General features: G+C 41.7%; 1 protein-coding gene across 1 annotated transcript; it reads right to left on the bottom strand.

Annotated features, from left to right (window-relative positions):
- Window positions 1–31,830: 31,830 nt before the first annotated feature.
- On the bottom strand, window positions 31,831–49,572 carry FEM1C (fem-1 homolog C). The gene is made up of 3 exons (XM_066569476.1): window positions 49,467–49,572; window positions 48,197–48,923; window positions 31,831–38,001 (listed from the first exon to the last, which is right to left on the bottom strand). Exons 2-3 carry the CDS (start codon window positions 48,738–48,740, stop codon window positions 36,692–36,694), a joined length of 1,854 nt encoding a protein of 617 aa, XP_066425573.1. The 5' UTR covers window positions 48,741–48,923; window positions 49,467–49,572; the 3' UTR covers window positions 31,831–36,691.
- Between the last annotated feature and the right edge of the window lie 12,596 nt (window positions 49,573–62,168).

Here is a 62,168-nt window from a genome sequence, read left to right on the forward strand (position 1 = left end):
ACATAAAGACATTTGCTGACTGTAAATAATTACTCCATGAACATCTTTATGGTGCACCTCTTTCTGTCTACCCACACATTTCTATACTAGCTCACCTTTTATTCAATTAAATATCATCATTTTAGAGGTTGATATAAGCTGGCTGCAGTGCCAGCCACTTATGTCAAAAGGATTTCCTCCCAGGGCATGTAAGAGAAGTCAAAGTGGGATATGGACACGAACTTAAGTTTTTGTGTCTTAATGCTTGTCTTATTCAAGAGAACAGTTGCCAGTGTACTGAAAGAGGCCCTTAGGAGAAAAACAGAAAATGTTATGGGCAAACCCCCCCATAATATGCTACTGGCAAAACCACAACCTGTTTTCCTCTTAAACACATCCCAGGAAATGCACAGCTCTGTTTGTGCTGACATGTAGGTAGGATGATTTTGGTAGCACAGCTCTAAAATAGAAGTCAGCACATACAGCCATTGTGGGGATTTCTTATTATTTGGAATGTCCCACAAAAAGTTCATCTTTAAAGTTGTGTAGGAGTGAGAAGAAACAGATCCTCTGAGCATTTTAAGTCCTTTGCAACAAGTATGAAGCAAGCTGGGAGCAAGCGCACAGGGTATAGGTAGGAGTAGAAAACTAAAAAACAAATAAGCCAAAATGGAACCAGTCAGGTCACTTCCCCAAAGGTGTTGTATCTGGGCTGAAACCACAGGCCTCTGCAGAGCACACACTTGTAGGACAGAGGACTGCAGGCAGAGAGGAGTCACTGGAAGCAAGCACACAAGTCCTTGAAGAAAAATCATTGCCTCAGCTCTGTGTGAGACAGGCTCAGGAACCTGTAAAACCACTTCAGCTGCTGCTACACTGACTGCAGCAGAGCCTGCCTTGAGTTGAGCTGAGCATCACCAGGGTGCAGTGTGCTGCTTGGTGCTGCAAAGTGTCAGAGTGGAGACAGGCAGCATCCCCTGAACAAGCTGGCAAATCCAAATTACAGACCGATGTTAAACCTGCAGCCATTCCCACTAACATATTTTTAAGTTATTGTGCTGTCTTTCTACAAGACACAAGGCTTGCTGTATCACTCGGGAACATGCCTGCTCATGATGCTGTGGTGGGGTGGGAGGTGGGGAGACGCACCCCCAGTACCAGCCCTTCTTACAGGGACATTCCAGTGGAGAGGTGGAGAGCCCCTCCTGCACCCTTTCATTTGGTGGGTTTATCTGTGAGCTTTTTGTTTCTCATCCGGTAGCTTTACTCTAGATTAGAGATAATTTTTGTGAATGATTATGGTACTGTGAAACCTAAAGCTCAATTTGCAGGAAATGTAGTGATGATGTTACCAATTATTAATATATATATATTCTGATTTATTCCCTCTACAAAAATTACAGCACTTGGGTCATAATAAGACAGAGAAACATCTTTATTACCAGATATCAAATGAATGTATGCACTTAAAGGAAAAATAAAGGTCTCCTCCAGATTACAGAGACAACACACCTCATTTCCCTGTAACCAGCTACTTTGCCCCTTATGGGAGTGCAATCTTTGCTATTGACTCCTCAGCCAGTTTTCTTTTTCTGGTACTTTCTTGTTTCCTCTTTCTCTTTTCCTCCCTCCTTTGCTTTCAAGCTCTTTCTCCACTGCTCAGGAATGTGCAGAATTAACAGCTCCATCCCTTGTCTCTAGTCACTGCTGCTTTTCCCAACTCCTGCCCAGTTTCTGTGTACACCTTATGCTGAATTCTTGACTGAGGAGGTGCTAAGCTTGAGGGCAGCAGGGGGGAAGCAACTGAATTTGCAGCCATAGCCTTGGGAGACCAAACTTCTGTGATGAATATTCTCAACACATATTGCTGCTGGTGATCAGAGGCGAGAAAAGCACCTATTGTTTTCCTTTAATGCTCCAGGCTCTTGCAGTGATATTTTTGCTCACTATGTTTTTTCTGCCTCAAATGATGCAATTCACAGGAAGTCTCCTTGTATAAGAGATTGTTGAAAAAACAACTGTTTATACAAATCAGCTGCAGGCCTAAAGATGTTACACACTGAAAGAAGTCAGCTGCATCTTCTTGTCATATCCTGTTGGTTAAATTATGTTAAGATGCTGAGACAGTGAGTCCATTGAAATCTTCATTGTTTTCTGTTTTAGCATCACTGAAACATACTTGATGGACGGAAGACTTGTCCTGTGGTTTTATAAGAGTAGCATTATTATTTACAGAACAACACTCAGGGCAAACAGCAAACATGGTCTATGTGAAGATCTGATGGTACTACTTTTACATACTGGGGCAAATAAATAAAATACTAATGGAAAATTATTTTTGTGTAGTCTGTGTAGGGCAATTTAAAAAAAATCCCAGAAGTTATCAAAGAAAGTACTTTTGTGACTCTCCACAAACAACTTCTCTTCTTGAAATCTCAAAATGTGATCCACTGGAGATGGAAAAATAAAGTTTTATAGACACAAGCAACACTTACCAGCCCTGGATGGCATAACATTTGGCAAACTGCTTAGTCAATTATCAACAAACATATAAAGAAATTTGAACAACTTGAAAATTCGGGAAATAATGCCAGACCTGCTTTAACAGAATTGTCACAACAGAGACTTCTTAAATAGAGAAATTTCATTTTCAAATGCAGTGTTTCTACATTTTTATTCAGACACAAGTTTTGATTTTTTTCTCCCTCCCCTCACCCCCCAATTTGGCTGACCTAGATTTCACCTAAGTTCCTAATGTCTTTTTGGAGAAAAGAGGTTACAGCAGCTGCCCAAACTGTGGGAGCTGACTTGTTAGAAATCAAGCCAGACAGGCAGGCAGGAACTTGCCATCTAGGTCAAAAGCAATCTGTGTTAGCAAGTGTACTTCTCCAAACACACAGGATTATGCTAGTTTTGCTCTTTTGCAAAAGGCACAGGAGGTCTGCCAAAGTGTAGTACTAAAACTGTTTGCCAAAAATGACATTTCGAGTCAAAATTTAAAGTCTTACATTTTTGGTTCTAGAAAGACAAAAAAAGTCTCACTTACGGAAAAACACAGATGTATTTCAATTCAGTTTCAGCCTGTCCTTCCACCATAATGCACAACTCAGCAACAGGAGAGTCATCATCCTGGGTCAAGAGGACACTGCCTTTACCCTTGAATACTCAACACCTAATGATAGACCTAAATGCAAGTTTTGAAAGGTTTCTACAAGAGGAAAAAGAAGTGGAGTATAATGAGAAAAAAAAATGCATAGACTAAAATGATTTCATATTCTATAAACACATTTATTTGAAAGTACAGGGGACAGAACTATCAGAATATTGCATATTATGGTGTTGAAGTACAAGGAAAATGTCCTATTAAAGGCTAGTGGAAAAGAGCAGAGACCCATGCTGCCTTTATTGTTTTGCTCCACAGGAGTGTTAACCAAGGAACACCTGCAGCACTTTCCACAGCATCCCTTTCCACATGTGCCTGGCAGAGGCCTCTGGCCCCCCAGGGAGATGCTGTGCTCTGGGCACCATAAGAAGCACCAACAGCCAGATCCAGGTGGCTCCATGGGCTGACATGGCCATCACACACCAAAGAGCTGTTCACACATGACCTCAGGTATTGCAGCCCCATTTACTGCAGCCTCCCGAAGGGCATCCTCTCTGCTTACAAAAGTAAAAAGAAGTTTTTATATTTATATTTGACTTTCCAGCTGGATTAGCACCATCTGCTTCTGTGTCATATGTCACCCCGTGACAGCACCACCAAGGAGGCCATCAAGCCTTTTGCATGGGAGATTGATCCCATCACACTGGGGACTTGGCGGGAAGTTCCAACCAAGCCAGGGCTGTTAGCAGAGAGCACAGCTATTATCCCCTGTGAGTCCTCCTGGAATTTCTCCTCTGTGATGCACAGGCAGAGGTCCCATTGCTGACTGCCTTGTGAGGAAACAACTGCCTAGTGCATGCCTCTGTTCTGCAAAGGGGTTGGGGAAGAAATATGGTTTTGTCAATGTTAGCACCCAGCATATCCTTGGGTGCCCTTGCCATAGATCATCACCTTCATGGCAGGACTGATTATAAACCTGCTTGCAAGATGGGATTCATCCCTACTAAAGCACAGATACTAAAGCTGTGGATGATCTCAGCTGGGGATTCACAGAAATAAGGGCAGCCTTAATCTCCCTGAGGAACACAGACGGAGTCACAGAGTTGGAAATAGCAGCATGCATGCAGTAAACAAGTGCAGCATCAGCTGCCCTCTACCCTCATGCCAGCACTACCTGCCCAGTGCAAGGGGCATCTCAGGACCCTCACACCCATCCCCACAGGAGCTCCGGGCACTCAGTTTCCCCACCAAGCACCAGCTGTGTCTATGCTGTGTCACTGCTGCATTTCCATGCAGAACTTCTCCTCTGCTATCACAGGTGGTGAGAAGCGTTGTAACATCTTGTGGTCTACACTGGCAGCTTAGCAATCTGGGAAAGCTGGAATCATCTGCATCACTCAGCCATTATCCCAGGAAGAACACACTGTCCTGCACTGACCAAAATTAGGCTGAGCTCTTAATGGCCAAACCACTGTCACTGGTGCTTCCACTGCTTGCTGAAATAACTATTACAGCCTGTTCTTGCTGTTTCAGCAGAGTACCCGAGTATCTTATGAGACACTGCCTTTTTGCAATTTATAAATTTGTTTCTAATGCTTTAAATTGACTAAGGAGAGCTAAAGGAAAGGGATTATCAGCAGCTCAGGCAGAGTTCCACTGCTGGCTGGGCTTTTTCACAGGCTGTGTCAGGCCAAACTTCCCCAGCCTGTCAGTTTGCTCATGGGATAGGCACAGGCACTGCCAGGCATGGAAAAGCAAGCTTTGACCAGACACAAACCCAGTGCAAGCTGATCGGGTGATTTGTGTGATCTGGCTGTAGTGTCCACTTCAGGGTGCTACATGCATCAGCAGAATGGAAGCTGCTGTGTAGGCACCAGTGGGACAAACAAGTCCATCTATGCACTTCAAAATCATGAATTGAATAGCACCTAGAAAGAATTAGCACTTAAAGCTTCAACCTGAACGACAGAATGGTTTGGGTAGGAAGGATCATAAAGATCATCTAGTTGCAACTCACCTGTCATAGTCAGGGACACCTCCCACCAGACCAGGTTGCTCCAAGCCCTGTCCCACCTGGTCTGGAACATTTCCAGGGATGGGGCATCCACAGCTTCTCTGGGCATCCTGTTCCCCTCACCACTCTCAGAGTAAATAAGTTCCTAATCACTAATCTAAATCTACCCTCTTTCAGTTTAAAGCCAGCTCCCCTTGTCCTATCACTGCATGCCCTTGTAAAACACATCTCTCCAGCTTCATAAGAAAAGGCCTCCTTTATGTACTGGAAAGTGCTGTAAGCTGTAAAGGCTGTCTCCTCTCCTCTCCTCTCCTCTCCTCTCCTCTCCTCTCCTCTCCTCTCCTCTCCTCTCCTCTCCTCTCCTCTCCTCTCCTCTCCTCTCCTCTCCTCTCCTCTCCTCTCCTCTCCTCTCCTCTCCTCTCCTCTCCTCTCCTCTCCTCTCCTCTCCTCTCCTCTCCTCTCCTCTCCTCTCCTCTCCTCTCCTCTCCTCTCCTCTCCTCTCCTCTCCTCTCCTCTCCTCTCCTCTCCTCTCCCTCTCCCTCTCCCTCTCCCTCTCCCTCTCTTTCTCCCTCTCCCTCTCCTTCTCCCTCTCCCTCTCCCTCTCCCTCTCCCTCTCCTCTCTCATCCTTGCTGTGCTGGGGACCCCAGGACTGGACACAGCATTCCAGGTGGGGTCTCACCAGAGAGGAGCAGAGGGGCAAAATTACCTCCCTCAACCTACTGCTCATGCTGCTTTTGATGCAGCCCAGGATATGGCTGGCCTTTTGGGCTGCCAGCGCACATTTCTGAGACATGCTCAGCTTTCTATGCACCAGTACCCACAAATCCTTCTCTGCTCCAAATCCCTTCATACACCAGGCTGTACTGTCACAGGGGGCTGCTCCTCAAGCCTATGAAGGTCCCTTTGGATAAACACTTTCTTGATAACATGGGTGTGAACAAAGGGCTGGTTCTGCATTTTTTTCTGCTCCAGTGAGGTTTTAGACCCCATCAGCTTAAGTGAGAGAAGAGATGCTCCTCAGAGCCAGCTCTGCAATCTTGGCACTCCATGCTGTCCTTGACCACATTGTCCCCTCCTCAGTGTCACAGTCACTCTCTGGCACCCAGCCATCAGCAGCAGCTCTGCACAGAGCATGGCAGGCTCCCGGGGGGAACAGAGACAGCTTTGTCTCCTCACCCATCAGCAGTGGGTTCCTCTGGATGCCAACCCTGCAGGACTGGCTGCGGTGACCTCCACATGGGGATGAGCTGGGTTGCCCAGCCAGGCACTGCGGGAGAGGTGACAAGTGGCTGGGAGAAGTGATGCCAGCAGCTCGCTGGAGGGGACTGTGAGATCCTACCCCATTATAGGAAGGGCAGACAGGAACAATAACACAGCAGGGGCAACCTCTGCTCCTTCTTGCTCTGAGCTGACCAGGAGTGGTGGAGAGGTGCCCAGAGCCCAAGCCAGCTGCTTTCTGCTGAGGCCACCAGCCACAGGTGACAGCATGTGACAGGAAATGAAGGTGCTCTACTGGGGCTTAAATTGACCAGTCATTAAACTACCCCTCATTAGGAACTAAGTGATTTCACATATGTCCCGGCTATACTTTGGAAGAGATAAAGCAGTGATTATTGTTTGTTGTAGTAGAATTCAAGTAGTGGTGTGGAGGTGGAAGTTGTGGTGGCCTGGCACTGCCACTGCCCCCACATCCAGCATAGGAGACAGAGCCGTTTAACATTCATGCTCTTCACTGGTGCTCCTTAACATCTGTTCATCAATACTGGGATAGTCACAGTGCAAGTTATACTTATTCAATTCTGTACCCTATTACTGAAATTCTTCTCAGTTTTGATTATTTAGGTTTTTGACACTGGCTTGGACAATCAAAAGGAATAGGAAAAAAACATGTTTGATTCTAGCTTCACAATACCAGTCTCTTTCCTCCATACACCTATTATTCAATTTCTTTTTCCTCTCTAATGCATGCATAGTTTTATCATTTGGGATTAATTTATGAACAAAATGTTACATTTCAATCGTGGCCTGAGGGTTTTTTTATTGAAGTCCATTACCATTGCTTGCCAGGAAGAACCTGTTTCCATGCTATTTTGTGAAATAATAGAGTGAAACATGCTCCTTTCTAAACTTTTTACTTTTTTTTGTCTCCTTGCTTACAACCCCTTTGTAAAAAATAAAGTCTCCTTCTTGTGGTAAGTCACTGTCTGTGGCAGCTTCCAGCAGCACAACCAACCTTTCTGAGCTGCAGTTCCCAGCACAACTGATGTTACACACAAAGGTAAATTCACCTTTTGCATGTTCAGTGACTTTCCTGATGCTGAAAGTTATTTTCTTCCACAGTGAAGTGCTGCCACATACGTGTGCATGCACATCTGTCTAGATATGTTCTGTGCTATACCCACATGCCCTCAATATGACTGCACTACAGCTCAGATTTCCCATACATCTGAGATGAGAGCTTCATTCAGACCACGATCAGAAAAGAGAGACTGCATGCACCCAGGACGCTGTACCCCATGGGTGACACAGACCAAAGCTACTTTATGGATTCAACACCTTGCTGTCCCCTGGGCAGCAAAACAGAGGGGGCAGTCAATCTCCTCTCCCAGCAAAAACTTCTGAAATGTATACAATATAAATTGGCTTCAGGTGATGAAGAACCAGAGGAAAAATCAACTATAAAGCAACAACAGGTATAAAAATGTCCCTAGCTAGTCCCTAGTGGGAGAACAGGGAGGAAACAAGACACTTCCAGACTTGCATCCCTTGCTTTAGAAGTTGGAGTTTAAAAGGGAAAAGAGGATTTTTAAATGGCTTTCTTGGGCACAGGATGTTGTAGCAACATCACTGACCATGGCTGGAGGAAGTTTAGATCCTTACAGAAGGCCCAGACTCTCCTGGGTGGGAGGAAACAACTGCCACCAGTAGCAGGGCGCTGAAGGTGACAATACTGTCACAGCAACACACCACTGCTCCAGTTGTAGCCTAGGGGCAATATCCCTTGGGAGCACTCTTGCTAGTGCCTGTGGCACCACAACAAATACACAAAAGTATGGCACTTCGAAGGAACGACACCCTCAAGCTGGCTTTTTATCTCTGGTTAGTTTAAAGAGATTCTCTTTTGAGTTTCAACAGTCTCTGATAGAGGAACAGTGGATAGGGGAGAGTTAAGTTAATCAAAACATAGCAAGTTCCAGCAGTACTGCTGGAATAGCTCTTGCATGTGTGTGTATTAACTGTACTTGACCCCCTCCCTGCAAGTATAATCATGCTAGTTATGAAATGATACATGAGGCTCAATAACAGATGCAATTCTATGCTCAGGAGTATTTTGCATACTACACAGATTATTAACATCTCACGGACAGGCAGGTGAGGAATGACATTTTTCCTTTTCTTTTTATCCAAAGTGTAATTGACGTTTAGGTAGGAAAATTTCTCCCTTTTCATTAGGAACAGCACTTGGGAGATGGCTCTGATGAAGCTGTTGACCTTCCACTTCGAGAAAGTTTCAATTTGGATAAGAACTAACCTGCTTTAAGCACTACCAACATTAAATTTCACTCTGAACTTAAACACAGATGTACTGTTTGCAAAGGAATAGTACAGTTTTGCCACTTGAAGTGCATGAAGTAACTCTAGGGCAGAAAATGCTAGTCACAAAGGTAAGCAATTAGTTCAGTGGAGCTGAGAAGGGTAGCACAGACAGCACTGTGGGAGGCTCATACGAAGGCGAGGGTGATTTGTAGAATTTCTCATGGAGGTAGCTTCACTAGGGGCCTTGTTAGAGTGGATCTTACACCAAGCACATCTCTCTGAAAACTGCTGAAATAAAATTATGGCAATTTCAATGAGAGAGATGGGGAAAATGCAAGCTTTTAATATTCAGGAGAGTCAACATGACATTACTTACTTGTTTATTTATTTAGAGGCAACTGTATTTGTGATGTCAAGAGCACTCAAGAGGCTCATTCTGGGATCGGGCAATGTGTTTACTTGATAACTGTGAGATATTTTTAAGCACAGCAGAAGAAACTGTGCAGTGACCTTGCCTCACAAAGGCACCACATTTGCAGAAGGTTAGAGAATTATTTTTGCCCTTGGTAATGTACATGCATATTTTAGCCATTAGTTCCTATATTATAAATCATCTTTTCCTGTAAAAGGGCTTTGAAGAAATAAAAAGCAGAAATATATTCTTTTGGTCAAGCTTGGTTTACAGCACACTGCCTGAGACCCCAAGAGACCCCAAGCCTCCTTTCTCCCTCTGCTACAAGATTCCCGTGTTGTATTGTCAGTGGACTGTTTCTTTGCCTAGTAATAACATGAAAGTGCATCTCTTGGGAGTGTTTTGTGACTTAAATTATTTGCCCTAGGCCCTAGGATGACAGGTTCCATAAAAGATCAGTTATAAATACAGTCAAGATTCCAATTTAATTAAAGTCCTCCAATTATTTAGGGAAGAAAAAATATAAAGCAGAAATTTCCAGATGTTCTTTGCAGTCTTTTTGAAATTTCTCTGTCAATGAATTATCAAGATTTTGTGCTACTGAGAGGTTTTTTCAGCTCTCAATCTCCTCTTACATCCCCTGTTGGAAAGAAATCCATTATAGCTGTATTTAACAGCTGTGTGAATTATTTTCTACAGACCTGTGGCTTTATAAAAAAGATATTGACACAAACCAAAAAAGCCACCAAACTTACTGATGTTTACTCTGGAATATATATCACCATTCACTTGTTATTCAGCATATGGAAAGATGCATTTAAACCACCTCTTTTAAAATACAATCTAGTCATGGATAAGAGTGTGCGTCGTAGGGACAGAACGGAGAAACACAGAATCACAGAATGGTTTGGGTTGGAAGGCACCTTAGAGCTCACTTAGTTGCAGTCCTCCTGCCATGGGCAGGGACAACTTCCACTAGACCAGGCTGCTCAGATCTCCCTCCATCCTGGCCTTGGACACTTCCAGTGATGGAGCATCTATAGCACCTCTGGGCGACCTGCTCCAGTGCTCCACCACACTCGCAGTAAAGAATTCTAGTATCCAATCTAAATATTTCCTCTTTCAGTTTAAAGCCATCATCTCTTGTCCTATCACTATATGCACTGATAAAAAGGTCTTCTCCAGCTCTCTTGTAGGTCCACTTTAAGTACTGATGGAATCATGTCTCCCTGGAGCCTTCTCCTTTTCAGGCTGAACAATTCCCAACTCTCTCAGCTTGTTTTCCTAGGGGAGGTGCTCCATCCTCCATGATCCTCCTCCCAACTTGCTCCAACAAATCCATTTATTTCTTGTGATGGAGACCTCAGAACTGGATGCAGAACTGTTGTGCCCTTCACCAGAGCAGAGAGGCTCAAAAGCCTCACTCAACATGCTGGCCACACTGCTTTTCATTTAAGAAGATATTACACCCAAGTTGTAAAGATTAAAATAAATGCCTTGAATAGTTCCATGCTCAGTATTATATATATATGGTCCTAAATATGTTTTTCTGTATGAGTTCCTCTAGAATTATAACTCAGAAGACTGTGATAAGGTGTAGCACTGGTCTCAGTTCAGGGCAATGCTGTGTCCACACATCCTGTGATGGACTTTTTACACATTGCACTGCCTGGCACTACTAGTGTGGGGACAAGGAGTGGCTTTTGGCTCATGGCAAATCCATGCCACAGTGACTCATCTGGCATTTACTGGCTTCACATCTGACTTGATGAAAAATGACAAAAAAAGGGTTGAGTTCAGCAGTTTTACGCCCAGACCAACAAACAGGCCACACAGCCTGGATTGCCAAGAACAGCTGCTGTGCTCTGCCTGCCTGCTGCTCTTGGGAGATGATTATGTCTGAGATTAGGAGGGAATGACCAAAATTCCCCACAGTGACTTCCCTTCAAAGACAGCCCCATCAAATGCTGGGTTACATAAAAAGAATGGTTAGTTCTTTCCTCAGGAAAGAATGTTTTTTCAAGAGTAGCAAAGGCACATAGTGCAGAGACAGCCATGCTTCCCTTTGAGGGGTCTTTCTAGTTAGCTTAGATGTTATAGATAGGAACCAAGAGGCTGGGAATAGACTAGGGAGCACGTAAATCTTTGATTACAAATAATTTTCTGCCTGCTAATGGTAGTTTAATTAATTTTGATGAGGCTATTGGTTTTTGTTTGCGATGTTCTAAATATTTACCGCAGGCCTCTGAAGTGCTCTGAAGTGCATAAAATGCTGGTCCAAGGATGTGTGCAATGTGAGAACCAGGCTCTATCCACACCAGAAGCTGTTGATTTCAAGTTTAGAAACAGACAGTAGTAGAGTTTCTTTCCTCTTGAAATCAACTGGTGTCAATGTGTTGATCACATTGTTACATGCTACATAAAACCCTTCCATATTCACATACATCGCCCTGTTATTTTTCAGTTTTCATACATTCATATTTTTACAGCAACTAACCTTCTAGCAGGACTCTACATCATTCAGGTTTCACATGTGGAGACAGTCCCATCACTTCTGGTCTGCAGGGCCCTATCACCTACTAATCCACTTCACAAAATCAATCAAGGTCTTCAACTGCAAAGCTCCTAGGGGATTAAGACATGATATAATACTTGGGCCACAGCTCATCTCTTCAAAGTAGCCCTTGCCAGCCACAATTCACACTAAACATCCACATCTAAGTTTCTGTTCTCAGAGGCTGGAGAAGAAACATCTGAGAACAGAACCCAGATTTTGCATTTCCTTTCAAGGAGATGTGCTTATGTCCCAGTGTGACTGCCATCATGTCAAAATGCATCAAATGCCAAATGATACAAAGAAAAACCCATGCAGGCATTACTAAGGGGAGCACATTAAACCCCCTCTATTTCCTCACAGATACCTCCTTCATGATTACCAGTGGTACATGAATTGGCAGAGACAAACACTTTGAAGTGGGGGGCAGGGGAGAACTTTTTAATTGTTACCAGTAGAGGATGATTTTCTCCTGTACTTTTACAGTCAGATTTTTAAAGGCAGGCATAGTTCCTGCATGTATCAGCTTGAAATTTCACACACATGGTTCAGATACGTCAATTTCCAAACCTTTACCCATTAACTTGCTTGCTCTGAAACAGTACAGCTGAAGGTGACCCCACACAGGTCACCATAATTTTCTTTTTTTACTGCCTAGTAGCTCTTACACTGAATTTTATCAGTACCTACTAAGTCAATACACATAGTCTAAGTAGGTCATTCTGAATTTAGTTACTGACCTCCTTCTGTACAAGCCCAACCTTGTTAAGTGTCAGTGGCTGCAATGAGTGCACTCACCAAGGGAGAACTGCTGTAGCATCTAAACCTTCCACCCAAGATCACTGTCAGCCTAAGGAGGGTGAGATCAATCTCACTGACCTCTCAGCAAGCTACAGCCACTGTCACAAAGGCCTTAAGGCAGCCACAAACAGCATGTAAAAGAAAGGTGGTCTGCATTGCACAAAATGAGAAGGAGAGAATGCATCCTTCCCAAGCCTGTGGCTGAGGACAAACAGTACACCAGGTCTGCTCTAGCACTGTATTGGTTCACCATTTATCTGTCAGTCTCATTTTCTAACAAAGATTTTGATTTCCCAGCAAATCTCCAGCTGGCAAATTGGTACTTGAAATTTTGTTGCTTCTACTGTGCAGAATTATTGCATGTCTCCATCCGGGCTTTTGCAGGCCGTTTGACAGATTAGTTGGTTTGACTTCCTGCTCTGCTGGTGACATGCTACAAATTCATCCCAGCCAAACTGGTGATTACACCACTGTTTGTACAGACTTCAGCTGGGACTGAAAATTATATGGCAGGAAGTCTTGAAATACCTGCATAGATGACGATCAGGAAAATGACAGCCCTGGTGGGGCTGAATGATTTGGAGAGGAAAACCAGACTAGATCTTCGTGGAACAGAAAAGTCTGCAGATGTCTGCTTTCTGAGCTGCCTTGAAAAGCCTGTGGTCTCCAAATTTTTTTTGGTTGCTCACCCCTCTTAGTAAAAGGTAAAAAAAATCTTTGAGCTAAATAGTACATAAATTATAAAACCTAAATAAAAATAGAAATTAAAAAAGAATGAAGTAAACACTGCTTTAAAACTATAATTTCATCTTGTTTATTAATGGTACAAAAGATATTTTTTTCATGCACCCTAGTGTGCTGTTTCACACACCACCTAGGGTTCATGCCCCTCCTCTTTGGAGACCACTGCTGCGCCCTACCCGACCAAGATGGGGTGGGGGTTCCACCCAGCAAAAGGTGGCAAGTTAAACAGGAGAGGGACAAAAATAGCACCGTGCAATGAACATTGTGCTCATGTACTGCATGTCTCTGGCTATTCTAGGGTTGAGACAAGCAGAGTTTCTGAAACAAGATCTTCATTAACTGCTCTTCTCAGGCTCATTATCCACAGATGTTATCAGCACTTTTCAGTGCCAACCCAGAGCTGCAAACTGCGTTGCAAGAGGTACAGCAGGAACAAAATGCACAAGCCCAGGAAGGGATTTTGCTGGTCCTGGTTTTACAAAAAGGAACATAGGGTGAAAAAGGCCATTCTTAGGCACTTAAGCAAGCAGTATGTAGAGTGACACAGGTTACACCTTCCAGATCCCCGCTGACAGGCAGAAGGATACCCAGGTGGCAGAGTCTGGATCCTGGGTGCAAAAGGCAGAGCTGCAGAATGGCAGCCTGCACTCAGCAGTAACAAGACAAGATGAAGCAAAACAGGAACAGCTCACTAGCAAGAGATCAGTCTAGTCACACATTTCAGTCAGACATCAACCAGCATTGATTGCTTACAGCAGGAGCACAATATAAAAATATAAAGCAGTCCTTCCCCTACCATGCAATCTGGAAAACCAACAGATTTCCCCCATTTGGTTGAGGAGTTCAGGTGCATGCAGGCATGTGTTTCTTTGAAATGCCAGTTTAACAATCTAATCCCTTTCTAGACCTACTGGTACTTTTAGTCACTTCTGTCCTGTGGCAAAGTTGCAGCAAAAAGTGCAAACTGCAGGCAAAATAGCCCAGCTAGGCAGCAGCCAGCACTGGTACTGGTACAGTGAGACCTTACTGGTCTCTTCCTAGCGATGGTGCAGCTTCAGCCACAGCTTCACATCCCCTTTCCTTGACAGTGCAGGAGCTCCAGTTTGATCTTCCAGCAAGTGCATTCTGCTCTTCAACACAGCAGAAGCATACACTTTCCTGGAGGGTTTCCAACACTTGGCTCTTTTGAAATGGGTACTTTTTTCACACTGAGCCAATGTACGTAAACAAACATTTCAATAATGTAGCCCTCAGTCTCAATTCAATTTGTTTATTCTGAGGCCCCTAAACACATTAATTGCTTAATTTAGTTGAGGTAATTCTTTTGGGTTACTGTAAATTGGTGTTAAATAGTAAAGCAAAGAATAATCCAACTAACAGTTTCTTTGAGGGTTCTTGGTTAGATTGTTTAGATTGTTGGTTTGTTTTTTTTCAGCAAGATGTTAAATTAATTTCTAAAAGCTGACTAAGCAGTGCCATACTTGGTAGTACTGTGTGCTGAGCTGCTGTTATTTCACAATTCAGTGGCTGTATTCTAAAGCTTCATTGGTAGAAATGTAACAACAAGTCTTAGCAATATTTCCTCTATTTTTATATATCAGTTAGCTTCTGTGCCTGGCCTAAAATCAAGAGTCTGCTACCAAAGCCACCTTCCTTTGGGTTAAAACCACTTGTTTCCACCTTCAAAGAGAATGGGAAATTTCAACCTGAAAAACCAAAACTTTGGTTTCTATAAGATTACACCTTGCTGAAAGATCCTTTCTTGCTTAAAGTTCAAGAAATGAGTTAGGAAAGGTTTTTACAATGCAGTATTTTATCCACTCAAACAAGAAATTAGGTAATTCCCTAGTATACTTCTTCAGGAAAAGTAATTGAGCTCCTCAGAAATGAATTTGCAAGGGGAAAAACCTCTACATTGCAAAGTAATAGTGGTACAGAGAAAACAGGACTGACCCCCAGATATGCAATATGCACAGTTCCTTCTGGTTTACTTTCAGATTTTTTTTCTGTAGCAACCTTGAACACACAGTACACAAGAGCAGTAACTAGATTTTCTTTCTGTCAAGACACCACGCTCAAGGCAACTGGAACCCAAAAGTCAGAACTATATTAGTATTACTTTCTGTCGAGAGCTCAGCCCCTGCTTTGGGGGGTTGTCATGGATTCCCACATTCTAACAGCTGCTCCTGTTCTGCCCTGCCAGGTGCTGCCATCCCACTCCTTGCCCTCCCTGGCACACATGTTATACAGAGCAGATGCTTCTTCACTTGAGACTCCAGAGCTGATTTGAGATGCCAAACAAACCAGGAGCAGCCTTCTGGGGGATCTCAGAGGCTGCAACTGGTCCCTCAAAGCTACACCTGGGGTGCAGTGAAGCCTCACTCACATCCCCCCAGGTCCCAGAGGCCATGTGAGGTCTGGCTGCTGCTGCCCCTTGCAGAGCAGAGCACGCAAGGGAAAGTGAGGAACAGGGCAATGCCACTAACCTTCCCACATCAGCACCCACCTTGCACAAGGAGGAGGAGGCACAGACTTGAAAACTCTGGGGATCTGCAGCAGTTGAGTATTTTGTTGTATTTTGCCTGGGTGTAGCAATCCACGCAGTTCAGCACCTGCTGCAAATAGGTAATAGCAGTTCTACATAAAATATTAAAGCCACACAGCAATAGGTGTGCTCCTAAGCCCTTGTAATATTTCACTCACTAACCTTTGCTTCCTTTGCTGCACTTAGAAGAACACCAAATGTGCTTTAATGGTGGGATTTTTCCTTTAGAGGGAAGCTTATACATGTTGAAGGCAATAAAATGTTTTCTCATTTTGTTGTAAGCATTATTCCTTGCAAGACAATCTAATGAACACTTCTATTAAAGAAATGCAAACAGATTTGCAAGGAACTGTGAAGAAAAGATCATGTCAAATTTAAAAGATACTGTTTTGATTCCTTCAGCAAATGAACCTTGACTCACATTTATTTTAAAAGTCAGCAATTTTATTTCTGTTTATGAAGAATGATGACACCAAGGATTATTGACCCTTAGCACTATTAATCAAAGAATAGCATCAAGAGTAAGAAAAGGGAACATTAGAATTTTTTTAACCACTAATATCTTTGAGTTTTCTCAAGGCATCAACTCAGTTTATCATTCTCAAGGATTTCTTTTTTTCCTTTGCCCAGCCTGCAATGTCTGAGACTCCTTCCACAGCTGATGAACAACCTGAGATCCCACTGCCACCTCCTGAGTGCTTCACTTTTCTAACCTGGGGATGCAGAAACCGAAACATTAAAAATAACTGGATGAATTTGAAACTAATAGACTTGAGTAACTTCTTAGAAGCTGATGGATCATGGTGCTAGCAAGATAGCCTCTCAGGTATTCCAGTAAAGATAAATATACTTTCAGAAGGTGGGTGGTCCCCTCCCGGAGCCTCGGACTCCATGTCATATAAATCAGCTCTCAGACTGCAGCCCTCTGAGAAGTGTCCAGGGGGGCAGCTGGGACCACCTTTGCCTCTAGAGGTGAGAGACCATGAATTGCACAAGTGCTGCCAGTATCCATTTGCGCATTGCTTAGCCAAATCCTCCCAGCTGAGCCGCTGCTGCTACTATGGAGCATCCCTCTTCATCCCGCTTTATTATCGGATGGTGAAGGAGGCCTGACATCTCCTCAGCCACTTCAGCAGGCACCAGAGGGGACACACATGTGGTGATCCTGCTGCCACTTGGCATGTCCCACTACAGGTCAGTTGCCAGAGGAGCACACCAGCAGTTTTTTCCATCAACATCTCTCCAAAATAAACAATCTCCCTCAAAATAGCCCCAGCTGAGCAGTCTGGCCCACCAGACCTGTCTGCTGAGCAGGTGGCAGGCAGGAGGCATCAAGAACTGACATCAAGTCACTTCAGTCACTGCTGCTGCAGTGACTGCAGCAGTCTGTAGTGCTAGAAAACCTGGGATAAAAGTTTCCTTTACATGTCATGTTATAAGCAGTGTGTTCCTGTCCCAGAGCAAAAGGGGAGGCTCTGCTTCTTCCCTACCCATGGCGAGTCCTCATTTCCAAACCCTATTAAAGGAAATTCAGAAAGGGGAGAGAGACAGGGAAAAGAGAAGGGGACAAAGAGAAAACCTCTTGTGTTCTGTATTTGTTGCAGATAGTTGCATTTCTCTTCTCCTGAGGATGAGTATCAATTCAGTCATGACCAGACAAATGATCAGCAGCACAATCCATGGGATTAGAGTCAAGTGGGCTGTTGGCAATATTAAGATATTTGATATTAACAAAGGTATAGAGCCATAAACCAGAGAGCTCATATAAATATAATCATGGTAGAAGGGAGAGGCAGATGACATAATCAAGGAGCTGCACTGTCATAAGAAGTTCTTTGATCTAATAATCTTTGATCCCTTGTATCATCACAAAAATGTTAGTCCTTCTCACCAAGTTGTCACTGTGATGCTAGAAGACAATGTGAGGAGTAAGAAATACATTTTAGGAACTGATCTTAAAACAATATTGAAATTCAGTGAATGCAAGATAAACAGCTGTCTAACAAATTCATCCTTCTGGAGTCTTCTTATAAAACTGCAGAGTCATTTCCAGTTAATAACTGATTTTAACCTCCTTTTAAAATGCAACATTACTTTGGAAATGAAACTGGTATTGCTTCCTCACAAGCCTTTGGACAGGATTAGCATCACAGTCATTTCACATCAGTTTAAATACTTCACAGGGGGCTCATGTCCTGCCATTGTCCACAGGGACCAGAGAGCATCAAGTAAATCTTTCCCCTTTAAATGTCTCAATGCTTGTGCAAATTCCATTTTAGTACATGCAGACAGCATGCAGACAGCAACACTGAAATGGTGACATAGAGGAAGTAAAATAGTAAATTCAGCATGAGTGATTACATACAGGCCACTCCTCCTGTTACAAAAGATAACCATGAGGCCATGACTGGGCATACCATCAGTCCCAACACACAGGTTTCCCACTCATGCCAGTTCATTTTCCTGTGTAAGTGCTATTTACTGGCTGTGTAATGCTTTGTCGCCTGGTTTCCTAGGGTAATTTTCAGTGTTGTGGTTTACTCCCTCCCTCCATCTCTCATGTAGCTTTGAACAAGATCAGACCCTGAGGCAGCTCACTCTCATGAACAAAGGAGAGCTAGAAATTTGTATTACACACACCTCACACTTCTCACTACTTTGCTTTTTAGAAGCATCGACTGGTTTTGTATCAACAAAAGTAAGGGAATGCCCCAGTCTGCATTACAGCATGCCAGGGCACTCTGTAGCTGCTGGTTTCCCACGAAGGTGCTCCTCTATGGACAGCAAAGAGTTCCTGTGTCTCCTCCTGTGGTCTGGCACTAAGCTGCGCTATAGATTAGCTAGCGACAAGTTTCACTGATCATAAAGGTGTTGGTAAGATATAGGCAAGCTGTAACTATATCCTCTGTCCAAATTTACAGACAGACCTCTCTAATGTCTAGGGCAGTGGCTTTGGAGATTTTTATTTTAGGGGGCATGCCACACAAGAAGTTGGAAAAAGATGTCCATTTTCAATGACAAATAACCCACTTGTTTGCTTCACTAAACTAAATTTCATGTGACTGCCATGGTTAGGTATGACAGGTGAGGATGACCAGTCTTCTGGGGAACAACTGGGTGGGGCCATGTAGTTTGTCTGGGTTTCAGTCACAGAAGTATGCACTACTGTATTTCACATACACCCAGCCTCTAAAAGATTTTGTCCCTTTTTCCCTCTCCAACACTCTTTCAGCCTATTTAGTTGCCACCAATTTTTTTGTGACAAAAATTTGTTCTTTGACAGTGTTCAGATAAGAGTAATCTTTATGCTCAAAGCATCACATTTGATTATGGAATTTGTAACTATTAATCCACTTTTATACTACCTAGAAGAACTGGCAATACTGTATAATATTTAAACACCAACCACGACTTTACTCTAAGCAGCATACCTGCTTTTTAATTTGTACTTGAAATCACTGGCATAGCTGGGTGTCTGCCCCCAGTATTTTGCTGTGGACAAGGCCCTGCAGCTACTGTCAGTGCTAATTCATGGTATGGTGATTCAACGCCAAAGATGCCAGCTGTACTGAGAAGCACTGCTGAGACTGTGTTTTCTTGGTACAGTGCAGGTTGCTTAGTGATCTGCCACCAAAACAAACACATTCACTCGTATATTTAAAGAGCAGCCTTTCCTGAAGGGTCCAGCATTTTGTGGGGACACCTGTTTCTAGCATGCTTGAGATTTCTGTCCTGAAATGACAGGCTTGATGTTGTACTCCAGCTGGTTAACACTTTTTTTGTAAGAAAGTCCTGCAACATATGTGTAATCCTCTCTGACTCATCTCACACCAGCACTGGTTAAATCACACTTCAGCATACAAGTCGTCAGACTGACTGCAGAAGCAGGAGTCAATAAAAAAGCACTGCCTTTCCCAGACATGCGGCAGCTGATACATTTGTTTCTTATTCATCCATCCCTGCTGAAAGCTGAATGTACATTGCACACTTCCTATCAAAATACACCACCCAGCTGCATGTGACCCAGGACATGGGGCAGTACCTGAGCGAGGGTGCTTCGCACCAGCAAGCTGCCCTGCACTGTCAGATCACCCCAGACACCCACAGCAGCGGATGAGCATGGGTGTCCCGCTCATACAGAGGAAGGGCTCTGTCCTGGAAAGGTCATGCTTCACATTCTGAGGCTGCAGGTTACATGGGGCACTCAAGGGTTATGTGTGAAGATGGCGATCTGTGGCAGACAGTGGGCTAGACAAAGGGTCCAAGTATATTGGCTTATTTCTCCTTACACTTAACTCCAAAATTAGCTGAAGTGTTAGTAAATACTAAATGAGTAATAGATTTATGTAATAAGGCTTCAAGTATATGTAATAACAGAGTGAGTGACACCAAAAAGATGGGAACTTAAGAGTCACTGATATCCATGCTCACATCTGGTCCTTGCCTCAGCTTGTCACTCACAAAACGTAAAAAGCCCCGAGCCTAACAAAACGAAAATTAATAGAGAACCTATCATTTGCATTAGCATGCCTATCATATCTGATTGTGGTCTTCTTTTAATTTAGAGCTTGAGAAACATTCCTAATGCTGTCTTAAACCAGCTGTGAAGCACTATCTTTTAAGCTTTTAATTTCATATCTCAAATGTGAGGAAGATGATTTTTTGAGAATACAGAAAATTTTTAACAGAAAACATATTTCTTTATACATTTAAAGCAAATCTTTAAATTTACTTCTATTATATCTGTGAAGAGAGACAGAGAGTTTCCACCACCAGGTATCAAGCAGGTATCAAGCACCTGGAAAGTGTGAAATGCCTGCTGTCACTGCCTTTGAGAATTCAGGTAAAAGTCACTTGCTTTGCATCACCAAAATCCTGGACCAGAGTCATCCAAGTGACCAGGGCAGGGGTCGGTCTCCTTAAACACACAGCTATGCATTTGCTTTTCCTACAATTGTTGGGCCCTTTTGGTACAAATGTTTCAGCTCCTGCAACAGCAAACAGCTTCCTTCAATGCACAGCCCTGACTCACACCCAGAATCACATCCTGTCCAAAGAACAAGGAAGGGTTTTGGGAAGAAAATTACTTGATCATATAATTACCAGCAGCTTGATCAGCCATGTGCATGTGGGAATAGAGAATGAGACTGCTGCCAGTCCTTACTGTATTTTTAATTATTTGACTTTGTCAGTGTATTTTTCTGTTAACTTTGCTCTTCTGCATAATTATATACACCCTTGTCTATCCACATGGAAAAATTAGACAGAAGTTTAGAAACAGGGACTAGAAGATGCTGGGAGAAGTGTAGAATCAGAGAGGTGAGGACAAGGGTACCTGGAATACAGCTAGTGGCTGAAGAATAATAATCAACAGGGAGGCATAAAAAAGAAATGAGACCACTATGGACAATTGGAAAATGTGGAGGAAGGAAACCTGCAGTTTGGTGATCTATTAAATTAATATTAGGAGAACAAAAGGCACAAATCCAAAAAGATGATGTGGCCTGGACAACATGATCTAGGGGGTGGCATCCCTGCCCATGGCAGGGAGTTTGGAACTAGATGATCTTTAAGGTCCCTTCCAGTCCAACCCATTCTGTTCTATGATTCTATTCTCTCAAACGATGCATACAATTTAGAGATTATATGTTCATGGAGCTTACTTTCCAGAGGCTGCATTGAGCCAGCCAAAACAAAAAGAAGAAATACCCCATACACTGGTCTGACTTGTAAACAGAATTCTTTTTCTCCAAATAAGCAGCAGAGAAGCTAAATGATTCTATGAGAAACACCATTAAGATTTTCAAGACACGACTGGATAAAGTACTGAGGCAACTTGACTTGGATTCATAATTGGCCATGCTTTCAGAGGGAGGTTGGATAAGAGACATCCTGAGCTGGATGGTCCTGTGACAGAGTAACAGCACCAGCAGCTAAAAAAAATACAGTGTCTTATGCATGCTTAGCATTTGGCTGACAGTCACAGATGAAGCACATCTCAAATCTCCTTGACAGCAGTGAAGCTACTCACAGGAAAAAGTTGAGCAGGAACTCATGCTTAGATATCTGTCTGGTTTGATGGGCTGTGATTCTCTAAAATACACTGTTCCAAAACCACTCTGATTTGTGAGCTTCCAACAGTTTAACAATAATGAAAGTTGGCTGAAAAGCATGAGACTATCAAACCAGGTATTTGCCAAAGCACATTGCAAATACATTTTTGAAAGATTTTGAAACATAAAATATATGTTTGAAAACACAACTACTGTTAGCCTTAATCAGAAATCCTGTGCACCCCTTGAAAATTTTTTGTAATATTAAATGGCTTAACTTGTCTGGCAAAATTTCAGTTTGCACAGCTGCGTACACAGTGAACTCCTGTATCTGTATAAACAGTTTAATCCTATTTCAACATATTGTAGCTTGATAAGATCAGAACCTAGTAGACTTAAAACCTTTCCAGGAATAAGAAAGGAGCAAAGTATTCACATGGCCTCACCCCTGTGCACTTTACAAGAACGCCCTTTGGGGCTGAGAAGAGGAAGACTCCTGTAGAAATATTTCCCCCTCCTCCCATGTCCATGGTGATGCTATTACTGTCGCCATTATACACCTCATATAGAAGGTGCAATATAATCAGAAAAAAAAGCCAATTCAGCTGCTTTCCACCCATTTTGACTTGGGAAATTTTTAACTTTCCAGGGGACCTGTGCCAAACAGCTGCCCCAAAGGTCCCTCTCTAATTTATGAAGCCTAAATCCCATTGATGGAAGACAGAGAGATTCCCTTCAGCTAAGACACTGCATCTCTTCCCTCCTCTGCCCTTCAGCAGTTAGGCTATGTCATTATAGTTTTCAATGTTGTCCGTATTCCATTTGGCAGAACCTATTGAATTTGATTCCAGAGCACCTTGTAACATTAAGGCACATTTACATTAATTCCTGAAGGACAAGGAGAGTCCCAGCAGCCGGCCATTGTAGTGCTTTGCTTGCCTGAGTGTTTTGATGGCAGAAGCTTCCTGTGCTGGCAAGCCCTTGACAAAACTTAGACTTTTTCCCAGAGAACTCTCTCAGCCTCAAAGGGCAGCAATATGGCTATTTTAGCTGGATAAACACATTGCCACTAGCAAACCAGTGACTTCTGTACCAGAAGGGAAGAAGGAGGCAGCCCAGGTATCCTTCCACAGGAGGTGTTACCCTTCCAAGGGAGATGTTACCCTCACAGCTCATCTTTAATTCTGCAAGGTGAAGGAAGTCTGAAGAAATACTGTAGAGGGATTGCATGTGAGCCAAGTGCAGACTGCTGTGGCAGCTGCATAGGGCATGCACACAGCACCAGGGCGGAGGCAGCAGGAGTCAGGAAAAACTAGGAATGTGATGGCAACCTCTTAAGCGTCACTAAGTCTTGGGAGTCAGTGTAACACTGTTAATAATCTTGACATTTCTTTGTCTATCCTAAGAGCTTTAGCTGGTATTTGCATAGCTAATAATGCTTTGTATCATTGTGAGTTTTCACCATTCATCATCCTGGAGAGAAGGCAGGAAAACAACTTGCTTCCAAATGCCAAAGCTTCAGGCTCTCTGCAAACGAGAACTCTACCATTGGTTCACTCCTTAATGTTAGCATCACAGCCACAAACAATAACGTTCTTCATTCGATTTTAAAACACACAGATCTGGAGTTAGAGAGGGAGCAAAAGGTAGAGCTGTTACTTCTGCAAACTGCTGCCTCTGTTCTTTCCTGCTGTTGATAATTCATGCTTGCAATTTGCACTGTTTCAGAGGTGCCTCTTCCCAGTACATGTTCTGCAGCACAAAACAGCAGGCACATATTTTGGCAATAGCAATTACATACTGAGATAAATGCCAACTGAATGATGCTCTCTCTATTGCAGCATCTCTAGGGGCATGATGAATTTCTGTGCTTCAACCTCTCTCAGACACTGCAGGCAAGACAAAAATATTTCTAATCTTCGCTTCTGTGTAGAACCAGACAAGTTCCTAATTAAGCAGTTTTGCAAGTGAGATACTTAAGCAAACAGCCTAAGTTTCCCCTTTACAGATAGTATGACCATTTTGAAGTAAAACATAGTTGTTTTATTGCAGGTCTCTTTTACATGCAGTAACCCCATTTGGAGGAAAAAACAACTGATGAAAGATTGTAAGAAAAAAAAAATCCTACAGAACTTGAGTCTGTAGGTATTCTTCTTAAAAACATCTTAGGGAAAACACCACTCTTCCTTCTTCCATTCAATAAGCTGTCGCAATAGAGATGCTCTGTGAATACCTGCCAGATTTAATCCAAGAGACACCTGCTCAGGTATCAGTGCAAAAGTTTATGTGGAGGCTAGCAATTGATTGTAAAATGCTCACAGCACAAAAGGAAATCAAGGCAGTTTTGGATTTCTTTTCCCTTCTACACTAGGTTGTCACACATTTTTCTAACCATGCCAAACCAGAAAAAAAAAAGCGTCTCCTTATCCATATAAGCAGTTGCATCATATGCCATTAAGTACACAAAATATAGTAACATCTACAAAAATTAATGCTCTGCTCAGTGCTTCCAACAAGCGCATGTTCATCTCAAAGTGATGAACATCAAGCCACACAAGCCATAAACCAATGCTTGTTAACACTTCTGGTTTTCTTAATGCCTCAGTTTTGCTATTCATTACCTCTGCACTGGCCTCAAGACCAAGTCCCACTCCTTTGTCTTTGCCCCTTTGGTCAAATGAAGGCACATGTTAAAAGCACAATTAATGGTTAAAGAAGGTCCACAGGTCTCTGTCTGTAATTATGTGCATGCCTAAGAACTCAGTGTTCTTAGGAGTTCATAACATGCACATGCATATTTATGCCATGACCTATACACAGACACGCTGACACAATGCAGGCATGCTTGCTGGGCCTTGCCTGGTTAACAAGGATGGAATGTCTGACCCTCTTTCACACTGTTGTTCACCTCACAGGTGCTCAATCTCAGGTGCTAAGTCTGGCAGTTTCAAGACACCTTTCAGCAGTGTGCATGGTTCAAGTATTCTGCAGAAACAGAGACTAAAAACTGTGCGGAATTGTTTGACTTGTAAGTCTTTCTGATACTCTTGATTAAAAAATCTCACTTCTGTATGAAAGCAAATGATTTCACTGATTTGAAAGAAAGCAAGTTCTTCTTGGAAGAAGCATCATCAGCCATCTTCCAGAGAACATATAATAATATCTATACAACATTATTTAATCTTTTTCTTTTAGAGGTCTTTATCCAACTTTTAAAGATAAAGTTTTAGCTGTGAATAGACAGATGTCCTAGATGAAAGAAAATTTATTATACTTCCACCCACCTCCTGAAATTTCTCTTTTAAACAAGAATTTATTTAGGACTGAGGGACTTAGGTTTGAATGCTTTTAACAATGCTTAGAACATTTATGTCTCTCTAGCTCAAAGAGTATTTCCACCATTTAAAAAGTGTGTTTTCAGCTGAGCAGATTGCTGAACAGTTTACTATGTAGACAACTTTGCCTATAAGGTAAAGTGCTCATTGCTGAGAAATCCTTTACAGAAGACGCTGCAGTCACTTTGCATCATTCACAGTGGAAACTTAAAGAATTTTTAGAACCATGTCAGAGAATGGTTCTATGACTACACACAAAATCTGAACTGCTTAGAAAAGACATGAAGCTACATTTCCACTTATGCTTCTTTTTCTGGGATCAAACCTTACTATAATTACTGAACTGATATTTCAGATTTCAAGACTGACAGTTTACAGTATGTGAGCACAGACCCTGTTCTCTCTGTAGTGCTCTGTGTCTAGTGCCTTGCACTATTAGTATAGTAACAATACTTCATTTTCTCACTGAGTGTTCCAGCACCTTCTCATCCCCCAAATAAAATTTACTATTGCCTGCTAAATCAGACTGGCTTTGCAATAGTTGCATATCCCTCTTTCACTTTTCTTCTTGGCAGTTCTCTGCCAGTATCAGATCAATGTCACATGGCCAAAGACTGAAGCAGGATGTGAGGATTTATTAGGAAAGAGTGGTACTGCCCCAGCTTTTCTTCATACTGCTTTTAGAGCAGTATGTTCAGACACCTTGACTGGCAAAGTTATCCAGCTTCAGATCACAGCACAATTGAAAGAAGGGGGCTGTCTGGATCAACTCCTTCACTTCTCCCTATTCTGGAGAACAGAGGGACAGCTGCTGTGTTCAGTGAACTTGTCAGTGAAAGGGACTTCTAGCAGCAGCCATTGCTATCCCTATTGCACCACTGCTGGCTGCCAGAGAAGAGAAGGATGTGCATTCTTCAGCCTCATCCCTCACATTTGCTGCAACAGGAACGAGCTCAGACCTTTGACCATCATGCAAGATGGAGAGCAAAGACTGCTATGAGGAACTGGTAATGCAGGGGTTGACAGACATCCCTCTGCAGTACCATTAAGTTACAGCCTGGTAAAGTCCAACTGGCCACTACATCTTCCTCCTTCTGTAAGACCCTTCCTGGCCTTTCTTCCTCTTCTGCTGCAAAACACAATCCCCTGTCAGTGCAAGATTAAGTTTTCTTTTGCCTACTTTGCCAAGAAGCCTTCGGCCAGATCTGTGCATTTAACATTATTTCCTCTAAGTACAGGAAGGTCTCATTATCAGTATCCTTGTTGCAAACAGGGCCAGAAGTGAATTCGCTTGCTTCTCCAGTTCCAGTTGGTTTTTCATTTACTAGAAGTATGTGTAGCTTCCTTTTATTTTCTCCTTTTTGAATTTAAGAAAAAAGTTCCATATTCAATTCAAAAACATGAAAAAACATGTTAAAACATGTTTCTACAGTAGGAATTTACAAATTTTCATTATCACCAATTAATTTTTTTTTAGTCTACTAGAATTTATCCTCTCAGGTAAATGCCTTGTAATGGCAAGACAGAACCAGACAGAGCACCCTGTAAGAGGCAATTTTAATGCACTTTCCCCTTTTGCAGAGTCAATAAGCATCTTCAGAAGAAATACATGAAATGTCACATTCCTAATACTACCACATATTTCTATGGCAGAGAAGGGCAAAAGAGTCAATGCAGGAACCGGGTGGACAAAATAGTGGGATCTGAAATGACACTTTTTAAAGGCAGATTTTCAAGAGCAAAAAGTCAGCAAGTTAGGAAATAAAACAGGGGTTAAACAGGTGCAAAGCTTTTCAAGTACCTTCTGCATGTGAGGAAATCCAGTTATTACTGATTCCAGGATGAGATCTACTTATGGAATCTTCAGCAGTTTACACCAGCAGTACCTGCAGAGTATATCTCTAACATCATGTGAAACAAAATCCACTGTGCAGTGTGATTAACAGAGCCCACATTTCACATTAATGAGGAGGTGTGCTGGTTTCAGCTCGGGTACGGTTTTCTTCAGTGGCTAGTACAGGTGTGTTTTGAATTCATGCTGAACACAGGGTTGATAAAATACAGAGTTGTGTTTATTATTGCTGAGCAGGGCTTACATAGAGCCAAGGCCTTTTCTGCTGTTTGTACTGCCACTCTGGTGAGGGAGTTGGTGGTGCATGAGAGGTTGGGAAGTGACATACGTGGGACAGGTGACCTGAACTGACCAAAGGGATATTCCAAATGACTAGTACATAAAGCTGGGCAGAAGGAAGAAGAGGGTGGACATTAGGTGTAATGGTGTTTGTCCTCCAAGTCACCCTGCATGTGATGAGGCCCTGCTCTCCTGGGGATGGCTAAACACCTGCCTGCCCACGGGAAGAAGTGAATTAATTCCCTGTTTTGTTTTGCTTGCACGTGTGCCTTTTGCTTTCCCTATTAACCTGTCTTTATTTCAACCCATGTGCTTTCTGGCTTTTACCCTTCAATCCTCTCCCTGATCCCACTGGTGGGGAGTGAACAGCTGCCTGGGTTCTGGCTGCTGGCTGGGGTAAAACCATGACAGGAGGCTAAGCACCCTTGCCAGAAATATGAAGAAAGGACAAGCTAGCTGAATCCTGCATTTATTCCAGCCTTTCCTATTCCCAACTGACACAGCTTAGAAACAGCACAAGCTGCCTAAGGCACAGCAGCGCCAAAACCTACCCAAGCATTTCCCATTTCAGTGCAGGCTTGACTCAGCTACACTGGCAGCAGGGGAACAATGGGAGATAAGAAGCTCAATGGAGCAACTGGGAACAACAAGATATGATGATTGTAAGAACCAATGGGCACATTTAGAAAGGGTCACAAAGGATAGAGGGAAATCTGAGTATTTAGTTTTTACTTTTTATTTTTAAATAGCTGCCATTGCATATCACCTGCACTGGCCTTTCCCAGACATCACTGTCAGAGACGGGCTTACTAGTTCAGCAGCTGGCTCTCAGTGGCAGCCCAGGACAAGGGCAGTCACCGGGCACTGCAGCTTTCAGAGGGGCAGGAGGGCAAGGCACCACAGCTGGAGAAACACTGCTGCACAAAGAATTCATGAGAGCCAAAAAATTAGGACAAGGCACGCACAGAAGCAGGGATCTCAGGAAAATTTCCACTGGAGGCTCAGCAGAGAGTGGACATCATTGGACAAAAGTCCCAGATCTGTTTTTCCACAGAACAGTTCTTCACCAGATACATGTTTCCTCTTAAAGATTTCATGTCACTTTGGGCTTTCTAATACAACAGTTTCCAGGCTTGAGAACTGAAATGAAGGCTATTGAAAAAGGAAGATTACAGTCTGGTCTTACTCATTACTTGTACCAAGGTCAATAAAAATCATGATGCTAACAAGGTCAGAATTTATTAAACTGGCCTAGTATGTTGAAAAACTAGGGAGAGGAACGATAGACACATACATTAAAACTGTGTAATAACATTAGCCTGATTTCCCTAAGAAATTATTGGTGGTTTTGTTTTTTTGTATAGAGTCTTCATTTATGAAATTACTGATGTCAAACCTACCTGGAGCAAATAATCTCAAAATTAAAGTCCCTGGAGCCAGATGATCTGAACTCTGTTTCTTGCTACAGCCCATACTTCCTGTGGTGATTTTAAGAGGTCACTGAGTCTGTGCCTTAGTTTCTGCCTTTGTATAATGGAGCAAATATTTCTTTACAATACATCAACAGCACTTTGTACTAAGGTCAGTCATGCCGTCAGGAGGAAGTATTAGCATTGCATGTGGCACAGTTGACTCATTTTTCAATAGTTAATGATGTGGTAGATCCACCTTTAGCAATCAACCACATTATCTCATTTTCATGACCCAGCTCAAAGCAGAACATGGGTTACACAATGCTACGCACAATAGGCAGCAACCACCTACAAGCAAGAGGAAAAACAAACCAGTGTATGTGTCAACTAATGTTTAACATCAGAAGAGAAACCGAAAACTACAGTTACACTTGTATTAGAAAGGAGATCTGTAGAATGGAGGAATTGATGCCGAGGATCAAAAGTCTGTGACACGCCATGGGAGTAGAAGAGGAATGGGAGAAAATATTTCAGAACAACTTAAGTTGTTCTGAAAATATTTCAGAACAACTTAAGAGTGTGCTCCCCTGAACTGGACAGCCATTAGTGGTCAAAGCCTGTTCAGTGAGCTTTCAGAACACTTCTTTAAGCTCAGGCGCATTCAAAATTAACACAAGTTGTGCATTAAGGCAATTCAGTGACACAAACCCAAACAAGCAAAGGATGGTCAATGGGGAGACTCACTTGAAAAGCACACCCTGATCTGCACAGCAGTGCTGCGGTGGGAGCAGCCTGCATGGCCCGGACCAGCCTTCCCACAGAACTACCTGGCCCCAAGGTTACCAACAGGTGGGACTGGAAGTAAGCAATCCACACTTCTCGTAGCAGCCCACAGGGCATCTGCCTCACACTGCATATTTTGCTAATTTACAGCAGGTTCTGTTTTCTGGTTTGGTTTTGAGGGTGTTGTTGGCAGTTTTTTATTTGTTGTTTTTCGGTTGTTTGGGCTTTTGTTTTGGTTGGGTTTTTGCTGGGTTTTCTTTTAGGGTTTTTTTGCTCGTTTCTTTTGGTTTTTAACTCCCTGAAGTTTCCATTTCATGCATTATGGGAAAACAAAGCATGATAAAGTGGGAGATGATGTGCTTCCCTAAGCTAGAAAACCAGAAAGCACAGTCATCTCAGGAGGACCCCCACCTTACAGGCTAACAAATAAAAAGTATAGGCTAGCCAATAAAATGCCTGGTAACCACACATGCAAAAAGAAAGGAGAAAAAGGCAAGTTCACTATTTTGAAACTATGGGATGGAAACAAAAACTAATCCAAGTCTGGCTCATTCACTGAACATTTTGCCTCACATTCCAGTTAGGATAATGGTGTGTGTGAATGAAACAAAGCATCATCCAGGCACCTAAAATATTAGAAGAGGACAATACAAGCTGCAGAATCTGAAACGAAAGCAATCAGCTGTTTACTGTAAAAAAAAATCCCTACCATTGTAAAAAGGAATGAATTTGCAATTTAAATTGCAGGTTCAGCAGCAAAAAGTGTGTAGTGAACCAGTGGATTCTGGGGGTTTTTGGGGAGTGTACAATCAAGAGAGGGGAAAAGGGAAAACCAAACCATTCTGTCAGCTTACACAACTCTATATTATTCTGGTTTTTGCTCATTCTTACAGCTTGTGTGTTCTTTTGGTTGGTTGATTTAGCCTAACCACATAAAGGCTGAGAGAGGACAACTCTCCCTGAAGGACCGACAAGTACTGAAACTATGAGAACATCACACATGCAAAGCTAGGAAAACATGTATTTCAAATGGGAATTAGGCTTCTAATTACTGATAGATACAAATTCCAAATAATCTTCTAAGGAGAATTTTTGGTAAGGAACTTATGACTTGAAAAATCTTCAGGAGATATGATAGAAGCAACCCTTTGAACTTCAGAGAGGAACCCAGATCATGTGTCATGATCATGTTTTATGATCTGATGAGAGATGTTGCCATTTTCGTAATTGCCTCACACTCACTGGCTTCTGACAGACAGATGAATCAGAAAGCAATTCTTTTTTTCCCCTGTGTGCATAGTTCAAAACTGTTGTCCATAACTTCTGAGTATAACATCTTCTCAATTTTTCTGAATGCTGGACATCAACTGCAAGGTAAGCCTTTGGAGAGGGGAGAAGGGCCTTCTGCTGTTCACTGTGGATGGCATTTGGCCCTCTGGACATTATGAGCAAAACACACTAAAGAATTGCCTGTTCCAGAGCAACACACCTCACACTTGGTCTCTTTTCCCTAATCCTGCACTATTTTGTATGATGAGTTTTGGTCTTCAAGCATCAGCCAGCACTTGCTACTGCCAAGAAGCCATTTCTGGATGGTTACACACGTTAGGTAACAGTAGACATCTTTCAGCTGCAGAAGGATGAATAATGATGTAAATGATCCCTTCCAGTTTTTCCCTTTCTTAATTAAGAGAATCTACATTCGGTTCACTAAAGCTATCCGTGTGACAATTATTCTACTGGAAAGTTCTGGAGCAGATTTCCTCATCCAGAGCGTCATCCTTTTTGATCCTATTGTTACTGATCAGCCCTAATGCAAAGTTCCAGCTCTCTGAAATATACCCTTCCTTACAGGATAGGATTGGGACTACTGTGCCTAACTATAAAGGTATTTTGAAATTACAATGGCAATATTCTTCAAATCTCCAGCTGCCTCTAATAAGGATCTCCTGCTTCTCTCACCCTTGAGATGTTCTATTCCTCTATTTTTTAAATTGTTAATGCAATATGGAAGATCCTTCAAAAGGTTGAAGAAAATTAATTTGTCCAGCTTTCTTGAAAACTGTCTGCTGCTTACTTCTTACAAAGCATTGCTATCTACTTTTAGGTTACAAACTGGAGATACTGTTTCCCCTGGTTAACAGTAACTAAATGTTTTTTCTAGAAAGTGGGAAAATAGTTTCTCCTGTATCATTCAGTTTAAACCTTTTCTTTACTACTACCCACCACTGAAATTTAAAGGCTTTGCCAGACCATAATTTCACAGAAAGAAAGAGCACGAGATATGACTTTTTGCTTAAGGCACAATTCTTAATGACAGGAAGGTTGAAGCTGCAGCATTTACATTTAGCTACTCAACAAGAAAAGTAGTTTACCAACCAGTACTGCAATACCCTAGAGAAAACACATATATACACTCAGACAGGTGTTCTCCAAAACATATTTTTAATGGAATCTGCATTTGGAGCCTAAAGAGAATAGGAGCAGAGAAATATGCTTGTTATTCCTTTTTTACATTACTGTTAAAGCTAAATTACTTCACGTAAAAAAGAAACTGCAATATTTCCATACATGGAGCTAGCCCTGCATAGGAAGTCTTTGCAATAGAACGGAACACAAATACAACATTATTTAAAACCAAACCAACAACAGCTTTTCACTCTGCCCTCATTGAGGGCTCAACGGTTACTTTTACACTCAAAAGCAAAAAATATGAGCAGTCTAGTATGTCTCATCAAAATTACCAAATTACTTTGAAGCGTTAAATACCAGTTGGTGTCATTTTAGTCACAGAAGGTAAAATTAGTGTTTAGTCAACTTTTTCATGCTTCTCAGCATTTTAGAGTATAACAGTCATTCCACTCTATATTTCAAAGCTATTTCAGACCAGCCATATCCCTCCACTGTCACCTTGCAGCTGATACAAAACTGAGGCAAGGCACACTTTTCCTCAAAAGGTTTTTATCTAATTACAAATCCTCCTTTAAGGATTTTCCTATAGCACTGCATCACTTTCTTTAAAGTAGTGTTTGTAAAAATAGAAAGAGGTTAATTTTAACCAGTTGCAAAACAGTTGTTAAAAGACAGCTCTTTGTGAACTTAGGAACAACACAAGACTACTTCCTATCCAGGGAGTGTTGTGAAGTATATATGGAAAATAACCACAATGTTGCCTTGCATTTCAGAAAATGTCTTTACACTGCACCTAATAAATAGGACAGAGACACTGCAGACAGCTGGAATCTTGTCACCAGCCTAAGTGATACAAAAATAGGAATATAATTTTAGATTTTTTAAAATGAGAATATTTTTCGTCTTCCTTGTTGAAGTACTTCAGTTGAAACCCACAACTATCAGAAGAAAAGCTGCTCTATGCATTTATCCCTTTCCCCAAAAAATGCAGCTTAGAGGTCTCAACTGATACCAAGCAAGGAGGTATCAGTTCCTTTGTCTCTAGGGGGGATACCTGTAAGCTGTTGAATCAATTTAAAACTTGTTTCATCTCTGCAGGGCATATAATTATTTCTGCAGTGTTCTCAGCATTTTTCCGTGTCAGTAGCTCAGAAGCAGTGTGTTTCATCAGAAAAAAAGGCCAAATAGGGAGATAAATGGTAAAAGAATGAGTTAAAAATATTACAAAATTAAAATTAAGATAAATAAAACAAAGTAGTGTAAACACATAGGTCTAAATGCAAAGTGGCCAAAAATACATGAACTCAACTGCCAGGTCACCTAAGTCTAAGTAATCTGGCAAGATAAACTCTCTTCAGCAGAGAGCTTCATCACCATGAAAAATTAAATTCAGCATGGAGGTGATAAATCCTTTGGACTGATGCACATCAGTAGATATTTACACAGAAATTCGTGCAATAAATCAGCATTTATAATAGCCTGGTTTGTTTCTAAAGAGCAGCTAACACAATAAGCCTTTCTTGTAGCAATATTCACTAGATTTACATAGAACTAATAGTGATATGCTTTCACTTTTGGGAATGCTTTCCATTTAAAAAATTGCTAACAATTAAAAAATTTTACATTATATTTCTGGACTAATAATCATAAATCATAGAATGATTTGGGTTGGAAGGGACTTTAAAGATCACCTAGTTCCAACTCTCTGCCATGCGCAGAGACACCTTCCACTGGACCAGAGCCCCATCCAGTCTTGCCTTGAACACTTCCAGTAATAGGGCATCCACAACTCCTCTGGACAACCTTTGCCAGTGCCTCACCATGTAATATAGTAAACAATTTCTTCCTTATATCAAAGCTAAATCTAACCCTTTTCAGTTTAACACCATTCTCCCTTGTCCTTCCACCCCACGACTTTGTAAAAAGTCTCTCTCCAGCTCTTTTGTAGCCTCCTTTAGGTACTGGAAGGTCCTATACAAGGTCTCCCTGTAGCCTTCTCTTCCTCAGGCTGAACAACCAACCAACGAATCTTAAACAGGGTAATTGTCAGTTATAAAGACAGGAATTAAAACTAAAACCACCAAAGAGCAGGACAGATTCCAAAGTAAAAAACTCTAAAAATCCTTTTCTCTGAGACCTATACAAAAATAATTATTTTTATGACTTGATGTATAATTCTAGTATGATATCATTTGCTGAATATCCCCATCTAAAGAGCAGCAGAAATGCATTAAAATGTATAAATTCAAAAACCAAACTACACGTCCTCACAAATGAAAAGCCGAGTGGCACGTGTCCTTAGCATTGCAAATCACAGCAATTCAGTCAATTGACTAGAGTTTAGTCTTGTATGATGCCAGAAAAACCTGCATCCTGGCCTGTATCAGCAATAGCGTGGCCAGCAGGATCAGGGCAGTGATTGTCCCCTGTACAGTGAAGCCATGCCTCGAGTGCTGTGTTCAGTTTTGGGTCCCTCATTACATCAAAGATACCGAGGTGCCAGAGCATGTCCAGGGTAGGGCAGTGGAGCTGGGGAAGTGTTTGGATCACAAGTCTGATGAGGAGCAGCCAATGGAGCTGGGGTTGTTCAGCCTGGAGAGAAGGAGGTTCAGTGGAGAACTTACAACTCTCTACAATTACTTCACAAGGCAGGGGTTGGCCTGTTCTCCCAAGTAACAAGCAATACAAGGAGAAATGGCCTCAAGCTGAATTAGGGGAGATACAGATTGGATACTAGGAAAAACTCCTTAATGGAAAGAGTGGTTAACCAATGTAACAGGCTGCCCAAAGGAAGCAGTTGAGTCACCATGGCTGGAGGTATTTGAAACACATGTAGATGTGGCACTTAAGGACATGGTTTAGTGCTGGACTTGGCAGTGCTGGGTCAAGGGTTGGACTCAATGATCTTAAGGATCTTTTCCAACCTAAATGATTCTATGATTCTTGTAATAGTATACAACATAGACACGGCAAAGGACAAACCAGAGAAAATTGCTTCAAAACAGCAAGTCTGGTAGTGACAACACACAAACAGCACTGCTTTCAACATATCTTTGCTTAAAAACATCCCCATAATTTTTGCAAAAATGGCTAAGCTAGTAGGCACCTGTACACTGCCATACACTGGCAGGAATGCCAAAACAGAACAAAAACAAGGAAGGGCTATTCTTATGTGCTCCCAATACATGTTCTTCCTCAAGTTCAATCACAAATAACAAAAGTGTTCTAACACCAACTTAAAAATTAAAGTACTACAAAGACCCTCCTAACCTAACCAATTTGGATTCTAAATACCTCTTATCTCTGACAAAGGCATAAAACCAGTTGTTAGATTTCTGGAGCAAGAACCTCATAGGTACACTTACTGCCCACAACTGAGATGAAACATTAAGCCAAAAATACCCAAAATGCTAGACGACTAAATTTGCAAGTAAACTGTATCCTATCCAACAGAAATTAATTTCACTTTAAGACATTTTTAGGGCTAATGTGCCATAATAAATCCTACTACTAATCAACAGTAAAGTGCTGAATTATATTAATTACCTGAATCGCACTCACATTTATGATCTTCATTTATAGACTTCTTATCAAGTCAAAAGAGCCCTTTCTGTTGCAAAAGCTAAGCTGTTGTGCAAATATTATAAAAAATAGGTACTTTACTAGGAGCTATATACACAACAGAACTTCTGCTTTTGTTAAGTACAACTGACATAGCAGAGATGAAAAATCCATGCAAGTATTTATAAAGATACTTAAAATGAAGGAAAAAAAGGACACTGCTATAGAACTTTCAATACCCTGGCAGACAGCCACTTACTATACTATATGATGTCTAGATCTGGACTGATAAACATCATGCCATCAACATGCTTTAGTTTTCTTTTGTAAGCTAAAGCTGATTTGCAGATTTTAAAGCAGAGCATATATTTGATCTATTTCTCACAGAAGTGTATCATTAAGGTTTGAGGTTAAACTTTGAGCAAACTTCACATCTAGTCACATAACTGGCACAAGCAAGACAGTGCAGAGGGGAAGGCGTCAGTTGTACGTCACGAGGACTCTTCCCCCAGCTGCACGATGCAACAGAACAATTTTCAGATTTAAAGTTCAAGTGGACTACAATCAAAAAAAGCAAGATTTTCTTCTCCCCAGTTTAGGAAAAAATTCCAGAGGATCAAAATGAAAGCAACCTCAGTTACAGCAGTCAAAAAAGTCAAACCCAAGTTTGGAGAACTGATAAATAACTCCATAATTCATCATGCTATGAAGACAGCATTCTCAAGAGAGCTCTAAACAAACTGCAAAACAAGATTGGCATTTAAGTTGAAATTGGCCAAGTGCTGCATAGAAATATGCTCACACACAACAGTCATGTTTAAGCCAGTGCATAGAGAAGATAAAAGCACTTATGGTAGTTGCAAATGTTAACAAGTCCATACAACTTGCACAGTTTAGCAATGAGTCCATAGAAAAAGAAGAGAGTAGGAGTAGAAATGCTCAAGCAAAACCAAAGAAAGATGACCTTCCAACTGTATAAAATCCACATAACAGTTATAGTAAAAAGACATCAGTGGAAAATACTCAACTCAGTCCCAAACACCCAACAGGCAAATAAGACCAGAAAAGACAAGCCTTTGGCAGACAATTTAAAGTCTAAATATGGCATTACATTTCTAAATAATCCACAAAATATATTATATGGCATATTCATATTAAATACTGGGTAACCAACTCTGCAAATCTGATGCTAACAACACTAGGCAATGAGAGCAAAATGGAGCAAGCTAAGGGAACGCTGGTGTATCACAACAGTGCTCAAGGAAAATATCACCATTTCGTGCTTCAAAAACAGTACTCTGGAATGCCACACTATCATCTATGGAGCAAAACAAAGTTCTCTAGTTTTTCAGGGATATGCCCTGCATAGGATATGTTATGGTTCACTATTACACGAGCAGCAAGACACTGCAAAGTAGTATGATTTATGGGCTGGATTAAATTCTTTGCTATTTCCTTCTCATCCAGCAAATCACTAGCTGTTTGTTTACATGAGTTTGTGGCATCGAAATGTGAACCTGACTTGATAAGAAGATTCATGATGTCTGGATGGTTGTTCAGTGCAGCAATGTGTAATGGACTGTTGTTATCAGAGTCTCTGACATTTACATCAGCACCACATTCCACCAGGATAGCAGTAACTTGTAGAGAGGGGAATTTACAAACTGGGTAGCGACCGACACATGTAGTATTGTTGTCAACAGCAAGGTGAAGTGGACTGAAGTTATTCTTTCCTCTAGGCTGAAGCTTAAGAAATTTGTAAATAGTTTGTTTCTTAAAATGTTCCTGTTCTGAGCTGCAAGGTACTTTCTCCAACAAGCAAATTAAATGCAAAATGATGGAAAGAGCTTTGTTCAGCTGTACTGGATCAGGAAGACATTGGGTTTGTTTCATGGCCCGTTCTATTTCAAGAACGCTTTTGCACAGTATACCCATCAGATCATCAAAAGTGACAGTAGTACCTAGCAGGCCTTTTGCCCTATCCTGAAGCATGAAGGAGAAAAGTTCAGCAAATGACAGCAAACTGCTGGCTGTCATAGGGCTTAGAGGATCAAGATTGCTCTGCTGCATGTCCAAAGCATACTTCCATAAATTGATGCAACGCTTGAAGTTTCCAGAGTCTGCATACACAGCACCTCTGTATCTAATATAGTAGGATGTGTCTGGGTGTGAAGGGCCAAGAATACGTTCTCTAATTAATAATGCTTGCATTCTCATTTCATCTGGGTCTGCAATAAGATTTTCTAGCTCTTCTGAGCTGTTTACCTCTTTAGCATAATCATAAGCCATAATTAGTGTTTGTGGCACAGGTTTGCTGAGGATATTAGTCCTATCACTGTATCTCATTTCCATAGCTCTTTTCCAGTATTTCAAAGCACCAAGCAGATCTCTCTTTTTGTCCACAAATGTTGCTCCTAGAAGTTCCAGGGCATTTATGCGCTCAGCCTTACTGGTCTGTACATGCTGGGTCAGAAAGTCCACTATATTTGTGTGGCCTGTCACACTGGCTGACAGAAGGGGAGTCATTCCATAACCATCCTTTTCCATTTTAGCACAATACTTGAGAAGCATCTTCATGATCTCCAAACTTCCAGATTCTGCACAGTCATGTAGTGCTGTATTTCCTGAAAAGGAACAAACACAATTACACAAACCATATCAAATTACAGTCCAAATCTCACTATGCTAATAGTTAATAAAAAGTTAAAAGCCCCCAAATATTAATGGTTTTAAAATAGCTTTCTTTTCCTCCATTTGTGTACTATGAAAACAAGGCTGCCACACAGTTATAAAAATCAAAATGTTTGATATTTTTATCTGAAAAAATTAAACAGGTTTAAGAAAAAAACCCAAACCAGAATTAAAATGGAATTCTTCGCTACATAAAAGCACAGTAATTGGCTATGCCATTGTATCAAAAGTCAAGCAAATAGGACAGGAGAACAGTTTGATTGGACAGAGAACTCCTCTTGGGGCTCAGGAGGAAAAAGAAATGGTATGCTGTCTGGAAACAAGGTTAGGCTTTGCAGGAATTTGACAGAGCTGTGGTTCATATAGGAAGGGGACAAGATGCAAAAGGCCAAAGCTCAATTAGAGTTGAAACTGACTGGTATTGGGTCAGACAACCAGAAGGGTTTTCAAAGTACACTAGTAGCAAGAGGAGGCCTAAAGAAAATACAAGACTGATACTTAGTGAAGATGGTCATCTGACTATTAAGGGTGAAGAAGTGTAGAGACACTGAATGCTTTCCTTTGCCTCAGTCTTTAATAATACAGATAAACTGCCTTCTGCCCTGGATTTAGAGGATGACTTCAGGAATAGTGACTTCCCATTTGTTTAGACACTTCTCGGGGACTAGCTGTAGCAGTTCACAGTTCACAAGTCCATGAGATCTGATGGGATTTACCTGAGTACTGAAGAAGTTGATGTTTGTGACGGCACCACTCCTCTCCACCAGCTACCAAGTGTCTTGGGAGTCTGGGGAGGTCCCTACTGAATAGAAGCTAACCAATGCTATTTCATTTTATAAGAAGGGAAAGAGGGATTACCCAGGAACCTACAGACCTGTTAGTCCCACCTCAACACTCAAAAAATTATGGAGAAGATTATACTGAATGCTACTGTAAGGCATTTAAAGAACAATGCAATCATTAGGTACTACCAACTTGGGTTGACAAGGAAAAAGTCCTGTTTTAACTAATTTGATATGCTTCTAGAATAAAGTCGCCAACCATCAGATGAAGGAAAGATAGTGGCTGTGGGATTTTTGCCTTTTAGTGAGTTTTGCCTTTTTTGGCTTTTATATTGTCCCCACAACATCCTTCTGGACAAGTTATCCAAGTGTGAGATGAATAGGGTCATCATGCACTGGGTGCAGAACTGTCTGAAGGACACAGCTCAAAGGATTGCAGTGAATGGGACTATCAAATTTAGCTGACACACTAACCAAATTCATATAAAACATGAGTAAAAAGTTATTTTCTAAAGCTTACGACTCAGGTTTTTGCAATTATACCAGAGGTACAAAAATACTTTGTCCCCTGAATCATATTTTAAGAGCAAAAATTTTTAAAGGAAAAAAAACATTAAAAAATACCAGATTGCTTCATTTATTGACAGTGAACTTAACTTTCAAAATTGTCTTTTCCTGAAATATTTCTGAATAATGGCCAGCAATTTTACAATCATTTACTAACAAGTAAACTGAGTAAGACATCTCAATACAAAGTGGAACATGAAACTACCTGCTAGATCAAGATTCATAAAGTTAAATCCAGTTCATAAAAAGGGAAGTGATTTTCCACCTTTCTAATACCTCAGGCAATTTTTAACATTAATAGCACTACGTAAGTTATAGGTTTGGCCACACTACAATCTCTACCTAGACTAAGAAATTTTCAATTGCAGGAGCAGAGGTGGATTGAAAGTTGGCAAATTTGGCATACATAGCTTATCAGCTAAAATTCTCTCTGTCTTTAGAAAAATGTCAATATGCCATCTGAGAAAGAACAAGACCTTGATATTCCTAAGAGAGGAAGATGTCAAATGCAGACCTATATACAAACTTACCAGTACACATACAATCATTCTTCTGGCTACGCTGCTGAAAGTTTCATTTTTCTAGTTAAAATGAAACTACAGCAGTTAATTCAGAACTAAAGAATGGCTGGTCCCTCAGACCATCTTCAGTTCTGTATTTATTGATAAAGGCAAAACCAGATGCACATGAGCGTTGGCCGAGCCAGCAGTTAACACAGCTGTTTCAGGGTGTACTCAACTCTATACACTATCCTTCATGGCAGAGCTCTGCAACTGGCAGCTGTTTCTACCTTCAAATAAATATTTTTAATATATTTTAAAAATAGTAACGTAAAAGCATATTAAAGACAAATAAGCCAAAATATATCAGTAACATCCAAATTCCTACTATTGTTTCACAGCTATTAATATATATTTTGCTACTTTTGACAACCACAACAGTGCCAGCTATGCATATTACATACTGCAGATCCATCACCACGTTATGCTGCTTTTGATACTATTTTATCAATCAGCAGGCATACACACTGTGACTGAAAAAAATCCACACAAAATAAGCTCGGCCATTGTCCATGCAAACTAAATCCAGCAGTCTGTATGCCACTAATTTACAATGCAGCTATGTAGAACCTGTGGAAATATGCTTAAGACTCCAAGGAATTTCACAGCTCTTTCCAATTGGATGTTTTAAATTTAAAACAATTTAGGTTTTTTTATTGGTATTACAAATACTGATTTCAGTTTAACAGTTTATCAGAAGTAGTGTAATTTTCCAGTTGTTTATACTGCAGTACCCCTTAGAATGAAAATAACCACAGCTTAAATTATGCCATGTATCAACTAATAATGTGAGGCCATCACTACTAATTTTTATGCAGTGGCTGCACCTCACTGAAGTTTGATTGGATGGTACAGATACAGCAGTGGGAAGAATACTTTGTAAAAAACACAAGTTTCCATTGAAAAGTGCCTAGGAGTAAAAAGATAGTTGAGAGTTGCCAACTTTAAAAAAACGCCAAACATAAACCCCAGCCTTAAGAAATAACACTGCCAGCCACCTATATCTAGCAAGTATCAACTGCTATAGTAGAGGAAGAATTTGAAACAAAACATGAGAGGGGCATTAATGTGTAAATCAAAGGCTATACATTGGCCACAAACTGACCAGGAACTGAACAGTTCAAATAAACACAGCAGATCAACCACTATTCTGTGAATTAACTTATCCATTTCAAAACATTACACTGTCTATAGGGTCACTATAGTGACCATATCATCTATAGTGATAAATAGTGGCTGAACAGAATTCAGAAATTAATTCAATTTTTGTAACATTATCTAGTCAGTAACAAACAATGTTATATCTATTGCTGTATTAAGAAGGAAAAAGGCCAAAAAAAAAGCAAAAGTAATTTGAAAGTCATTCTCTTTGACAAGTAGTTTTCGAAGAGACACATATGATGGGTTTGGTCAAATTAAAGTAATTTTTTAAAGATGGGAATGATTACTGTAAAGGAGGTTTCATCTATTTTTTAAAATCAATTGTAAAATGACCAACAGGAATTTAATCACATATCAAAGATAGCTCTTTTACCATAACATAAAAGGCTCCTCTTTGCATGGACAAAAGACTGGACTGCAGATGATTCCGGTAGTCCAGATACTTCTCTGCTAAATATTAAGTGTCACTATATTGTATTGTTAATAGTGCTTACAAACAGCTTTTATCCGGATAAAACTTTACCATTCATATTACCTAGTAACTTCTCCATAAAAAATAGCAAAAGAAACAGAATAACCCCAACTCCAGTCCTTCTAAATCTTGCAGATACAAAGTACAGAAAAAAGTTGGCATTGTAACTCCACACTTTACTCTTTTGTTAACAGGACTCCTTTAAAAGGAGTTATGAACATTTCAGAAACATTTCATGTATCACAAAACTAACTACCCAGTGTTTCCAAAAGCTTACTGGAGTGGGGATGGGTATTCAAATTCATAAGGAGGACAGGCTTTCTATGTCAGAAGCAAGTAATTCCCAAAATAGACTGATAGCTTGTGACAAGGGAACGGAAGAAAATGAAGCCATGACACAGAAAGTTATTTGACTTGATTTGCAACCAATTAAGTGCATCCGCTTCCTAATACTTCCAAAATGCTTTATCAAATTTCCACGTTGTAAAACTTACATAAAACTTAACACCAAAATGAATTTCTATCCAAGATCATTAAAAACAAAAGAAATAAAAGTATTTCATTTAAATGACTGACCAGTGTGTACATTAACCACCTGTATATATTTCTGCAGCCTTACAAATGAAGTGATCACTTTTATAAAGTGAAATTTTTCATGTAACATTCATTTCTTTTTCTACCACAGCACTTGAAGTAATTCAGTCTTCCAAGAGTCTTTACTGATTTAAAAGTATTGCCAGATAGATCCAAACATGGACAATGCATAAGAAAACTGTTACACATCCTAACTCTTAGTGTGCATAGTGAATAAAAACAAAATGTCTTTCCTTCAAGAAACTAACTAAAAAATGCAAAGAACTGCTAATCTCAACAATTTATTTTAATGGAATTTCCATATGATGTAAGGGAATAATTGCTGTCTTGCTCACTGAAATACTTCAAGAGAACTTGTATTATGAACATTATCAATTATTATGTGAATAACAGCATGCTGTGAATTCTTTAATTTAAACAAAAACTTTTTAGTTAGAATTAAACTTAAATTGTATCTTTATCTTCCTTATTTAACTTCAACATTCCTCCTGAAGTTCACTTTCCACACACAGTCACAAACAAAACATCTACGAGTTTCAGAGCCCTGGTACCATGTAATACCTACCAAAAAAGGGAAAAAAGCAAAGCCCCCCAACCCCCCCCCAAAAAAAAGACACAGCACACTTTTAGAGCAAGTGTTTATTCATAGGGAGAATTTTTAAAAATAAGCAAAAAAGCAACAACAACAAGCAGCAGAAAAAAAAAAACAAGGACCTTTGTTTTAGGATTTTTTTTATCCCCTGTCTGCCCCCTCAGTGATACTGAACCTTGGCAAGCAGAGAAGACAAACACCCTCAGAAGAAAACAAACCTGTCAAGACTCCTTAATGTTTACAGCACAATAAAATTAATTATTTTTAACACATACTAGACCACACTTGTCATAAAGGAAATAGCATGATTCTCCATAATTCCCCTACTTCTGGGTCTGCTATGTCTGCAATATATTTTTTCCCTTACCAGCAGGTTTGAGTGTCACATCTTCCAGTACCCCTTCCTAACAACAATACTGAAATAGCACTAGCCCTTGATACAATACCCATAGAGACAGAAGTTTGCATGCTTCTATACTTTCCAAAATGAGGAAACAAAGTCCAAAGTCAACGAACCTTGCTTACCATATTATTTTACAAAAATATTAAATACTGTGCCAGTGGATTTGAAGAATCACAGTATTCCTTTTTTTTTAAATGCAATTAAACACTCCTGTGTATATCTCAAGAGATAAGTAAGAGAATGCCTAGGCCAGCAGTTCTTAGAAACAAAATTCTGATCTTCTTATACTCTGGAGGAGAAAAACCAGTCTTAAGGCTAGCTGATGAGTCTTTTAACTACAAAAGGCAGGCAGAGTTGGTGAAAACCACTAACAAAACTACAGAAAGCACTTTGAAGAGAGAGACCGCAGACCAGGCAACTGAGCAATGGAAAGACCTACCAGCTATCTTCAGGTAAAACACTTGCCTCTCAAGCATGTATTTTGAAAAAAGGTTACAATTCCCTTGCATTTGACCCATCCTGGCTACCAGCACATGCATATTTTATCTATGATCTAACTCACTAATTGCTGCAATAATGGATTTTTTTCCCTTCCTTTCTGCAAATCTGGCAGAGGAGAATTAAGTATAAACACAAACTATTAAAATGTGCACTGCAAATTTTCAAAATGCAAGATCTTTATTGTCCTGTCTGGAACTGAAGCAGAAGTATAAGATTTCTTTACAACCAGTCTGAATGAAAAATATTTCAATGGGGAACTTACATGAAATATTGTACCTTAAATAAAAAAAATCAAAAGAGATAGCCCCAAAGAGCCCAAATCTGTAATCTGGAGTACTTAAAATGACTGACACTTGTATTAAGAGAGTAAACATTTTCCTGCCTACACATCACCAAATGAACACTGTGCACATCAGCAAAACACTGTCTTTGAGAATGCAGTGGACTGTTCTGAAGGTAACAGTAAGGTAGCACCACTCTAACAACAAATCACTGGCAGGCTTCATAATGCAGCAGAACAGAAAACGGCATGCAGCTGACACAGAACACGCTCCTTATCTGGCACAGAGACAAAACTGTGCTTCATTTGAGGTTTCAGTTCTAGGATTCCACCTTCTGAAAAAAGTTGTGTTTCTGCTACTCTAACATTATCCACACTCTTCCTACTTTTAGGAACAGCATAAAAATTTGCCATCTGAGAGATCATTAACTACAAGTAAAACTCATTAAACTTTATTTTTTATTTGCAGCTTCTTAAATGAGGAGTTCCGCTGGTTTCAGTTGGGGTAGAGTTCATTTTCTTCACAGTGGCCGGTACGGGGCTCTGTTTTGGATTTGTGCTGAGCACAGGGTTGATAATATAGAGATGTTTTTGTTGTTGCTGAGCAGGGCTTACACAGAGCCAAGGCCTGTTCTGCTGTTTGCCCTGCCACACTGGTGAGAATTTGGGGGCTCATGAGAGGCTGGGAGGAGACACAGCTGGGACAGGTGACCCAAACTGACCAAAGGGATTTCCAGACTATGTGACATCATGGTCAGTATACAAGGCTGAGGGGAAGAAAGAGAAAAGGTGGGCCATTTGAAGTGATGGTGCTTGTCTTCTGAGGTAAGTGTTACACATGATGAGGAGAGGAGAGGAGACCTGCTCTTGTGGAGATGGCTGAACACCTGCCTACCCATGGGAAGTGGTGAATTCCTCGTTTTGCTTTGTTTGTGTGCTCTGCTTTTGTTTTCCCTATTAAGCTGTCTTTATCTCAAGCCATGAGTATTCTGTTCCTGGTCTCACTGGTGGGGAAGTGAGCAAGCAGCTGCCTGGGGCTTGGCTGCTGGCTGGCATTAAACCATGACAGCAGAACACTGGTGAAAGCTATGAATCAGAGACAGTGGTAAATTAATTCACTTTGTGAAGTATTGCTTAGGCTGCTTCCTATCTACAGATATCTTTGCTGTTTTACACCATTACAAAATAATAAAACCCACCCACCCTTCATACCCCACCTATCAGTTTGTCCCCATCACTTACACTGTTCATGTAAACTAAAATACTTTTTTTAATATCCTTTGTTTACAGTTCTGCTGCCTAAATCCTACATAGAAGTTCAGGGAAACTGTGAGAAAGTTCAGATCTGCAAAACAGTAGAAACAAATATCATCAACGGCTTGTACTTTAAATTCAGAACCACTGGCCATCTTTCACAGCTGAGGACTCATCTACCCAAACATCCCTCTTCAGCACCATCCACCATGTGACACTTCCAGACTTACAATTCACCTCATTCACCTCAGTGCAGCATCTTACCTGACACACTCTGAAATCTTTATGAACATCTTAATTTCCTGGCTGTACTTCCATACTTTCACAGCCTTTTCAAGAACCTCTGACCTCTGAATTTCCATAGTCCAAAACACAGCTGTGGAATTCTGCATTTTAGAAGCAAGATTTCACCACATGTTTTCACCTACTCTTTCATACATTTAGATGCATGTGAACGTACCTATTTTTTCCTATCAAAGTATTCAGATTTCTCCCTGGAACTGTCAACACTCTGAAACATTTTCATATCTATATATTCAGGAAGTTTAATATGTGTATTAAGTGATATTTTGCAATATGAAAATCCAGTGGAAAACCAGAAGACATAAGTCAAGTAATTCTGCCCCTCACCCTCACACAAGCTCTAAGAGTAACATCTGAAAAAGGATCTACAGAAATCTCCCACAACAGCAACTCTACTGAATAGTTCTGCTCTTATAAGGAGTATGGCAATTTTAAATGCAACAATTTGTTTTTTACATCTTTCGGGGAAGAATAGGCTTCTCTATACAGGGCCCAGGAAGGTGCCTGTCTAAACAGAACTCACATACAAGGGCAGCAACTCTTACTACTCGGGAGCAGAACACTCAGATGCTCTGTTATCTTCCTGCTACGAGCACAGGACACTCCGTCAGCTATTTAGGACGTAGCAGGGAGGAGTAGAAACTGAAAGTAATACACAAGATTCTTTGAGGGGGAGGATGACAATGTAGAATGAATATTGTTTAAAATCAATAGCATTTTTGCAAAACAAAACTGAGGAGGTTACCTGCTGAATCTCAGCCACTGTTACAATATTTACAGCTACCAATTGCCCTCAGCCCTTCTGCCTTTCCGCAGATGACTTTCAGGGTTTATAGTACTTTCTTTCGTCCTTGCTTTACCTCACCATTGCTTATTCAGTAACTTCAGAGATAAAACTTCTTAAAGATACCAAAAAGTATACTCCTGTCATACCAGAGGGGACTTCCACACATTACCAACAGATAGCTATTACGTACACACATCCAGTTGTACACACAACAGTTTCAAGTGTAAAATGAGTTTTAATGAACTGAACCATATCCAATCCAACTTTTTAAATTAAGGATCATTTATCTACTTTAAGAACCTTTGCTTGTGCGCCTAGATGCAAGTCACACAGAAACTAAAGAAAATAGAAAGGAATTAAGATAATTGACACCACTGAGAAAATCCTCAGTCATTTAAACAAAGACAAATAATGCTAATTCACTAATAAAGTGAATAAAAAGGATGAGTAAGGTAAAGCCTACTCCACCAACACAAAATGAGGGAGAAAAAGAGCTGCAGAATTACATCTTTTTCCCAATTAAATCAAGTATTTAAGAGCATTGCTTGGTTCACACCTATCATATAAAGGGATAGGTTTAAAACTAAACCCCAAGTTTTCAGTTGCTTACACACTTTATATTTAGCTTGCTATTCCCAGAATGTTATTTAGAAAAATGGCATTTTTATCCTACCACAAGTCCATGATGATTCATGAGCAACCTCAAACACTTACAAAGGAAGATTTATTTTCTCTGCCCACCTCCATGACAAATCTGTAGTTTAGCTTTCTTTACGCTAAACCCACATATTTGCATGATTTGCTGAGAAAAGGCATATTTAACCAAGCAGCTTTTCTAAAGATTACGCTCACATTTGGTATTTACCAGTATAATACAACAATCTAGACACAAAGGATTTTTAACACCAATAACTGAAAGGTACAGTATACAGTTACAAATGTAATTAGCCTGAAAAAGGCAGCAGAAGTATTATGCTACAAAACAACTGCTAGCAGATTAGTTTTTATATGTATTTACATATATTAAAAAAGCCAAAACCTGCTGAAACATAATCCTGGCTCAGTGAGACAAAAAATTAGCTGTAAATTGAAGCAACTGGTGTGCTTTTCAGGCTAATATCACAACTAAATACAAGTCTGATATGTAATAGAAAATTTGTATGTCCAACTAATAATGATCACAGGAAAAAAAGCCAGAAATCTTTACTTTGTGTGGTAACACCAGAGCAATTGTAAACAGGGGCAAAAGGGTTTGAGATCTGTGAGCCACTGGAAGCCCTTCTGCTGAGATCACAGTCACCTGTATCTTCATTTCTTCAATCCTAATGTATATTTTTGCTTACTAACACTGAAAAAGGTATAAAATTACTCAGTAATTTGGAGAGAGTGGGTGAAGAGCAAAGTGGTTATAAATTTTTGAATGCAGAAAGTAATTATTCTCCTTTATGCGTATTTCCTTAGACCAGCCTTACTAGCACGGATCAGTTTTATGTACAGCATACTTGGTTTCTTAAGAATTACTACGAAACCAAGAACACAGGCTCATGTTCTTGAGTATGTTGCTAGACCAACCTACTACAAAGAGTGGTCTTCAGCAACTTTATTAGCTTTCAACACGTGCATAAATGTGACACTTCATATGACTAAGGCTTTTAAGAATTAGGAATTTAAGATTAAACTGTATAAATTTAAACAATAATTTTATAATCCACGTTAAAAACCAGTAAATTAAAAAGTAAAAACATAGCTATAAACGCTTTAAATATTATGCTTTATGAGAACAGAAGAATTTTTTTGATGTCAGGCTCTTTAAGAAGTAAATTAGTAACCTTACCTCTATTTACCACAATGAAAGTGAAAAAACTAACTTACCTTTAACACTTTTTCTGTTCACATCAGCTCCTTTTTCAAGTAAATACTGAGCTATTTCTTTGTGGCCTTTGTAACATGAGATCATCAAGCACGTATGCCCGTGACGGTTTGATACTTCCAGGTCTGCTTTGTGCTCCACAAGGTACTTGACTATTTCCAGGTGACCATCAAAACAGGCAGCTCTAAGAGGCGTTGAATTTGTCAGCGTTGTGTTGTTGACGGACGCACCATGATCCAACAGACACTGAACAACCTTCAAATGCCCGGCGGCCGATGCTGCCCACAGCGGCGGAGCTCCCTCGATGGTCTCACCATCAAAATTCACCGAGCCACCAACCTCTATCGAGGCAGAGCAATGGTCCAACAAGTATTCCACCATGTCGAGGTGACCATAGCGGGCTGCCATCAGAAGTGGTGTGGCACCATTAGTTTTTTCTGACATCAGTTGGGCCACCTCTTCCCTTGTTTTGCTTGCCAGTAGCTTGGACAGGAGCCGCAGCTTGCCATCACGAGCAGCGTTGAAGACCGCTGTCTTTAGATCCATTTAGCCTTTACCTCTCTGCTTCCCGATGGATACACACCTGATTTTTTCAGCAAGGGTTTATTGGAAGTGCTTAGCCCAAACAGAATGTCCCCAGCTACTTCTCAGATCAGTTTCATCCAGATAGGACAACATGGAGACTCCAAACAGGGTCCTGACGAAGCGCAGGCTGTGCTTATCACAAATCTGCAAAAGGAGAATTCTCGATGTTTTCACCTCCTACTTCGCAAACAAGCAACCGCATTGTATTTTCCCACAGCTACACCCAAACAAGTCGCTGTTGTGGCGCGCCGGTGTCCAGCTGCATTCCTTGGGACTCTCCCGGGCCGCGCGGTGGCCCCTGAGGAAAGCTACGGGGAGGAGGGGGCTGATCCTACCAGCGCGTTATCCACACCAGACACAGAACGATCCTCTTCTCCCTCATGCCTCCGTCAGCTGCACCCCCGACTCCTCTCGGGGCGTATCCCGAGTACAGAGCCCACGGCTCCCGCCAGAAGACCCGCAGACACGCACCTCCAAGGCAGCCGGGCGGGGAAGGCGACGGCCGCATTCCGGCCAAGCCCCGGACGGCGGGGAGAGCCGGGGACGAGTCCGCTCGCCTCACCACCGGACCCGCTGCGCCCGGAGCCCCGCAGCCCCATCCCCCTCCCTCCTTTCCCGCACGGCACCCAGCCCCCGCGGCCGCCGTGCTCAGAGCCGGCCGGAAAGGCCCGCCAGGCCGCGCGCTACCTTCCCGGGGCGGTCCGGGCCGTCTCCCGCTGCCGCCGCCGCCGCCCTCAGAGGGACGCGCCCGCCGCCGCTGCCCGCGCTTCGTCCGGCGCCTCCATGACAGCCGGGCCCCGCCGCCAGGGCCGGCCCTGCGCAGGGGGCGGGGCGGCCCCGCCGCGGCCAATCAGAGCCACGCCCCGCGCGCCCGGGGGCGGGACTACGCCGCCGCTGGAGGGCGCGGTGCGGGCACAGCCGACCGCTAGGGGGCGCCGGGAGGAGCAGCACGGGGCCCGGGTGTGCGGGGGGCGTGAGGGTCCCACAGGATCCCACAGGATCCCCCAGAGGTACTTCGGGAATGCGCTTCAGAGACACGCCGTGGGCTTTGTACGGACACATCTGTGCTGTGTACCGGCACTGCTGGGTCCCGTCCTGTGCTCCGCAGCGCAAGGAAGACCAGGAGCTGCGGGAGCGGGTGGGCAGAGACTACACCGATGCTCTAGGATCAGGAGCATCTCCCGTACGAGGAAGGACTGCGGGAACTGGGCTTGTGTAGTTCGAGGAGACTGAGAGGGGGTCATTAATGCGTACAAATATCTCAAAGTCGGGTGCCAAAAGGACGGTACCAGATTCTTTTCAGTAGTGCCCAGCGGTAGAGTACAAGGAGTAATAGACATAAACTACAACACAAGAAATTCCACCTCAGCCTGAGGAAGAACTTTGCACTGAGGGTGGCAGAGCACTGGAACAGGCTGCTCAGGGGGGTTGTAGAGTCTCCTGCTCTGGAGACATTCCAAACCCACCTGGATGTGTTCCTGTGTAACCTGCTGGAGTTGACCCTGCTTTGGTGGGGGGATTGAAGTCGATGGTCTCCAGAGATCGCTTCTGTACCTAACTATTTTATGATTCTGTGATTCTGTACATATGTGCTTCACGAATTTAAAAAAATTGGATTAAAAGTCCAATTTTTGCAGCACAGAGGAGGATCTGGTTCTGGACAATGTTGCTGTCTGGTACAAAATTTGCTTTTCTCGATTGAGATTGCACATGGCTTGCTACAGGCTTAGGATGTGGCATTTATTGTGTTCCTATGATAATAGAGAAAAAACTCCTAAGAAAACTGTAAATTCTGTCACACCTGAGTATGTTACCTGGAAGCCTCAGAAAGGAGCCAAATACAGAAAAAAAAATCAGAGAAAGCTTGTAAGCACTTAAAAAAAAAAAAAGAAAAGGAGAGGGAGAGAAAACAGTTCAATTTGTAATTGCAATGTAACAGAGTCTGGGTGGTCCTTTGTCCCTTTGTACCTAGTGCTGGCAATATGATGCACAGACTACTGGTTGTTTGGTCTGCAAGACTCAGAAGAAGAAAGACCATGAGAAACTGATGGGAAATTAGAATAAAGACATCAACATTTTAGAGGAAGTGGTGGTATTCATTTGTGGAGATGCATTAAAAGACCTAACTGTGTGAAAATGCTAAATTAAAAGGAAGTGGGGGAAAGAGAGAAGAAAAGAGAACATTTTCAAGAAATTTCAGTGGAATGCAGGACTTATTTGAAGAGAATTGCCAGGTGTAGTCAACAGCAATTGGAAACAAAATGAACAGATGAAAGGGCGTACTTATCATCAAAAGTAATATGCTGGTAGGGAGGCTCTGCCAAGCCAGAAAAGTAATTTGAAAGTTGTGGGAGCTAATTGATAATCATGGTGGGCTGTGTAAATCACAGCACATGTAAATAAGGTGTTATAGGGAACAGTTCTGTGCTGGAGGGAACATGGAGATGATAACCGGACTGACCTTCCCCTTCAATCACTGGAGTTTCAGGGCAGGCAGTGCACTCAGCACTGATGGGCTTGCAAACTACAGGGAAGTGGGTGCACTAATGCATCTGTGGGTGTCAAACACAGCCTGTTCTCACCCCCTCCCAGCTCTGAATTAGGCCAAGGTCCTGGGACAGGGTCCAGGGGGGGAATATTCGTCAAGTAGTCCAGAAGGGAACAGGAGTGGCTTCCGCAGAGATGTAATGCCTGGACCATGGCAGAAGATAAACCCTTGCATGCAACCACAAGACACACTGATGGGGATTTTAGACACTGCCTGTCAGACCACCGGGCTTCTTCATATAAAAATATCTTACTCCTGTGGCAAATAATAAGTCTGCCTTGATATTTCCAAAATCTACCTTAGAGTAACTAGTTGTAGTCATCTATGAATTAAGCAGAGAAATTAATTATTGAAGAAAATTTTACAGGAATTATACTTCTCTAAGTGCCCTGATGCCACTTTCCTCTTTCATATCTCATTATACATACATCTTCAAGAATCATTTCTATTTTAAGAAGGCCATTCTCATGATGTAATGGACTTAAGGAGGTCTGACTATGTGGCTGTCTCCTGACTGCTGTTCTATGAATGTCACACTTTCATACTGCCTTGTGGAGGAAGCACTTGCTTGGCAGTACCTGGCTCTAGGGGTACTGATAGCCAGCATGGCATGGCCCCAGCCTGCACTTCCCTACTGCAGTTATTGTCTGGCTCCCAGAATGAACCTAAGCCCAACTTCCCAGAGGTAAAAAGCAAATATTTTGACCGAGTGTATCAGAAGCACCATGAAAAATAAAAGATACCAATCCCTACTTTAACGTTTCAACTTCAATCATTCATAGCTAGTCAATCTGTCACGGGCACACTGCAACCATTTAATTTGTCTTACCTCCCCTTCTCTTTGGCCCCATGTCGGATGTAGGAAAAATGGCCCCATGCCCATGGGGAAGAGGGGTCTTGATGTCAGGCTGGGATCTTTGATGGTGCCACAAACACAATCATAACATTGAAAAGAGCAAGTCAGTCTTGATGCTTGTTCAGTTTTGCAGTTTCCCTCCTCAAAACACTCTGGTTTTGAAAGCTGTGAATGGAGAATGGTGTTAAGTGAAATAATAGTGTTGCAATTACTTAGTTCTCACCTCAGGGTATTCTTGTCCTCACAGCTGTTCACAGTAGACAGCAGCAGGGATTTGTCACATACACAAGGGACTAAGGTGCTACCAACCTTGCAGACACCTCTGGTTTTGTGTGGAGCAGTTGTCCCCTCAGTGTCTGGGTCACAGCTCTGTAGCACTGTCTCATACACCTGAGCTTTACTGTTGCATTCACATTGCTCATTCTAGATTGAAGAATTTATATTAATTTTGTATACAAATGGTAATACCATGAGGAAAAGCCCAGAGGTCACTAGATAGTTCTTGACAGTGCTTGGTATGAACTAGCTGAAGGGTTTTCAAGATTGCCATTGGTAATATTTTGGAAGTCAGATTCTGACTTCAGCAAGAGATGTGCCTGTAAAGTGCTGTATTCAGTTTCAACCCTTCACTTCCTTATCCCTATGACACAAGGTGCAGAGGTTTCTTCATCTTCAGGGCAGACTATGCTCAGCAATACAGCAAAGAGAAATCTAATCGAATCCACATCTCAGTTGTTGGCTTTGGCACTAGAAGACATATATATGCATTAATACAGTGATTCCTTCAAATTCTTTATCTCACTTTTGTTCATACAACATTTGGTATCCCCAGTATAACAATGTTTCTGTCAAGCCCGAAGCTAACTCAGAAAAATCTGTGTTACGTTTTGCAAGGTGGACATGCACTCCAGCTGCTCTGTGTTATGTCTGCAATCTGTGTCTTCCCTAAACTGGCACCCAGTTGCCTACACAGACCTGGCTGAGAGTCAGGTCAGGAGGCCAGTATAGGATATTATATCAAGTAGGCTTCCAAAAAGGGGAGCTAGAGCAAGTGGCAAGCGGAGCAGACAGATGTGTAAAGCATTTGTGCAACTGCCTGCCTGTGAGCTAAGGCTAAATTATGCAATAAATTGAAACACCTGTTCAAGCATAGCCTGAATCCTAGGTCTTCCCTGAGGTACATTGACTACTGGGCAACAAGGGAGGGATGGCATACTGCTGTCAACTGCTGCCAAGCTTACTTTAGTAAAGCTCCTTCCTGGTTGCCAGTGCACCTCTGGCAGCCCCAGTGGTATCACAGATACCACTACTGATGCTACATGCAATCACTGAAACTTACTCTTAACCATGAATATTTATGTATTTTCATATAAAGCAGAAGAGCTTTGTGAGGGCAGAGACACCTGTAAATGTCTGTTGCCAGGGGCTCAGACACTGGGAGGAGACTCCTGCATTGGCTGGCCAGGGATGCAAACCTGCACCCCTGGGCCAGGGCCAGGATGAAGGCTCAAGGAACCTTCTCACCTTGGCTAAGCCTGAGCAGTGCCTGTGTGTGCTGCATCACAAAATACCCCTCTCTCCCTCAGGAGAGCAAGCACCATGTGCCTTAGACACACCCTGAGGATGGGGAGATTGTACACATAAGGTAGTTGCATATATAGGCTTAGTCTCCTGAACAGTGTTTGCTCACATTAGGTGACATCAATGACCTAGATGTTCAACTTCTGGTCTAAAACCCCAGCCCTTCATATGGAAGTGCACTCTGGACAAGCCAGATGACAAAGTTTCTTCCTTTAACTGGAAATTCTTCTTTCTATCATCCTCACAATAATATTCTGGGAGCTGAATCATTACTTGTTATATAAGCAAACAGACTTGTGCACATTGTATTAAAATCGTGAGAAATTATGGCTGGAGATGTGAGTCAGCAGGATCTGAAAAGTTTTGGCTTGTTTGCTGACCCCCTGTAAGCTGTGAGCTTTCCTTGTCCCTTGGTGTTTAACTCACAGCAGAAACTGTCTGCAGTCTGCCTTTGGACACAGGCTGAGACAGACAAGTCTGGTCTCAGGAGGTGCTTCTTTTCTTATGAGGAAATAAGCATTTCTGCCTATTCAACCTGGAGTGCAAGGATGACATTCTGTTTCCAGGGGAGTTAGGGTTTTGTCCCAACTATCCATAATAGTATTTGGTTCTCTAATTTTTTTCTATATTATGAAAACAGGGAAATAAGAAGATAATGATCTAAGTTTGTTTACAGATAATATTAATTATTATTAAAGTTTTATAGCTATTAAATTATACATTTGTGTAGCTGTATGCCTGTATGCATATTTTTTCATATAATAGAAATAATTTATAGATTAATTTCCCTCAAATACACACAGTAGTTTAGTAATGGAAATATGGTACAGGACACAGATGCTATTCCACATGATACAAGGATTCTAATAGGCATAAATAAGTCAACTTTAAAGGAATTCAGAGGTTTCATACATTCTAATTAATCTGCAGCTTTCCACATTATTTTGGTGTTTGATGTACAAGTTGCAAATTTCCTTTCCTCTCTCTGTTGCCCTGGTGTTCTTTCAAGAGGTTGAAAGTGCATTGACAGAGATCGCAATTTTCAGATGTTCAACATTTATATTTTTAAAATCAGAGGCAGTGGTGCACCTAGCTTTTAAGACAGTATTTGCCAAGCTTGTGAAGCTGAATTTCTCTTCCAGAAAACAAAATTTTCTCCCTCTCCTGGCAATCCCTGGCATGCATTCCCTGCATGTCTGAATTCAGATACCCTAAGACATTCCTGCTAGTCAGTGTATACCCATACATTGCCACTTCAGTATGGTATTCTGGTAGAAACTGTCCTAGGCTCCATAGCAGATCTTGAGCAGTAAGACTTGTAAATTTTCAAGGTAGGATTTGAATGTAGCAAAATCAACTACCAGAGTAAATTTCACTACCAAAGCAACATTTGCAAAATACGAGATAGTCTCAGATTCACAAGAACAGTGGTTTAAAGCTGACAATTGTCTAAGATAGAGATTTAAAAAAAGACACAAAACAATAGTTTAGCTTTACAAATTAGCTGGCTTAGCTCATGGTGCTTTATCTGTGCCATTATTTGGTAAAGCCAGGTATGTTCATTTTGCTAATCATGCTGGGATTGAACAGTGCTCTGCCATGGTGTGATCTATCAGAGACCTGTTGGGAATGTACTGTGATTTTGTTTACAGTTGATTGGTTTGACTAATACTTATGCTCTGTTAAACTTCAGGTTATGCCCTTCTGACACCAGAAGCCTCTGGCATCCCTCAGTCTATACCCATTCTGGTGTATTATAGATGTGAAACTTTCAGAACAGGCCGCTCACAGTCTCCCTTGCTGCCCTTTTTTGAAACTACACAAATTATTCCGCTGTTATTTTCGTTTCTTTGCTCCCAGGCCAAGGAAAAGATGGGCCCAACAATGTTTATAAACAGAATTTTAGCTATTGAATTCATAAGATTTCCCCAGTGGGTGGAATAAAAAATACATTACATAATCTGCTTTCCAAGTATAGAACAGATATTTCACCTACAATGAAACCTACTAGGCTAATCATGATACTTGGAAGTATGCATATTCAACTCCCAGGCATTTGCACAGACCTCTCTGCTAATTAATTGCAGAGAAAAACAACAGAGCTGATCAGCTAGTGAGCACTCTGGGTGAACAGAATGTTCTAAAGGCTCCAGGGAGTTCAAAAAAGTTGGAAGTAAACATCCATGTGGTAAAGCTACTTTTCTCCAAATAGATGGCAGTAGAAAGGGGTGCCCAGCGGTAATTGGATGAATACTCCATTTATTTTAAGCCCCAGCTAGCACAATCAGAGAGGGCAAACAAAACAGAGTATGAGTGCTAGGCAACGGTCTGGATTGCAGCACGCCACATGCTGCAGCTCTCACAGAAGCTGCTGAGTGGCTGGGAGCAGGCGGGTAGTATTTCAGTCCTTGGCTTCAGATGCAAGTGCTGTAAGCATCCCTACATTCCAGTCAGCTGCAGCTGTAACTGTCACTGGAAGTCTGCAGAGGCATCGAGCTCTTCAGACTAGCCATGACCTTTTACACTGCCATATATATCCTGAAACCATTCTGTCTCTCAGAAAGAATCCCATTCCCAGTGGTTTCTGGCCACATGGGTATGTCTGTGAGTATGCATGCACACTGTCACATGCTTACATGCTTTGGAAAGTTCTGCTCTCATTTTCTGCCTTCTAACCATTTCCATAAGCAGCTGGTCAGAGTCGAGCATGTGGCCTTTTAGTGAAGAGTTCTCTGGAGGTAGCTTCCTACTAAATCATGACTAGGGACTCTTTCGTTTGTCTGTCTCTGGTTGCTGACTCTAGCTTGACCCTGAAGAAAGACAGGCCATGGACTAACAGAAAAACTATTTCCAAATCTGGCTTAAGTCTACATTAGGATGCAGGGAGTTGGTGTTTTTTTTTTAAATGACATAGGTTTCAGCTACTGAGTTTCTCAGTTCCCTTGTGCAGAGGTGTCTCTGCCTGTCTGGTGGTCTGGTGATTTTCTGATAAGACTAGTCTCATTTCAGCAGTAGTTCTTCTCTTTGTGGAGCTGCTGTTGATCCCAGCCATCCCCTTGGCATTGTCCCACATCCTCCTGTCCAGACAACCAGTCTGCTTCAGGAAAGTCCACAAACTCTTAGCACTTGCCTTTGACAATGGGTTTCACATTTCTGCATTAGTCTACAAAAGACACTCATGTAACCAATTCCTTCCTTATCTAGGCTGCCAGTTCCACGCTGCAGGTATAAGCATCGGTTCCATTTTCTTCTGCAAGCTGGGTGCATTTTACTGGGGCTTCTTACAAGCATGCCTCAGAAGACTCAGTCAGAGCAGAATAGAGAAGTTTGCTTAGCTTTTAATGCTAACTGTGCTGACCTCATTAAAGTTGTTCTCCACAGATTGCCTTAGCTTATTTAAGAATAATAAATCTCTGGAATATATGCCACTAGTGCCTTGGGTACGCAGATACTGTCCTTGGTACCTTGGGTACCTCTGAACTTTGGCTATCAGCCAGGGAGTGCAGGCAGACCATTCCCAGCACTGAAATCTGAGGAGAAGCTGCCTTATCTCTGCTTTGGGTTTTGCTTTTTTTTGCTCCCATTTATTGGTTACACCAAATGAGATTGATGGTTTTCTGAGATGGAAGAGTGGCTGCCTTTACTTTGCCCTTTCTCTAAGGAATAAATACAATGTGGGGCAAGGTGACAGCTGCAAGACTTCACCTTTTCCACACATCAAGCTGATAGAGAAACATGTAAAATGAATGCCAGAAATTTTGCAATAGGATTGTACTTTTTTTAAGAGAAACAAGAAATCCTAGAAAATGGCTTATTCTAGTTGATATGTCTCAGCACTTTTGCAGAAATCCATATAGGCCTTCAGGCAGAGCAAAGAAAAATTTAAAATCCCAAATGATCTTCTGCAAAGAAAGCCAAATAAACCTTTACGCATATGGAGTGTGTTAGCTCTGCTTTCTGTTGTACAATGCCTACAAGACTTTTAAACAAAATATGTGTAGCCTTCTATGACACAAAAATCATTGTCTTGATTTAAAAGCTGAGCATGGCAAAGCAGGGAGACATTTCTGAACACCTAAGCTGCTTTGGGGAGAGGGGGCTGAGGCTGATGCCAGAGGGCATTTTTCCAGTGTGTTACCTTGCTTGCCCAGCCTTTTTGGCCTCACCACTACCTTTCCTCATCTGTTTGGGCACTTTGGATTTACAGCCATTAACAAAGAACCTGCTTCAAACACTGGTGTTAAACCAGGTGGCCACCATGCCTTTCCTGTGCCACCCAGGCCGGTATCCTTTCACTCAAGTCCACATGATGCTCAGCATCCCCACCGTCTCTCCCCATCTCTGAACCTTTGTTGACTCCGAACAAGATACAAAGGGGACAGGTGTTATCAAGGTAGAATTTGGAGCCTCCAGGGAGAGGAGATAATACAGGGGCTGCTGGTTGTAGAGTACTCTGAGATGTAGGAAAGAGTCTCCTTTGCAAACGCAATAGTCATGGCAACGGTTTTCTTCAGCTTTTCCTGCAGAGCAGTTATTCAGCTTTAGACATAATTCCATATATTTGATTTGTAGTCAAAGCCTGAAACTCCTTTTCTTTTACCATTCCAAACGCAGGGGTTGCTTAGCTTGCTTTTCCAGCTCTAGCATCAATGTCTGCAAGAGCAGGATCAGGTCACAGCTGAATGAAATGCTCATTTCTTAGACTTCTCTCTTAGAAGGATACAAATTTCCACCCTTTGCCAGAGTAGCCCTGCATACCCTTTTGAGTGCTGCATTCTGCTGCAGTGCTCAGGAAATTCTGCACGTAGCATGAAGGCAGCTGCCTGGGAGAGGTAGAGCAGAGCTGCAGTCTGCAGTGAGTACAGCCTCAGACAAGTAACAGCAGCTTCATTTGGCTGGAGTTGCAGCAGTAGTCAGCCAGCAGGTCAGCACACTAAGTGTCCTGGTAAGTGTGGCAAGCAGATGGGGAGTGGTAAATAATGACAAGAATCACACCTCAGCATTGAACTGAGATGGTAATTTTTATTTGCAGGCTCTTAGTGTTCAGGATAGCTGTCTGTGTGGTTCTTGAAGGAACTATGCAGCAATATGAGCAGACAGTAACACTTGTGGGAACACTTTTTTCCCAACTTGCTATTGAAAGAGAATAACATTGAAGTGTAAATGACCTGAAGACTTTAACTGTAAAAGATTGGCTGAGAGCTACACAGGAGGATATACCTGCAAGTTTGGACCTCTCACCAGAAAAGCAACTGGTACCTTCTGGGATCACACAGAAGGAATGTTTTTTTAGATGTGGAAGAAATCACTAGCAACAACAGTGCAACAGGTCAATAGCCCAAGAACAGGAGTCTCTGGGTTGCTGAGGTTTGCTCCAAGCCTGTTTTTTCCTTTTGTAAACATTTGTCTGCATAAGATTTCAGGACAGGCCGCATCTACCCCTATTTCTCTTAGACATATTCCCATTTTCTTTTCCTTGTTTTCTTTGCATAATCCTCCTATTAGTGTAATTTATAGACTGTATGCTACAGACATGTTTTCTTTTATCCACCATTTTAAATATCACAGGAAAAAAAGTACGTTTACACTGCAGGGAAAAAATAAAAAAGGTTATAAATACTGTAGACAGCACTTCAATGAATCAGCACTGGCAGAGGAATGCCAAAAGCCTCCCACAGCTGCAACTCTTCACCCTTGCTCACAGTGCTTGTGGCTTTCCTCAAGGAGCTTAGGTGGCTCTGGCCACCCCACTGTGGCAAAGGGAGCACAGAGGAGCAAAGAGCAGAGAAGAGCGGGCATCCAGACCCACCCTGCTTACAGTGACTGCTGCAGGCAGCTTGCCTGTTGTTGACAGATACCATTCACAGCCCTAGGGACACTGGAGGTGATTACCTGAGAAACCCTCTCACTCTGCTCAGGTCTTTCTGCTATCCCGGGCACCAAGACTGGCTGCACTGAGGGTGCCTTGCAAGGGCTGTGGACACCCAGCAGCCCTTGCAAACTTACTTTCAAACTTGCAAACTTACTTTCCTGCAGCACAAGGCACAGCCTGCATGTAGCTGAAGCACATGGTATGTCCATAAATGATTCTTGGCCTAAATTCTTGAGACAGAGATACACAGCTGTTATTCTCCTCATTTGCAGAAAAAGGAACAGTCAGAGCACAAAGCATTGTATGGAAAATCACACCACATGCAAGAACTGTCACAGCTAGCACACCAGGTACCTCCTACAAGCATGGTGCTGACCAACATAAGCAACATTATAGATGCTGATCCAGACACTAAAGGCCCTCTTACTGCCTTCTCAGCAAGGAACTAATTGTTGCTCAGAGCTAACTGTCCTTAAATTTGGAACAGTCAGTTTTCAGTATTCAGAAATAGTAAATAATCATGTTTAATTTAACTGCTAGCAGAAAAAGCAAAGGTTTCCAGTGCTGTTTTACATTTACATTTCATATAACCAATACAAACTAGGGTGATACCTAATGCAAGCTGGCTTACTGACTCACTGCTCACAGTCCTATCAAGTGCACGAGGAGAAAAAACCACTGAAGAACTGTCTTAAAACTGTTCAAATAAGCTTGAGAACTAGCATACATGAAATGCAAAAAAAAGGTGTTTCAAATGGATGTTGTTTATGTTGTTTTCCTTTTCTGGCCCCAGATCAAAACACTTGCATTACAGATGAATACAGTCTCTCTCACTATTTTCTGCAACTTGTTGTCTAATATTTTCCTGTAAAGAATGTGCCAAAGAAGGTTTAGTCAGAATGATCCCAGAAAATGTTTCTTGATATAAGAAAACACATCAGCAAATGCTTTATTATAGGAAAAAAACCTTCAAATATAACAAAACCAAAATATCCTTGAAAGGCCTATTCTCAAAGCAGAAGATATTTCATAGAATGCCTTTTATAATGCATTGATTTCATTCTGATGACAAGAGTTCCTCTTCTATTAATGTTTTTCAGTATCAGCTACAAGATGTGAAAAGCTGTACATTGTTAATGGAAAACAATAATGTCTGCTAGAGCTCACAAGATAAAGCTGAACATAGCTAAGGTTTCAGTTTGGCAGCAACTTGTTCCTCTTAGCAGACACAGTGACAGGCGTGCCTATGTAAATGGCAAGCATTCAGCAGTACTTAATTAACAAGCCTTAACAGAGAACTTTACCATTAGTTTTGAAAAGGGTTTACCTTCCTTCATAATGAATAGCAATGAATTTCACTTCTGCTTTATTCTAAACATGGTCTGCTTTAACAGTTTTCCACCATGACAAATGCTATAGTTTCTGTTTCATCTTTCCTCCCTCTGTATCTCTCACTGTTGCCTGTATGTAGTCATGGAAAATTTTCTCCCCTTGTTTTGAAAGGTCAGGGCTATCCTCTAACAGTACATTAACAGCCTGCAAAACAAAAATGTTTCTGGGTAAGCAGGCTGCTTAATGGCCTCAGAAGAGTTATAATTTATACGGTTAAAAGCATTGACAAGGGAGGTAAAGGACTTAAACCATAATAGGATTAATTCAGAAAATTTTGTTTATAGCATAATAGTCCATGCTGAGCCATTCACAATATTACCTAAGTTTTCCAAGATAGGTTCATTACCAGGTGGAACTGCAAAGATTATTCCAGATTTAGCACAAAATTTACTCTGCAGTAGTTTCTGAGTGTCGATGGCTCCATCTGTGTCATCATCAGCATGCAGAATCCCAAACTTAGAGCGAACACCCATAGTCTTTTACTGCTGCAAACTTCTGAAATGCTGCTTTGAGGCTCTGTAATCTCAGAAAAAAAGCCCCATAGTTTGTTCATTGGCTTGGAGTCTCCCAGACCTGTACTGAAGTCATTAGCCTTCTGCTGTTCTCTGCTGAGAATGTCATATCTGGAGTTACTACTGCCCATTACAGAAAGGACACACACATAATCCCACTCTGCTCTTCACTGGGGTGGCCTCACCTTGCTTAGTGTGTGTGGTTTTGGTCACTGCAATAAAAGATATTGAGCTGTTAGAGAGTGTCCAAAGGAGGCCATGAGGATAGTGAAGGACCTTGAGAGGAAGTCATGTGAGGAGTGACTTAGGTCACTTGGTCTGTTCAGCCTGATGGAGACTGAGGGGAGACCTCACTGCAGTTACAACTTCCTTGTGAGGGAAAGAGGAGCAGGCACTGATCTCTTCTCTGTGCTGACAGTGACAGGAGCTGGAGAAATGGCCTGAATTTGTATTAGGGAAGGTTTAGTTTGGATGTCAGGAAAAGTTCTTCACCCAGAGGGTGGTTGGGCCTGGAACAGGCTCCCCAGGGAAGTGGGCACAGCACCAGCCTGACGGAGCTCAAAAGGCATTGGACAGCACTCTCAGGCACGTGGTGTAATTCTTGGGGATGGTGCTATGCAGGGCTAGG

This window comes from Molothrus aeneus, chromosome Z, assembly GCF_037042795.1.
Source record: "Molothrus aeneus isolate 106 chromosome Z, BPBGC_Maene_1.0, whole genome shotgun sequence".
Taxonomy (NCBI): Eukaryota; Metazoa; Chordata; class Aves; order Passeriformes; family Icteridae; genus Molothrus; species Molothrus aeneus.

Bases quoted from the DNA above. Each gene is read 5' to 3' on its own strand.
- FEM1C (XM_066569476.1), bottom strand. From the start codon at position 48,740: ATGGATCTAAAGACAGCGGTCTTCAACGCTGCTCGTGATGGCAAGCTG. The intron at 38,002-48,196 runs GTAAGTTAGTTT...GTTCCTTTTCAG, and splicing joins GAACAGAAAAAGTGTTAAAG to GAAATACAGCACTACATGAC.